We start from the raw sequence: 72,089 nt of genomic DNA, 5'->3' as shown, positions 1-72,089 counted from the left end.
AAGACAAAAAAAAAACAAAACAGGAAACTTTACGAAATCTGATGGAACAATCGTGATAAACAATGCTTCTATTTCTCGATCTAACCCGTCATTAAAGAAACAGAAAAACACAGATCAAAACATGTTTAAAAACAATGGATTTTGCTGAGAATTCAATACAATTATGTAAAAAAACCAAGATCTGGTGAACTCTAACTTGATTCAAGTATGAACTATAGCTTAAGTACGGAGAAAAAGATCAGAACTTTTAAAGGAATGGGGGAATTCTTTTGCTTGTTTTTGTTTAACAGATCACGATGAACAAAGGGAAATCACAGTTTTTTTAATTTAAAGAATTTTCTGGGAATTTCGATCATATTTGGGAGGAGAAGTCCATGCAAAGAAGCAAAGATAAAAAAAAGAGGTGATGGAAAAGATAGCCAGCACACGTGGACTTAACTGAGAATCCTACGCCATCTTCATAAAATTTCAATGGCTGTGATTTGTCCAGTTCAGCATCTGTATTGTTTGAATAAATAAATAAAAATAAACACCCAACTGCCCTTAACTATTCTTTCCTTTGTCCTACTAGTAAGGAATGGCCATTGGCCAGTCCCCACCTCTTTGACTTAATTGTATTGGACTTCCTAAATTATAACTATTATTTTAATTCAGTTCTTAAACTTTAATATGTTTTATATCAATCCCTAAACTGTGTTATTCATTCTAAGTTAGTCTCTAAACTTTAAAACATTTTATATTATTCTTCAAACTATCAGTATCATTTCATTAACATATTATTAATTCTATTGGTTAAAAAAAGTAATCTATTTTCAAAGGTCATAAAATCTTTTTAGAAGGTCACATGTTCAAATCCTAGGACAAACAGAAACAAATTAAAAAAATTTAATCAATGAGATTAATAAAACGTTAACAAAATGATTAAAATATAATGATATTGATAGTTTGAGGATTGATATAGAATGCTTTAAAACTTAAGAAACAATTTAGAATAGAGGTTATAATTTGAAGATTGATATAAAATATTTTAAAGTTTATAAACCAACTAAAATGAGATACATAATTTAAAGACATCTTAAATATTTATTCTTTTTTAAGAAAAATTATCTCTTATACCCATTGAGTATCTTCAGTGATAAAAGAAAATGTTATTTTTTTCTAAAGGATCTAGGTTCTAATTGTTTTGTATATGCAATATGTGTATGTTGTCAATTAATTAAGAAACATTTCGAGAACTCTCGTCATATTCACACATTTAATATCTTGTTAGTATCATAGTTGTGATTAGGGATGGGCATGGGTCGGGTTTGAGTCAGGTTTCAGCCAACCCGGCCCGACCTAAAAATTTTACATCTTTCACCCAACCCGACTTGAAAAATATATACCCTCCACCGACCCCAACCCGATTTTATGAGATAAAATTCAAACCCGATCCGACTCGACCTGAAAAAATAAAAAAAATATATTATTTTTATTCAATAAAAACAATGATTTAATTGAAAAAAATAATATATTGAGGGTACTATTGTAATTATTCTTAAATATATAAGGTAAAATTATATTGTTTGGGTAGTCGGGTATTTTTCACCCTAAACCCATTCCAACCCGACCCAAAAATCACTTTTAAAAAAACCCGAACCAAACCCGATTAAAAAATTGACCCGATCGGGTCGGGTTCCATGCTCATCCCTAGTTGTGAAGGATGAGCATTTAACCCTAACCCATCAAGTTTCAACTTAATCATGTGGGGTTAATTTTTTTTGTTTTGTTAAATTTTCGAATTCGGATTAGATCAAGTTTTTTGAATTATACACTTGGCTTAAGTTCAAGTTTAAGTGAAAAATACTCAACCCGAGATGATGTCTATATCTATTTGTGTTGGGTGATGTCAGATTGAAGGTAAGTTTTCTACTTTAAAAATCAAATTGAATTTTAAGTCAAATAATATAATACTTGAATCAAATTTAGATAAACCAAAAACTCGATCCAACCCAATTGTATCTAACCCTTATTTAATGTAACGAGATATATGTAAGCTTGTAATGTAAGAGTAGAAGTGGATAAAGAAACAAGTGTTGGGGACAGCTTATTTAGCAAGAAAGATATATTTTTGGATTGTGCAGGTAATTTCGCTGAAACATCTCAATCTTCCATCCTCCATTTACTCAACTCTTTCACTATGTTGTTGTCCAGGTTTAATATGCAAATTTTGGTATGTGTCCCAAATCCATATATTAAGTTTATTTTAAGAGATTATATATATATTTTAAAATATATATATACTCAATTAAATTTTCCACGTCTTTATATCATTAGCGTATTATATGGGAAGTTATAAAGTTTAGGTTAATGGTTCAGTTCAGGATCAGATATACCTAAGATCCGATTGAGATTTACATAAGATTTTACATATTACTTATCATGAGTGACGGTGATAGGATTTGAACTTAACCTTATAAATTCAAATTTTTGAATGCCAACCACTTATGACATTCGCGTATTATATTTATGTTACGTTTTTGCGTCATATTTTACCAAAATTTAATCATATCTATAGATCATAATCATGAGTTCAGAGCTTCTGCTAAAGTAATACATTCTTGAGAAGCCACTTGTAGAAGTTAAATTGATTATCAAGGTTAACTTGACTGAAGCATATTTACTAACACATCGAAGTTTGTATAGGTATATAATATTTTAAAATATTGCATAAAAATGTACGGATTATTGGATCAACCCAGGAATTAATGGAGCATAAATAATCTGTGATTTCTGGGACTTTCTGCGAGAAAAAACAAAGGATTTGGATGTTAGCTCATGTTTTTTCTTTCACTATTAAATTGTCTGGAATTTTCCAACACCACCATAATGTTAGTGATGGTCTTGCCGGCCTTGTACTCATCATCATCAAAAGTCCGATTAAATATATCACAGAGATTTATATTTAAACTCAAATTTATTTTATGAACTGATTGAGCAGAGTTAAAAATCTGGTTGTTCTTTGCACTAATTGCAACACGAATAGCGATGTAGATATTAACATTTCAACTTTAGATTTGTTGAATATCATCTTCTGAAGATATTTACATGAATTAATTGAATCCAGTTCATATATATATATATATTACACATGAATGGCTTTTATTTGCAGGAAACGTGTGTCGTTTTAGGGAGGTGATGATAATGGCATCTTGCTTGCAATAAATCCCTTAATTTGTGCCCTCTTTTCCGGCATTTTTAGTACAATGTTTAGGTGTAAATTGTCTGAAAATTTATCTGTTGTTTATATTATAGCGGTGGTGTCGGATACAAAGCGATTAGGGTAAAACATGAAATATTAATAAATTGATGTACTGAAGGCATTAGATTCTTAATATGATGTTAAAGATTTAAGTTCTGGCGTTGTAAACGGAGACGACTAAAGAAAAAGGTGATGTTGTACTATATTGCTTAAATTATTGAAACAATAAATCAGAGATGATTATACTAAAATTAGGGTCAAAACATGGAATATTATTTGCCTTTTCTTCCTAAATGTATGTATGTATGTTGTTCATCCAATAACATTTCTACATTTTAGAAAGCCCTCTAAACTTAACGATCGAAAAAACAGAGACCTCTTCATATCGAGCACATGCTTTATTTTAGAAAAAACACAAACTTTGCTTCTTGTCGAATATATGTTTCCATATATGTGCAATAATCTTAATGCTGTAAGACTCGACCTTATGTCATGAGTAGTAGAGATATAGAAACAGTCAGAGAAGGCAGGGGAGAATTGGGGGAATTGAAAGTAGGGTTAGGGATTTCAATTGAGAAAATTAGGGTAATTGGGAATACAAAATTAGAAGGGCTTACTCACTTACCTGATGGACCAAATCATAGGAAGGAATCATGCCAGCAGCACCTGCAGGAAAAACAATTATGTTAGACAGTTGTACTGTCAGCTGGTAAAGTGGTTAGAATTGGTACAATGTTAACAAATAAAACGTGTATTGAACCAAGAGGAAATTATCTGAAAATTGAATGAATTGTTCTCTTCTTCAACCTCTATTTCTTCTCTAAATTTATTCTCTTAATCTTTATTTCTATTTCTTCGATTCTCTTCTTCTCCGATTCTCTTGGGTCATAACAAATTGGTAATCAGAGCCACAACTCCTGGCAAAGCAATGGCTGAATCCTCTGCTCTTTCTGCAATTCAAAACCAGATTGACGACTTAGCAAAGTTGGTGAAGCAAGATCAGCAGTACCTGGAGACAATGATTGCAAAGAATAAGGGTTATTTCGAATAGATCCTAGGAGTATTGACAGGAAAAATGGTGGAGCAGGACCAAAACAGCCCTGAAACGGAGTCGTTACCTGTGGCAATCGAAGGCACAAATGATGGGTGTCAAGTGTTTGATAAAATGCCATCCATCACTAATACCCAACACTTGGAAATTGGTTCCAACCATGAGTGGTCTGAAGAACAAAAGGTGGAATGGATAATATCTGAACCAAGTGGAAAACGACTGTTGTTTGGTTTTGATCTTCCTATAACAGAAGAAAATGGTGTTGTTTTGGATATAATCAGTATCATGGCAGAGTTTCCGGCAAACAACTTTGGAGCATACACCATTTCAATTGCAACTGCCTCTTCTGATGTTCTTGAGTTCCTGCAGCGTGAATGCCATGGGAAACCATTAAGAGTTGTACCACGGTTTGAGAAGTCAGGTTTGCCTACATCAGTTCGAATTGCTACTTTTACGCCTTTCATAATTGATTTTTCTGTGGGTAATTCAGATTTCAATGAACATGTTGAAACTTTTGATCCTTTTGTGTTTCGGCTTTTGTTGATGGGAAGGAGTATAATTTATTTAGCTAAGAACTGGAGTGTGAATCAAAGGTTGCACTTTATGCTTTCTAATCTATTGAAGTTGGGTATATGGAGCAATCTCAGTGTTTATGATATGGACAACATCGACCTACCTTTTTGTAGTCCACAGCAGATCAGCTACTATGTTCTTGTATTAATATATAGCAACTGGACTCCTGTTCCTCGAGCTATGAAAGATTACAAAGTTACATCAGAGGTTAATGGCTATCAAAGTCTTCATACAACGAGAGCTGATGCATCCACAGCTTGGAAGGAATTCACAACTCCGGAGGGAAGAAAATATTATTATAACAAGGTTACAAAGCAGTCTAAGTGGAGAATACCTGAGGAATTGAAGTTAGCACGTGAGCAAGCTCAGGCAGTAGCTAGCCAAGGAACTCCATCAAGCTCAGGAGTGCCTCAAGCTCCAGTTGCTGCTGTTGGCTCTGCAGCTGAGATGCCTTCTACAGCTATTTCTTTGAGCTCCAACACTTTGCAGGATTTAAGCCTTGTTTTAGTTATGCATATTGTTAGTTCTTCACCCAATTCAACATCTGGACTAACGGTTATTCCTGTTTCACAATCTGCTACTACAGATGCACCTGGGGCAGTGTCTGTGTCACCTTTACCTGCTGTTCCCTTGGGAGGTTCCACTATTTTTGTTCCTTCTGTCAGCGCTAACACATCAGACACAAGAAGCTTGGAACCTATAGCAACTCAAGAAAAAGATGGAGCTTCTGCTCAAGACATTGAAGAAGCGAGAAAGGGGATGGCAGTTGCTGGAAAGGTTAATGTAACTCCAGTAGAAGAGAAAGTTCTGGATGATGAGCCTTTAGTATATGCAAATAAGTTGGAGGCAAAAAATGCTTTCAAATCTCTCCTTGAATCTGCAAGTGTGCAATCTGATTGGATGTGGAAGCAGGCAATGAGAGAAATAATTAACGATAAAAGGTATGGTACTCTGAAGACACTTGGTGAGCGGAAGCAAGCCTTTAATGAGTATTTGGGTCAAAGAAAAAAGTTAGAAGCCGAGGAAAGGCGAATGAGACAGAAGAAGGCTCGGGAGGAGTTTACAAAAATGCTGGAAGAGTCCAAGGAACTAACATCATCCATGAGATGGAGTAAAGCTCAAAGTTTGTTTGAAAATGATGAGCGGTTTAAGGCTGTTGAACGCGCCAGAGATCGGGAAGATTTTTTTGAAAGCTGTATAGTGGATCTTGAGAGGAAGGAAAGGGAACATGTTGCAGAGGAAAAAAGGCGTTATATAGCAGAATATAGAAAATTTCTGGAATCCTGTGATTTTATTAAGGCAAACAGCCAGTGGAGGAAAGCTCAAGATCGTTTGGAGGATGATGAAAGATGATCACGTCTTGAAAAAATTGATCGGCTGCTCATATTCCAGGACTGTATTCATGACTTAGAGAAGGAAGAAGATAAAGAAAAGAAGTTGCAAAAGGAACAATTAAGACGTGCCGAGCGCAAAAACCATGATGAATTTCGTAAGCTAATGGAAGATCATGTTATTGATGGTACTCTTACAACTAGAACTTATTAGCGAGATTATTGTTTGAAGGTGAAAGATTTGCCTCAATATTTTGTTGTTGCATCTAACACATCTGGTTTAACACCAAAAGATTTGTTCGAGGATGTTGCTGAAAAATTAGAAAAACTGTATCATGAAGACAAAACCCGTATAAAAGATGCAATGAAGTGGGGGAAGATTACCATGGGTTGTTCATGGACATTCGAAGACTTCAAGGCTGCTATTTCAGAAGAAGTGGGTTCCTCACTAATATCATATATTAAATTAAAGCCTGTGTATGATGAGTTACTTGAGAGAGCCAAGGAGAAAGAGGCTAAAAACGTCAACTTCTAGCTGATGACTTCACTACACTATTGCATACCTATAGGGGAGATAACGACATCTTCTAATTGGGAGGATTCCAAGTCACTTTTTGAAGAAAACCAAGAATACATATCAATTGCAGAAGAGAGCTGTAGGAGAGAGATCTTTGAGGAATACATTGCACACTTACAGGAGAAAGCTAAAGATAAAGAGAGAAAATGAGAGGAGGAGAATGCTAAAAAGGAGAAAGATAGAGAAGATAAAGAGAAAAGGAATGAGAATGAGAGAGAACGTGAAAGGGAAAAAGGTAAGGATTGAACTAAAAGGGATGAGACAGACAGAGATCTAAAGGTCGGGGACAGAATTTACCTGAAGTTCCAGTCTTACCATCAAACCTCACTTGCTCTTCGAAAAGGATTAAAGCTGGCAGCAAGGTTCTATGGTCCCTACACCGTTTTACAATGCATGGGGGTAGTAGCGTATAAATTATTACCCGAGTCCTGGAGGGTGCAACCAGTAACTCATAGCAGTTTGTTAAAAAAAATTGGAGATCAAAGCGTTACCTCATTGGATCCTTCCCAGTTTGGATAGGAAGGAAAGTTGAAGGTCCACCCAACTATGGTGCTCGACAAACATATGGAGAAGAAGCACAGTCATGTGCAATGGACGAACTTAAGGCTAGAAAATGTCACTAGGGTAAACTATATTGTGCCTAAAGCACAATTCCTAGTTTTTGATCCTTGGGGACAAGGATCCTTTCATGGAGGGGGTATTGTCATGAGTAGTAGAGATATAGAAACAGTCAGAGAAGGTGGGGGAATTGAAAGTAGGGTTAGGGATTTCAATTGAGAAAATTAGGGTAATTGGGAATACAAAATTAGAAGGGCTTACTCACTTACCTGATGGACCAAATCATGGGAAGGAATCATGCCAGCAGCACCTGCATGAAAAACAATTCTATTAGACAGTTGTACTGCCAGCTGGTAAAGTGGTTAGAATTGGTACAATGTTAACAAATAAAACGTGTACTGAACCAAGAGGAAATTATCTGAAAATTGAATGAATTGTTCTCTTCTTCAACCTCTATTTCTTCTCTAAATTTCTTCTCTTAATCTTTATTTTTATTTCTTCGATTCTCTTCTTCTCCGATTCTCTTGGGTCATAACACCTTACCAGAACTATGAATGCAGCAGAGTTATCGATCAACACCCTCCTCGAGGCCTTTCGATCCGATCATGTCATTCAAGTCGATTTGCTTATCAAACTCCTCCTCCCTTCTTGCTTCGAATTCTTGGAGCACTGTATAATGGAGATACTCCCTTGCTGAAACTGATCCATTGAAATAAGAATGTCATGCACCCCAAGTATAAACCGCAAGATATCCATTGAAAGAGCTTTGCAGTCTTTCAATAAATTAGGAGGAATCTGTCAACAAAGATATCCATGTATAAACCGCAAGAGTTACTTAACATTGCCTCAGACAATGTTTATTAATAAAAAATCACAGAGCTTAATATTCAAACTCTGTAACCTGAATCTACAATAGTTCCTACTTTCATATTTGTATAAGTTGCATTCACATGCTAATGTACTTGAACTCGGATGCAAGTGTCGGGTATTGGGATGAAGGTCATATCCCTATTCCCGTATTCGAAAATTTGTCATATCCAAGTTAGAAATGGTGTGAACAGTGTATTAACTACCTGGGTGACCGTTATTGTTTAAGCAAAGTGACTTCAAGTGAACAAGATTGCAAACAGATGCAGGAAGTTCTTCGATAAGATTATCTGCATATTTACGCAAAGTTATAAACCCATAAGTTACAGAAATATGGTAGAAATACATGAAAGTGTACCACCACAACTGTTATAGTCATTAATTACAATTTACAAATCTATGTGAAAACTGTGAAATACGGAGTGCAGACTTGGCCACGAACCCTTTCATCTCCTATCAACTAAATGAGAACCAGAAAACCTCACACTAGCAATTTATTTTAGCCGGGCCATGCTGTATGCACCCCTACTCTGGAGGACCAAGGCCGGATCTTACAAATCTCATAAAAATATCTCGACCAAAGTATGAAGCTTTTCCGGATAAACACACCAGAAGATTTTCAGAACCAGCCATGATGCCTACTAAACCAAAGACAAAACACCGTCTAACAAGACAGACAGCATCCCAAACTGATAATCGAAAAACTTAATTAACAGGAGATCTTTGTAAAGCAGACGAGCAGTTTTAGGAGAAAAGTGAGAACAGTTAAATATACAAGCATAAACATACCATTTGCTTGCAGTTCTTCCAAATGAAAGCAACTCCCAACTGATTCAGGAAGATACTTCAACTTGTTGTAAGACACATTAAGCAATGACAACTGCATTACTAAAAACGAAAATAAGACCCCTGAACTAACATATGATAATGATATACTCCACTCATTTATTGTTGGTTTACTTAGTGAGTTAATGAATGTCTAATCCCTCTTGGCATTCTTTTTCTTCATTAACATATGACAATATAATTACTAATAAAATCAAAATAAGATCAACTTGGTTGATCTCGAGGTTATTAGTATTACTGGTGCTTAAACCAGGCAAAGACGCAATTTGTGTGAAACTAATTATCAAGAACCGTCCACAAGGTTAATCATTCAATAAGCAGAGACACTGCTCGAGCTGCCAATAGTCTCGGGCAAGGACATTTACATATTTCCAGAGATCGATAGCTTCTCAAGTCTTACCAGCTGGCCCACTAAACAGAAGAATAGAGTTAGAAGCCGCTGAAACAGTGCACGTACCCCATGAAGTTTGCAGACATTGCCGTGAAGCAAATCTACAACGACGGAGGCAAAGAAATGGGTATATATAAGATCTTTCTTACTTATCTAGGAAAGGGTATTACATTCATCTGGCAAGTTAGTAATTTGATTCCCATCAAGTATCGTAACTTTCAGAGACTGAAGCTTCCCAATATTAATTGGTAGTCGCTCAATAAGATTAATGGCTAAAATCTGTGCGGAAAAAAGAAAGAGATACTTTCAAAGGTAGCTAAGCTTTCACCATCTTTTATTTTAGGAAAAGAAATAAAATCACTTCATCCATCACAAAAAGCCAAAATGGTAACAAGGACATACAAATGCTCGATAAAATATTTTAATCAAATGCATTTTCCAAACATAACAGCACATTTAGTGTCCCAAAAACTTATGAATGTGCAAACAGTGGCCAAAAAGAAGGAAGTCGTTACATCACTTTTCCCCTTTGATTCCTACAATTGGATTGACCAGAAAAACGGTAATTCAACATTATTCAACATTTATGAGTCAAAAGAAGCTATAAATATTGCAAACAAAACTTGCATATTTCTTACCAAACGCTGCATATCCACAGGAATTTCAACTGCATGGAATGAAAAGATCAAGGGGAAAACTAAGGATTCACTAAGCCGTTTAAGAGTGTATTTCTTAAAAATTAAAGTTGAGAAAGGCCATACCTAATTTATTGTGCGTCAAATCAAGAGTTGGCACTGAACTATCCAGATCAAGAACTTCATCGGGAAATGTCTGTTCGAAGCATTCCTCAGCAGACACACGTGTTAGGAAATAAACCGAGTACAAGTAATTTCTCTATAACCAGATTAGTGAGAATGCAAAATAAAAGCGGAAAAATAATACTCGAAATTGATAACGGAGTTTAGCCAATTGTGCTTACGTCTCCGGACTGCTGCAGATCTTTTACTAAGAGAGAAAATTTACAGGTGTTTACAAAACACTCACTACTCACAAGAAAGCTCTCTAATATTGGGAGAAAGAAATGATTTTTGGGATGATTTTGAAGCTAAATGAGCTAGGGTATTTATAGTTGAAACTTAGGGACTAATCTTTGAAAATACCCTAAAGTTCAATGACTCAATTTTGTAATTATACCTATTACAAAATAATAAAAAATTTAGCCTCCCGAAATATTCAAGCATCTGGTTGCTAGCATCCATTTTCAACAATGTCGGCTGCCACTTGAATATTCAACAATCTCCCACTTGAAGACTGATTTTAATCTGTCTTCACAACTCGATCGATGCAACAGTATTTCTGGTCTTGTTATTCTAGCATGCCAATTGAAGCTGAATACAACTTCAGTTTATCCGTAGTCACCGTCTTTGTCAACATGTCTGCATGATTTTGAGCTCCACTAATCTTTTCAAGTTTCAAAATTCCATATTCCAGAAGAGACCGGATAAAATGATATCGCAATTGTATTTGCTTTGTCCTGGAATAAAAAGACGGATTCTTTGCTAGATAGATAGCACTTTGACTATCCCAATACAAGATATTGTTTTCTTGTTTCTTGCCTAACTCTTTCAAGAAACTTTGGAGCCAAACCATCTCCTTGCTGGCTTCCGTAACAGCGACATATTCTGCTTCAGTTGTGGAGAGAGCAACTATCTTCTGTAGTTGAGAAACCCATCTCACTGCAGTACCTCCTAGAGTATATGCATACCATGTAGTGCTCCTTCTGATGTCAACATTTTCGGCTAAGTCAGCATCTACATAGCCTGTCAGTATCGTATCTCCACCTTTGAAACAAAGTGTTTTGTTTGTGGTACCCCGCAGATATCTGATGATCCATTTGACTGCTTCCCAGTATACCTTGCCCGGATTATTCATGTACCTGCTAACAGCTCCCACTGTATGAGCAATATCTGGTCTGGTACAAACCATGGCATACATTAGACTTCTAATTGTTGAGGCATACGGCACCTTCACCATGTGTGCACGTTCTTCCTCCGTCTTGGGTGATTGGTCTTTGGAGAGTCTGAAATGAACACCTAAAGGTGTACTTACTGGTTTAGCATCTTGCATATTGAACCTGGAGAGTACTTTGTTGATGTACTCAGCATGTGATAACATCAAAGTCCCCAACTTTGTGTCTCTCTTGATCCTCATCCCAAGAATCTGCTTTACAGCGCCCAGATCTTTTATAGCAAACTGCTTCGACAATTTTTGCTTCAAGTTTATAATCTCTTGCATATTTGAGCCTGCAACGAGCATGTCATCAACGTATAATAATAAAATAATGAAGCTATTATCGAACCTCTTAATGTAGCAACAATGATCTGCTTGGCATCTGGTAAAACCACTACTACTCATGAAGTTATCGAACTTCTTGTACCACTGTCTAGGAGCTTGTTTTAAACTATACAAGCTCTTCTTCAACCTGCATACCAGGTTTTTCTTGTCTGCCTCTATGAAGCCTTCTGGCTGCCTCATATAGATTTCTTCCTCCAAATCACCATGAAGGAAAGCTGTCTTTACATCTAACTGCTCAAGATGTAAATTCTCTGCAGCTACAATTTTCAACACCAGTCTGATTGTAGACAGTTTTACGACTGGAGAGAAAATTTCTTTGTAGTCAATACCTTCTTTTTGCTGAAAACCTTTGACTACCAATCTTGCTTTGTAGTGTTTGCTCCCATCATGCTCTTCTTTGATCCTGTAAATCCACTTGTTGTGGAGCGTTTTCTTGCCTGGTGGTAATTCAGATAATTCACATGTCTGATTTGACATAAGCGAGTCCATCTCATCTTTCATGGAAGACTCCCACTTGACTGAATCCTCCACCTGCATTGCTTCATCATAGCACTCTGGTTCACCATTGTCAGTCAGCAACAAGTAGTACAAAGAAGACGAATAATGTTGGGTTGGTTTAGGAATTCTGGAGGAGCGTCTCAGTTCTGGATTGCGTGGTTCTTCTTGAACTGTTTCAGGATTGATCTGAACATCATTTCCAGAAATCTCTTCTAACTCAGCAAATTCCTTTGTTTCAGCTTCGGTATTACTCGATTCTGCGGTTGACCTGTCTTTGTACATCACATTTTCATTGAAAATGGCGTCTCTGCTTCTGATGATCTTTCGATTTTCGTAGTCCCAAAACCGGTAACCGAACTCATCACCACTGTAACCAACAAAGACACATTTGTTGGACTTGGCATCAAGTTTACTTCTTTCAGCAGAGTTTATGTGTACATAAGAAATACAACCAAACACTCTTAAGTGTGAAAGGTTTATTTCTTTCATGCTCCAAGCTTCCTCTGGTATTCCGTCATCCAAGGGAACTGAGGGCCCACGGTTGATCAGGTAAGCTGCAGTGTTGATAGCTTCAGCCCATAGTAATTTGGGCAATCCGGCATGTATCCTCATGCTTCTGGCACGTTCATTCAGAGTTCTATTCATGCGCTCTGCTACGCCATTCTGCTGTGGTGTTATGGGAACTGTTGTCTCCATCTTGATCCCATTGTTTGCGTAGAAATCTCTGAATCTACTGTCTATGTATTCTCCTCCATTATCAGACCTCAATCGTTTGACTTTCAAACCAGTCTCATTTTCCACCATGGCCTTCCATTTTCTGAAGGTATCAAAGACTTTTGATTTATTCTTCAGAAAATAAACTCATACCTTCCTTGTTGAATCATCGATGAAGGTGACATAATATAGTGAGCCTGCAAGAGATGGAACTGGGGATGGTCCCCATACATCAGTATGAACCAATTCTAACCTTTCTGCCTTGGGAGTCTTGTCAATCTTTGTAAAGCTGACTTTCTTTTGTTTGCCAAAGATGCAATCCTCACATAGTCCGACATCTACATTCTTTAGATCCGGCAGCTTCCCTTTTGACAAAAGTGTCTTCATCCCTTTCTCGCTCATATGGCCAAGCCTTTGGTGCCATAGGTTTGATTTTCCATCAGCATCTGCTACTGCAATGATATTCTCTAAATTTGATGTTATATAGAGAGTACCAGTTTTCTTACCACGAGCAATGATGAGTGCTCCTTTTGGTAATCTTCCATTCACATCCTGAAAAGGTTATGCTAAATCCTTCACCATCAAGCTGTCCTACAGAAATCAAATTTCTTTTGAGGCCAGGAATATGTCTCACTCCTTTCAGGATCAAGGTGGTCTGATTTGGCAACTTTAGTCGGATGTCTCCTTTTCCGACGATCTTCAAGGTTTCATCATCAGCTAGATGAACCTTCCCAAAATCACCACTTATATAATTTTCCATGATTTCTCGGCATAGGGCAGAGTGGAAAGATGCCCCTGAATCCAAGATCCATGATTCAATCAGACTGTTGACGCTTAGAATCATGGCATCACCTGTCTCCTCTGTCACGTTGGCAGATTCCTGTGAGCCGGTATTTTTCTTCAGTGCTCGAAAATCTCTTTTAAAGTGACCCTTCTTGCCACAATTATAACAGGTAAAATCTTTCTTTCCCGTTCTGGATTTTCCCCGTCTGGATTTCGATCTGCCATGATTTGAATTTCTTTCTGAAGTTCTCCCTCTGGACTCCGTGTGCAAGGCTGAGGAGGTTGATGCTTCACCTGATTCTCTCCGTCGAATTTCTTCGCTCAGTACCAGATCCCGAACATCGTCGAATTTCAATTTACTATTTCCCGACGAGCTGCTAACTACTGTAACAGTAGCATTCCAACTGTCTGGTAGAGATGATAAGAGAATTAAAGCTCGAACTTCATCATCGAATTCAATTTCCACTGAACTCAACTGAGTTGTGATTGTGTTGAGTTCATTTAGGTGTTGTGTCATCGATGCCCCTTCCGTCATCCGCAAATTGAATAATCGCCTCATCAAGTGCACTTTGTTTGAGGCTGATAGCTTCTCATACATACTGGAGAGAGCCGCCATAAGACCCGTCGTGGTATTTTCCTTTGCTATGTTGAAAGCAACATTGCGGGATAACGTCAGTCGGATAACTCCGAGGGCTTGTCTGTCGAGAAGAGCCCAGTCTTCATTCTTCATGCCCTCTGGTTGTTTTCCTGAGAGAGGTTGATATAGATTTTTTTGGTACAGAAAATCTTCAATCTGCATTTTCCAGAAGCCAAAGTCTGCACCGTAGAACTTTTCAATTTTCACATTCCCTTCGTCTGCAGTCATCGCTCCCACTCGAATCTGGCTTCGTTTGGATCGTTTCTGACAATTCTTACGAACCATCGTGTATTAGAACACCTCCGTCAACAAATTCGTATCGTCGACAAAATTTTTACTATTCACAAATTTTACTATTTACATTAATAGTAACCTCGCAAAAAATTGACAAAATTCACAACCAAAAGCTCTGATTACCAGTTGTTAAGGAATAAACCGAGTACAAGTAATTTCTTTATAACCAGATTAGTAAGAATGCAAAATAAAAGCGGAAAAATAATACCCGAAATTGATAACGGAGTTCAGCCAATTGTGCTTACGTCTCCAGACTGCTACAGATCTTTTACTAAGAGAGAAAATTTACAGGTGTTTACAAAACACTCACTACTCACAAGAAATCTCTCTAGTATTGGGAGAAAGAAATGATTTTTGGGATGATTTTGAAGCTAAATGAGCTAGGGTATTTATAGTTGAAACTTAGGGACTAATCTTTAAAAATACCCTAAAGTTCAATGACTCAATTTTGTAATTATACCTATTACAAAATAATAAAAAATTTAGCCTCCCCAAATATTCAAGCAGCCGGCTGCTAGCATCCATTTTCAACAATGTCGGCTGCCACTTGAATATTCAACAACACGATGGGGGGGAATGAAAAACAGAATACATATTTCGAACTGCTCACTAAATGCAAAATCGGGTCTTCAATTCTTCAAAACTATAAAGCAAACAAGCTCGAACGAGAATCTATATATTTAAATACAAAAAAATACTAGTATATAAAACTAATTGTATAAAAGAACTGATCTATCATAAAATTATGAAACAACACTGAATCAAATAAAAACCCAGAAATCATCATCATATGAAAAAACCAAACCCAAGAAAGATAGTTGGCTTGCCTTCCATTTCACGTCACGTAAGGAAACAATGCTGGTTGATAGCCATCGAGCAATCCTATTGGCTTTGGAATCATCCCATCTTTCGGGCTTTTTTTAAAATTTAAACATGGATTGATATCATTCATCATTAACTGCATCATTTACAAGAACATCAGCAATGCAAGTTGGTGAATCATAAGCGAACTACATAGGGATGAAAGCGAAAAGCAAAAATGGCAACACTATGAGCCACCACGTTAGCCGATCGCTGTATGCCTCGAACAACGATGTGGGGATTATCTTGAAGCAAATGACGAGCCTCGACTAGTTAACCCGACTACAGGCAAGTCAAGTTGCGATCAAGTGAGCTGGCGAACAACATTAACAGCATCACTCTTGATGGTTATCTCCGAACCTCGTAAGTCAATCCTGAGTCCAAATGTGATTGCTGCTGCTTCCACAAGTCCCACATCACATGGTCCAACAAACGGAGAAGCATGGCAAGCCACAACCAAACCGTGATGGTCCAGCGTCACTCGCGAACAGGCTGCATCAATATTTATTTTTATAGCAGCATTGGGTGGTTTGCACCAACTGTTCTTTAGAGCTGCTGAAGACGTCCGATTTGAATTGGTGAAATCCCTTGCTGAATCAAAAGATGCCAGAAGTGCCCGACTTGAAGCCGTAACTTGCCAACCAGGGGTCATTCAATTTTCATGGACAACCAAATTGAGTCGAAGCCAGATCTGGTATAGCAGAACAAGAAGCAACCGAAATTCTTCAATGGTAAGCACGTTAAGGAGAGATCGTAGCCATTCACCAAAAGAGCTCTATCGAGTGAATAGAGAAGCTGCATGGAAACCCGAAGCTTAAACGATTGGTCTGGTCAAAGGGCAATCTCGGAAAGCATGCAAGCAAGTTTCAATCATATCCCCACACATCGGACACATCCCCGGTAATAGACCAGATATTTGCAACCAACGAAAAACCGCGTTGGTGGGGTTGAGTTTCGGGTGGCAATTTGCATTGTAAGTTTAGTCCTTAAACTTGAAAATATTTTCAATTAGGTCACTGTATTTGGATTTTTAGATCTTCTCTAATTCCCATGACAATGCTAGCGACATGGTACAAAATTCAAACAACATTTAAATCATAAAAATCCAAATTTCACGTGGTAATACGGGAGTGGATCCTCAGATTCAATCCAAAATCATTACTGCAGCAAATTCGGAAATGACAAGCATCTTACGCTTTAAGAATTAATTGTAATGTTTGAACTTAATAAATGAATTCTAACTGTAAAATAATAATTCATTTACCAATAAGAGAATGACTAGACTTACTGTCGTGAATACTTTAAGGGGTGTTTGGTTAAAGGATTGTAAGATTCCATGGGATGGGAATCCCACATTCTCATGTTTGGTTGGCCGGGAATCTCATTCCCGGTAATGTTTTATTATCAATATTAGATTTTTTGGGTATATTACCGGGAATGTTATTACCTCCTTTTCCTTAGTATTATAACATTACCAGCGTTTTAGACTAAAATACCCTTAAATTTTTATTTTTTTCAAAAATATCATTCTTCTGTCATTGAATAATAAAAATTCTACAAAGGTTAAATTACAAATTTATCCTTAAATTATTTTAGATTTACAAAAAAAATCTATAATTAAAATTTTATATAAAATTCAGAGGTTAAAAAAAATTTACCCTTTCATTAAACATTTTTATATTTTTAATTTTGTAAAAAAATTATATAAATATTATGAATTTAATTTTTTAAAGAATATATAAATATTTTACAATTTATAATATTATACAAATATATAATAATGACAATTTGATCAAATATACATTCCAATAATCTTTTATTCATTTAACCAAACACGATAATCTTACATTCCTGCTAAATCAACCAAACACAAAATACAACATTCTCATTAATCCTATTCCCTGATAATCTTTTATTCTCACTGGTAATCTTACATTCCGTGAACCAAACGTACCCTAAGGATTAGATAGAACGTACGTTATAATTTGCCGTAACTATATAAAAAGACAGAGATCAAACATGCTTAAACGTTCAATAGCCCTCCGATTCATGGATGAAGAGATCTAGACATTGTATCCAGAAGTACGGATATAGATAATCTTGATTTCCGGCAAGCTCCATTGTCATCCTTTGCAAAATAATAATTCCTTTCAATTTTCATAATCCTAAGAAATGAGAAATGCAGAAACCCTATTTACCCAAAAATCATGGGGCCTTACCCCCCCCCCTTTCCACTTTCTCTCAACATCACAGACCAATATTCAATTGATAAAACTTATATATATATATCTCCGCAAATCGACTTCAATGGCCTCCAATGGAAAGATCTAAGAGCCGAGGAGAAGATAATTGGCCAAAAAAAAGATGGAAAAATATTTTCCAAGTAATTATCAAAGGGAAAGGCATTGTACTTTGTCAGGGAGATTCAGGGGCATAGGTAGAGCGATTACGTATCTCTGGGAGAAGAATTTGTGAGAATTATCGGAGGACGATGAGGTTTCAGTCCGGTCAGCTTGCCCCCGGCCATGGAACCTGGCGAAACGATTGATGACAGAAATCTTCTCTAGATCCTGACATTCCAATCTTAGGTCCAAGATTGAGGCTCTCTTGTCCAGACTGCATAACAAAGCGGAAACACTAAAAGATGAGATAATTGGCACGGTCGTAAAAAGAGCTTAGGGCAAAGTAATTAATGGAGGCAGCCATGGAAAACCAAAGGTATAATAATTATAAGCTAATAGGCTAGAAGCCATACTTTGGGTCAAAGTACAAAGTAAAATAACCGGAAACATATGCGGCAGTACACTTTCAACAGGCAGAATGCACCTAAAGATCCAAAGGATTAATGAACCTATCCTGGGAAATACTAATAGAAAAGGGAAACCAATACAACCAACAGAATTGACAAGGAAGCCCTTCCGCATAATTTTTACTTGTTTAAGACCACACGTCACCAGTAAATTAACATACAAATGACACCTCGGCATACCCATTGCAACAAAAAAATCAAATTTAACGGGTGGTCTGTGAGGGGAAGTTCTTACCACAAAACACTTAACCTCAATTCATAAGCAAGGTGTACAGCCATTAATAACAATGTTGCAAAAGACTACCAAAAGAAATGTCATGCATAAAAGAAATGGGCGAGAACTAGATGTGAGTTACCTCTGTAAATCATTTTCAAGTTTCTTTGCTCTGATGATAAAATCTTCTGCTGCCTTTAAGGTGGACTGGTCTCTCTCCTTAAGCTTTTCCGAGAGGCTAAAAGCAAATTGAAAGGGAAAAAAATCATCAGATAGTATCAGTTAATAGGAACAATGATTGGGGGATGAGATCCGGTAAAAACAGGATTCAAGGATTTCAAACAATATTAACATGTTCTTACATGCTTTCACTGTCAGGACGAACAGCAGTATCACTTTCCAGTGTACATGCTATGCTGCATGCATCTCCTAAGACTGATCTGGCAACAAAATAGGCCACAGTCTCATAGTTTTTGCTAGCATCTGCAGAAAGAAATGCTCTCGGAGGAGCATGAAGTAGCTGCTGCATAAGCTGCCTTGTCAAGATGAGCCTTCTTTTTGATCTAACCACTGGTGGCCAATCTTCAATCATTTCAGGTTCATCTTCAACCTGTGAATAGATCATCTTTAAGCTAAGAACTGTCATAGTTCTAAGAAAGAAGAAGATAACATCAAAATAGAACAGTTAAACACTGAACACACCTTCTCAATCAATCGATTTGCTGCATGTGCCCATTCCACCTCTCCCACACTGTGATCAACAGAAAACTTCAATATAATTCCAAAACTAAGAAAAACATAAACAGAGTGCAAGAAGAGAGCAACTAATTTTTGTATGGTAAAATTAGTAGAAAATACTTAAGTGTTTTTGGCCATTGACATCTATAATGCTAAAAGTAATTGCAGCAAATGGGTTATTTATTCCAATCACCTGATGTTTTGAGATCCTTGAGAAATTTGCGTCACTTCTCTATACCATGGTAGAAGCTCAAATGCCATACTTTTACGCTTTCTTGCTTTCACAACTATCAAATCCTGATTTGTTATATCAGGAGGCAACGAGTGAGAGGAGGTATGCTCAGTCAATATTGGCTCTGAGTTTTTACAGGCACTATCATGCTGACTAGGATCAGCAGCGTCAATAACCTGTTCACTTGAATGAAGAGCATGTGAACTGTCAGAAGGCCTACCAACAATAAATGCTTTTTCTGCAGCCTTCACCATGGCAATTTTTTGAGCATCATATAGAGAGGACATTTGCTCATTTTTAAACATGCCATACCGATCAAACCAAGATGGAGCCATCTGGGGACTTATTTGAGAGTGTCCACCCTTCAGAATAGCAGCTGAATTATTAGCACTAGAGAAATGCTGGGAACCATTCTGAGAGAATGCCACAATATCATTAGAAGGAGCTAACAGACGATTGGCAAGAGCATCTTTCATCATAGTATCAGGTCCATAAGATAACTGCTCTGCTGCTTCAGAACTTACCTGCTGAGTATCCAAAGCAGAGTCTAGACTTGGGCCTTTAAATCTTTTGACGCTCCTATCACTTGGTTCAATCTCTATATCTTTCATGTATGGTGCCTGATGCAACAAGGAATGGTTCTGATGTGCCATATTATTTGGTCTCAAAGAGTCGCCAAGAGCATCAATGTCTCGGAGCATAGCTGCAGGATTTGGGCTGGCACCATTCTCTGCCAATAACTGCTGATCTTTTGCTGGTTGCTCCTCTCCAACAAAGCTCTGTGGTTTAGCAGAGCCTGCAGACAACTCAGATTGACCACAACCTTCTGCCTCAGCAATTTGATTGTCCAGCTTCTTTGTTCCAGGAAGTGTTGTTTCAGAGTAAATATTCGATTGATGATGGTACTTGAACAAATTTTGGGAATCCCAAGACGACTTACCTCCTAGTGAATGTTGTGGGGCTGAAACACTGGTCCACCCATCAGGCATTTTGGTAAAAGCACCAGGCTTTGGAGATTCAGATGTAGCATATGGTTGGGAAGATGGCAGAGACTCCAAAACTGGAAACTGCAGGCCTTGATTCTTTGCATGGATTTGGTCACTACTACCAGGCTGAGAAGTATCTGAAGAAGCAAGATTGTTATTTGCAGCAGATTTAGGTATGCGGGGTGCTGGTTTCCTTCGCAATTGACTAGTTTGAGCTCCCTCAGAAGAGTCACCAGTCTGCTTGACAAGAGATGCCAACCCACCAAAAGGTGCATCCATAGATGTACTTGGTGTTGCCTGGCTACCCACATTAGTAACATGCTGGCTTTGAAGATGACTTTTTAAATGGTAATCAGAGGTAAAACTGGTAGAAAAGTTGCCCTGGATATTACGTGGTGACGACTTATTACTGATTTGACCAGAAACACTTGAAACATTATTCCTATTGTCTCCAGAGGATGCTCCGTGAGTTGGGGACTGAACAGAAGTTTTTGGATCCAACCATGCATGACCCTTACTTCCTACCCCAGAAGAGTCATAAACTGAATTTAGAGAATTAACTACATGGGGAGAACTCTGAGATAAGATTGCACGATCAGGAATGATAAACCTTTGAGATGGAAGACCTAATTGTAAGCCAAAACCTTCGGAAGTAGAAGGCCTGTTATGCTGAGTCTGGCCTACAGATCCATCAGAAGTTTCTGTATCAGGCATTTCGGATGATAGATTGCATTTGGATGAGCTTAAGTGTGTTGCAGTATCATGATCTCTTGGCTGATCAAACTTAGGAAGAAGCTCCAGCATGTTTTGACTGAAAGGGAGCACATTAAAAAGTAAATAAGAAAATCAGTACTAATAATAAAAATCATATTGCAATATATATGGTGATGAATACATTTTTACTATCATAGTTTTAACAACCGAAAAGTATTATTTGTAGCTAAAAATTTTGAGAAAAGCAAGAAATTCAACTCAAGCTAAAAAACAAGTACAAATGTTCAACTACCTCATTGGAGTTGTCTTGTTTGGCACAGAACCAACAAAGGATCTGTCAGAAGCAGAACCCTGATTTGAGCTTTTTGAAGGTACCTCGTCTGCTTGATTGCTAGGAAAACACCCCTAAGCAGGTGAAAAATAATAAAATATTATTTAGTCTTCCGAAGGCTTATATTATTCTAAAAAAGCAAAGTAAACTTCAGCAGTTGTACAGAGGACAGAAAAATATTTGACAATTTCAGACCAAAAATTACCTTCTCAGTTTCTAAGGACTCTCTAAAAGCATGACCAGTAAATGTTGACTGCCCAACGTATCCTTGGTGATCCCCTTTCAATCCTTGTGAAACATGTTGGGATATTGCATGTGAATGTGCAACACTTTTAGTTCCATATGAAGGTTCAGCCTCCGTATCCAGATCCCCCATAGGATGATACTGAAATTTACGGATTCCAGAAGGCTTATGACTAATACAAACAGATGACTTCTGTTTTCCTCCACGTGAATCATTTACATCCATCCAGACATTGTCTCTCATGCCACTGGTAGAAGAATGGTGGAATGTGTTTGGGTTAAAACTGTCATTGCAAGTTTCTTTGACACTGTGATCCTCCAACATATTTGCTTCATTCGCTCCCTTGTCCAAGCAATCATTTTCAGATGAATCAAAAGCTTGATGTTTCCTATCCTGATTTTGCTGATATTTGGCTTGAACCTTGCTTTGTGCAGAGTTTAATTTAGAATCAGTACTTCTCCTGAGATCAATATTATGATTGTTTGGAAGTCGCTGGCTGCTTTCAGTGACCCTTGTGGTTCTTGAATCTGTTACTGCAGCAACATTATCCAAGTCAGAACCTTCCCTATTGATATTCACCTGTAGGCTTCTCAAGCTGGAACTGAAATTTCCCTGCTCAATATTTGCATTAGGAATGGAATGATCAAGAGCAGAACCATGACCTTTATCCTCATGCAGGGCACCTCTATGATTACTATTCTGAGATGGTTGAAATGCACAATCAATATCCTGACTTTTTGATATAGCATTACCGCTATGTGGTGAAGAATCAATGAAGTTCCAACCATTTGGCTTATTGTGTGGCTGTACACGCATACTATGTACAGCTATGCCTTGTTGGTGACCTGAAGGGTTCTTTGCACCCACTTGCAAATTAGGAGAGTGGTCAACATTTCCAAAGAATTGAACACTTTCAGATACAGGTTTCTGTATAAAACTGCAATCCAACCATTTGCTTCTTTTTCCTGTCAACTGTTGAACAGATTTCTGAGATGAATCATTTGGCATTTTCTCATTCTGTTCATTTGCAATCTGGACTCCTGATTGCTGAACCCCTGGGATGCTGAAAAAGTCAAGATTGATATTGGCATCACTAGACATTGGAAAAGGTTTAGAGTTCGATGAGGAGCCAGTCTGCAATTTGTTATTAACCCAAGCTAATTGATGTTTGCTGTCATCATGGACACTTTGTGATGGCATATTCCCACTTGGAGGTTCACTATTCTGCACTCCTAAACCACCCCACTGGTCCTGTACCCCTAAATCATTACTAGATGTTTCTGCCACAGCAGACTGCATAAGTGCACTCCAACTGCCACTTTGCAAAGAAGGCAATGCCCAAAAGAGTCCGCACCATCCAACAATGAGCCCATGTTGGTGCTCCGTCCAAAGATATCCCACACACTATCATCTGAACCAAACAAAATCTTTTCTTCAGTTTCATCTAGCGTGGCCACACACTGTGCGGGGGCAGCCTGAATCGTTGACTTTTCCAAGGATATTTCTGATGGACTAGGAAGTTCTGCCTTCCACAAGACTCCTGCATCATCATGTTTTTGGGCTGAATAGTCTTTTCCTGTAAGTTTTCTGAATGAAATCCAGTATTTAAGCCTTGTCCTGCTGCAGCCCCAAACACTTTTTTACCCTGAACACCCTGTCTAGAAACCAAAGTTCCATCTTGCAAGCCAACTTGATCTGTAAATACGGCATACTGATTACCTGGAAAAGAACTACTGCTGGCTGGTACCTGCTGCATTGAAGGTTTATCCATTTGGATAGAAGAATGGTGATATGGGATTCCTCTTGCACCACCGGTTGAGATACCATAAAACGATTGATCAACCTGTGGAGGAACCAAACCCATCAAAGACACCTGCCCTTGCTCAGGGGAAAACGTAAATCCTCCAGAGGATATATGCATGGCAGGAGATGCACCATGCTGCAGACAATTTGCATTTGGTGTCATGTGCTCAGGCTGCCAGGAATAATTTGAAGCATCATGGAGAGGAAAGCCATTGATTGGAGCTGGAGAAAGGCTATCCATTCCCTGTTTTACAGTAGAGGAAACCTGACTCGTGGAGCTCAACTGCCTTGCATCTGGTAGCTGAAACTGTAGCTTCAGGAGTTGTTGTCTCTGTAATTCATGCATTTGCTTAAGCATAGCATGTTGTTGTTGCCGTAATAGCTGCATGTCATTCATCCCTGATTGCTGCCTGGACAAAGGCTGGATCATTCCAGAATGCTGTGCACTAATTTGCTGTTGCCCTCCAAAAAAATCATAATTTACTGGGGATTCCGTAGATTCCAACCTTGGGAACTTTTCTTATGAAGATCAGGACCATTTCCTATCTGTGAATCAAGAGGATATAAGCATCTAGATGCTGCATCCACTATGTCCTCAGGCCTCAAACATGTGTGAGTGAAGTTCGTGTCCTGCTGCTGACTAGAAGACTGACTACTATGTCCTCGGTCAGACTCAGCTAATGCCAAAAGAATATAATGAAGACAATTACGTAGTTTTAGGATGCATGCTACAACCATGCGCTAAATCAAAATTATAGCAACAGAAGAGAGCTGAAACTTAACAAATAAAATGTCTTCATATTACCTAATTGATGTGCACTAAAATTCAACAAACTGGAAACAAGAGGTACATCAACTTGTCTCTGGCCTCCAACCCATAGATTGTTACTTAACCCAGGCCAGGCAGAGTCAAGGAGCCGCGAATGATGTTGGCCTAGGGACAAACCCTCTTGACCAAGGAAATTATGGACCCTGTCTCCAACTTCGTTGCCAGGCATAGAGATAATCCAAGCCAAAAATACTCAGCAGCTAAAGGTTTAAGAGAAATATTAGAGCCTAAAAAAGAATTAAGTATTGACAAGCTTTCAATTCCATTATATGCCACACAACCATAAGAATCCTTCTTTGAATCCAAGTATAATTAGAAACAAACCTCTTCTGTACATTTAAACATTCACCTTGGTTGTGACGTTTCCTGCATTGATAAAATCTAACATACCATCTCTTCATGGAAACAGAAGTAAAGGCAACTATCTGTTCATGAAAATTGTTCCACCTTTCTTTTCTTCATTTGGTATAGCAAACTAATCTAATGCCAAAGTTCATCTTTGTTTTCTATGTACCACACTCGATAATCAACATGAAAAACAAGCCTCATATTGATGAAAATTAATGGAAGGTAGATTCATTAAATCAATAAATTCAGATGTACATATGAGATGTTAGCAGTCTGATACATCAAGTACATAAAGATACCTCCCAATTAACAAAAAACCAAACATCAGAGGCTACCATATCAATGTCAATGAACTCTAACTAACACACAAAAAAAGGAGACACTCAAGAAGCAACAAAGCAGAATATACTACAAGTTCAGTGCGAACATAAATTCACTCACTACTAATGAAAAAATCTTGAAACTAATTATTTATAAAAACCAAAACATTAACCTTTCATCTATTAGGAAGAAAAGAACTACTGCAACCTCAGCTCAATTTAAAATTCACAATTCCCCTCGATGAAGATCCCTGACGCCCCTCCCTTCTATAGGAAAACAGACACTAAACTAAAAATTCCGTAAAATCGCACATTTCGTAAAAATTCCGTAAGATCGAAACGGCAGCAAGCAATCCCCGTCACTAAAACGAAATAAAAGCGACGCGGCTGCCCAGCCATGTACCATCAAATCGTTAGCATCGATTCAGCATCTCATATAAAAATAATACTTGAAGAGTGGAAAAATCACATTAGGGTACCTCGAGAGAGGGGGGATGGAGAAGAAATGAACTTACAATGGAGTGGAAAAAACATTAAAATGGAGCTCGGAAAACGATCATTGAAAGAGTGTCAAAATTGTTAGAAAATTTTTTAGGGTTTGAAAAATTGGGCGCTTTTGTTTTTGCTAGAAGATAGAGATGGAGAGATAGCGATAAAGTGATCGAAATAGTGTGCGAAATTTTCAACGAACAGAGGAGCAAAATTGAGGTTCGGATCCGAAGGTCAGGTTTGGGAGGGAAAGTAAACAAGGAGGAGGATTGAGGGGGCAATGTTTGGGTGCACAAGGAAAAGAAATAATTTTGATGGTCCTGTGGCCATAACTTGACACGTGTAAACATCTTACGGCGGTTTACACGCTTTATAAAAATTGAGGATTCCACCGTTTACTCAGTCTAAAATGTTATCTTAATATTTTTTATTTCAATTTAAATAACTAATGTTAAAAATCTAATGGTAAATTCCAAAAATAATCATTGAACTTATAAGGTGCTTTTATTGGAGTTGTTGTCAATAAGAAAAAAATTAATAGTCACTAAATCATTAAACTATTAACGTTGAGTGTAAGGTCCATTTCAGTTGGATTCTGGCAAAGTTGGTTAAATGAGAAATGAGGTTAGGAGGTTGTTCTGCTCTAGTAGTAACTGGACTCAAATAAAAGTTAGTTGGATATGGGATAATACTCGTAGTAGGATGGAGAAGGTCACCTGGCATCGCCTTATTTGGTTTCTTGCTCATATTCCAAAATTCTCACTGATTTCATGGATGGCCATTTTGGACAGATTACCTACGAAAGATAGACTTGCTAGATTTGGAATGGCTACATACAATGTGTGTGGGTTGTAGAGTCTCGAAATCATCTCTTCTTTGATTGTGCTTATGCAAGGGAAGTATGGGGTGCAGTTCTGCACTCTTGTGGGCTTTATCAATAACCTCAATGCTGGAGTGATAGTCTCCAATGGAGGCCAGTGAATCTTAAGGGTAAATCTTTTTTGGTGCGTATCCTAAAGTTAGCTTGGACCGTATTTGTTTATTACATTTGGGAGGAACGAAATAACAGACACTTCAGAGGTTTGGTTCGTTCGGTTGATAATATTGTTAGTAGAATTAAAGATGCTGTGAAAATTAAATTGTATAGATGTTATATGAATAGATTGTATGTTGTAAATAGACAATTGTGTATAGTTTGGGAATTGATTTAATTGTCTAGGGTATATATGTTTTGTAGCAGCTAGTCTGCTTTCTTTTGTATGAATAAAATCTTTTACTTATCCAAAACAAAATTAAACTATTAACGATAGCTATCAACTGATGCAACGTGTTAAAAAATTCTAAAATTCTTATGTCCTTATTTGATAGTTTATTTGGTTGAAAAGATCATCAAACTACTCCTCTTCTTCTTATATTTCATTTTATCGGTTCAAACTCATCATAAAACTTTCCAAGCTCCTCGAACTCCTATCATAACAAATAGTTAAAAAATCCTTAACAACTATATTATCTCTCCTTTTTTCACCCAACTTTCAGTTTTCTATTTTGTTTACTGAACTTTACAAATTGAATCATTTTACTCACTCTGTCGTTAACTTTTTAACGGTGTTATGACATTGGCATAGGAATCAAACGACGCCGTTTTGAAAAACTCAAATATACTCTAAAACGACGTTGTTTTGGTAAGTAAAATATGAGAGATAGTAAAGTTTAATGATTCATGGAGCAATTTACCCTTTTTCTGCTCTTCTCCATTTTCTCTCCGTATATGTGGTCATTCGGTTCAAAATTTCATGGATCGATTAGTCTCGACCTTTGAGTCCGAATTTGGTGATTGTTTCATAGGAAAATGTCTCAAAACCATGACTTTAGACTAAAATGTTTTGGTTTCTTCACTTTCAATCTCAAATTCGTGGTCATTAAAAAACATCAATATAACTATTTATTCAAAAAAATAATCAATGGTAAATAACAATAATTGAAAGGATAAATTATAATCCAAACTTACAATTTTTGCTTAAGAAGACAACCGGAAATCAATTTTGTCCTGACTTTCTTACTTGTCCTCAATGAAGTCGCCAAGCTACCGTAACCGTCATTCGGTGGTCCCAAAATCGGGTTCCGACTTATATTGATGTGTTGGAGCCGCCACCGATCAGTTTGGATTAGGTTGATCGAACGCCTTAACTTACCATTTAACTGATCTACATTTTACAATGAAATAATTGGATTTGGAAGTCGATTATAGCCAAAGAATGATTAGCATCCTTGTATTGCCCTTTAGATACCAATTTGATTTATCGGTTGTATTAATTACGAAAATTAAAAGTTGATCACAAATCAATCTGACAGTATCTAAGTCTCTCAAACTATCTCTGGACCTAAAGTCTTCTTATCATATAACTTTGTCAAACAGATAGGAGTACGACATCAACGTCCATACAGAGCCTCATATGGTGCCATGTGAATACTTGCCTGGTAACTATTATTGTAAGTGAACTCAGCTAAGGAAATAAATCTTCCCAACTACCACAAAAGTTAATCACACAACCCCATAACATATCCTTCACCACCTTAATAACTCCCTCAGACTGATCATCAGTTTACAGGTGGAAGTTGTACTGAAATTCAAACAAGTACTCAAAACCTCGTGCAAAGCCTTATAGAGCCTAGAAGTAAACCTCGTATCTCAGTCGGAGATGATGGACAATTGAACACCGTGGAGCCTAACGATCTCAGATATATAATTTAGCCAACTTGTCCAGAGAATAATTATCCCGAATAGGAATAAAATGAGCTGACTTGGTGAGTCGATCCACAATCAACCAAACAGAATCCTTTTTGGAATGAGTCAAATGAATACAGGTAACAAAGTCCATCGAAATACTCTTCCATTTCAACTCAGGAATCTTAATAGACTCCAACAGTCCCAACGGATGTTGGTGTTTTGTCTTAACCTGCTGACAAGTCATGCATCTTGTAACACCCCCAACCTGTATCCAACCCGGATACGAGTCAGAGATATTACATTGACTTTTAAAACACAACTCATTACAAATAATAGTAAAATGCTTGAACTTATATTACGAAAAATACAATAATATACATATGGTAATATAAGTTTACCAAAATATTCAGAGCATACACAACTTAACTTTTTAATTACATGCCAACATCCATTTCCATAACAAAATGACCTACTGATTAAGTTACTTCTGATCTGATAGTTGCAGGAGTAATGTTGTCCAGCTGCTTAACCTCGATCGTCTACTTTATCAGATCCTACGTGTGAAACACTCACATACTAAGTCATCAACTTAGTGAGGCAATATAATAATAATATCAATAAATATAAAGTAATTGCCAAAATGAGATGGGTTGCAATAATAAGATGTATGTAAACAATGCAATAACCAAAACCATGTTTCTTACACATATACTTCTCAAATTCACATTCATAAGTTCGCCTTAGTAAGTTCATTAGCCCATGGTACCATACAAAGAACCTAAGGTATGCGAGTATTATGAGGTTGTGCACTATACTGTCACCACAGCTCATATAATTGCACCTAAATGCCACGTAGAATTGCACCGGAGTGCCGCGTAGAATTGCACCGTAGTGCCATATAATAATGTCCATAAGGACCACATATCATTCCTTAATAATCATATACATATGCCAAGGATCAAGTATGTGTCTCACCAGACCTCACACATATTCCAAAAAATACATATATGTCCCGAAGGACCACATAGACCCTCTACCCTTGGCATGCCAACTATACTTATAGTTCTCATTTACATAACATGGGCTTTCACAATTTATCTTATTTGTATCGCGTAGACATATTATTTTCATACCTTTATCACATAACTCATATAACTTTTTCTTGCATATTCATGTCCCATAATGCATATGGTATGGATTCATGTCATATATCATAATATGAAATACTATCATGTATCAAAATATTGAATCTAGACTTATCACAAGTCTACAACTGAATAAAATACATATTCATGCTATGCATATGCACTCACCTAGATTTCTTTGTCTTTACCTCGATTGATCTACTTGTTGATGGTTCCGGAACTCGTTTAGGCTCGATATCTACATAGTAATTCATTGATACTTATCAGTATACTAATTAATATATTCTAAACTATCATTTCTTAGGCTAAAAGAAAAGTCATTTTCATCTTTTAATGGAGGTATGCATCGATGCACTACACCATGCATCGATGCATAAATCCTATTCGATGTTTGTATTTAATGGGGATGCATCGATGCACTCTTATGCATCGATGCACTCCTCATGCATCGATGCAGAAATCCTATTCGATGTTTTCTTTTTAAATTAATGCATCGATGCACTGCATATGCATCGATGCACCTTAAACAATTTATGGGATTTATCATCAATGCATCGGTGCACAATGAATGTGCATCGATGCACATTGCCTAGAATTTTCATTTTAGCACGAAAATCTCTTCTTAGTCTACTTAACACTTTATATTTCCCCTCTTTATATATCTTTAACTTGCATACTCTTACTTAAACTAATTATTATTCATTCCATACTTTTGAAACTTTAAAATCCAATTCTCCATGTAGAATTTAAGAATCTAACCCAAATTTCAACGTGGATTTAAATAACCTCATATAATATTTAATTATTTCCCCTATTAAAAGACTCTTTTACCCCTTTAGTTCATCTTTCTTTGTTAATTGATCCTACACAAAACATTCCCATTAAATCTTTCAACTATTCAATTTATCTACTTTGGTCACTAAATTTTATAATTTCACAATTTAATCACTAATCCGGTATGGAGGATGTTACACATCTCACCACAAAATCTGAAATATCCTTCTTCATGTCACTATAAATGTAAAGCTCCTTGATATTCTTGTACATTTTGTCTTTACCAGGATGCATGGCATAAGGACTACTACGAGCCTCCTAAAGAATAACCTATTTTAACTCATCATCTTTAGGGACACAGTAACGTCCATAAAAGTAGAGAATATCATCCTGATCAAAAGTATGTTATTAACTCGTTCGCTACTCAACCTGCCCAATCATGAGAAGTAAAGAGATATATAGGAGTTGTTTGATCTTAATCTCATTGTCCAAAGTGGGTTTAACTTGTAACTTTGCTATAGACCGTCATCATGAAACAAACTCAAACTGGCAAACAAGGCTCTTAGATAGGATATCGCCTTACGACTTAAGGTGTCGACCACCACTTTACCCTTCCTTTGATGAAACCTATCTCACAATCATAGTCCTTTAGAAGCTCTAACAAGCTATGCTTCCTCAAATTTAACTCTTTCTAAGTAAGAAAATACTTCAGAATCTTATGATCGGTATAAATATAACACTTTTTTTCATATATAGTGTCTCTAGATCTTCAAAGCAAAAACCACAGCAACAAACTCCAGATCATTAGTGGGATAGTTGCGCTCATGCGGCTTTAACTGAAGTAACGCATAAGCGACAATCTTCCTATCTTGCATCAAAACACATCCTAATCCAGAGTGAGAAGTATCACTGTAGGCAGAAAAATATTTTCTAGACTCAAACTGAATCAACATTGGGCTTGAGTCAAAACAGTTTTTAGTTTCTCAAAGCTAGCTTGTTGGTCTTCAGACCAGACAAATGTAACATTTTTCCTTAAAAGTTTCGTTAAACGAGATGCAATAATGGAGAACCTCTCAATAAAATGACAATAATAACCAGCTAAGACCAAGAAACTACATATTTCTAAGACATTCTTTGGTTGCTTCCAGTTCAGAATAACCTCTATTTTACTCGGATCCACCGGGATACTTTTAGCAGAAACGACATGCCCAAGAGAAATCACTTCGTTGAGCCAGAACTCACACTTTATCAACTTGGTGTATAACTTGTTTTCCCTTAGAGTCTACAGAACAATGCTTAAATGCTCATTGTGTTCTGCTTCAGTTCGAGAATACACCATTATGTCGTCGATGAATACAACTACAAACTGATCCAAGTAAAGTCAAAACACTCGATTCATCTGATCCATAAAAGCTGCAGAGGCCTTAGTTAACCCGAATGACATCCTTAAAAACTCATAATGCTTATATCGAGAATGAAAAATAGGTTTTGGGATATCAGATTCCTTCACCTTTAGTTGGTAATAACCAGACTTCAAGTCTATCTTTTAAAAACAGAAGCCCCTTGAAACTGGTCAAACAAATCATCGATCATTGGCAGAGGATATTTGTTTTTAACCGTGAGCTTGTTCAGTTTCCTGTAATCAATACAAAGTCTCAAAGTTCCATCTTTCTTATTGACAAAGAGAACTAGGCTTCCCCAAGGTGAAACACTGCTCGAATGAATCCTCTATCCAACAACTCATGAAGTTAGACTTTTAATTCCTTAAGCTCCTTTGGGGTCATACGGTAAGAAGCCATCGAAATGGTGTAGAACCGAAATAGACTTCAATCTCAAACTCAATTCTCTATCCAGCGGCAATCTATACAATATTTTAGGAAAAACATCGGGAATTTTTTAACAATCTAGATGTCTTCAATGTCAAGTCGAGAACTCCTAGTATCTAGAATATAAGTTAGAAACCCCTCAAAACCCTTCATGGTCACCCTCTAAGCTACCAAAATAGACATAACATTCGTCAAGAATCCACGACATTCTCCGATCATTACAATCTTCTATTTATTCAGAGTCTTTAGAACAACTCTCTTGGTCTCACAATTGATATCAACTCGATGTTTTCTCAACCATTTCATGCTAAGAATTAAGTAAAACTCCTCTAAAGGTAACTCCTTCAGGTCATCCAGAAAGATCTCCCCATGGATCACTATAAGACATCCTCTAAAAATACGATTTAACTCTATAGATTGACTTATGGGACTTTGAACTGTCATCGAACTCTCAGTATTTTCAACCGGGATATTAAGACCCTCAGAAATAGAATATGACAGATAGGAATGGGTACAACCATTATCAAATAATGCAAATTAGGGAACTTAATGAATAGTAATATTACTTGCAATCACATCAAAAACATTGTGGTCTTGTCGATGTCTAGCAGTGTAAACCAACGCATGTTGTGTGGCCTCAAATCTGGATAGACCCCTACTCTGAGAAGCTCGACCTCTACTAGCTAATCTCGATGCTCTCTCCTAACTATGACCCCCTGTTAGAGTCTGAAATGTACTCTAAGTACGAGCGGGAGTATGAGCTAGTGTCTGAACTGTAGTAGCTGACTCTGAACAATCCCTCAAGAGATGGTCATCAGAACCACATCTAAAATAGATACTCAACTTCTTCCTATATTCACCAAAATGATGTCTCCCACAGTGCTCAATAACAACAAAGGCTGCGATCCAGAAGAACCACTCTGACTAGAAGGCGTTACAACTGATGAACCTGACGCCATAAGCCTGAGACTCGCACAACCTCTATGAAAAAACTCACCTTTGCCTCTCTTGTTTTGGCGTGCAGAAGATTCAATTGAACCATAAAGCCTCCTAAATATGTCTCGATCTCGGTATCTATCTCTTCTATGCCCTATACTTACTTGCTTTATCTCCTCAGTGGTCTTGGCTATCTTAACCAATGAATCAAAGTTCTTCTCCCAGTGGGTAGTAACTAAACTCCTAATCTCATACATGAGTCCATTCTCGAACCTTAAGCACCAATCTGATTCAGTGTCACTAAGTCTAATAGTATAGTGACTCAACCTAATAAACTCAATCTCATAATCCATAACAGACATATCACCCTGCTCCAAATTCTAAAACTCCTGGCGTCACTCCTATAAGTATCTCTCTCGATGTATTGACTCTGAAAATGTGCTTTGAAAATATCCCAAATTAACTGATTCCCCGGAATATTACCAGAAATCAATTACCACTATCTAAAACTCTATTTCTTCAGTATAGAAAATGACCCCTTTAACCTTTGCTTAGGCATCAGATCCATCTCATCCATAATCCACTCTGTATCCTCTAAACAATACTCAGCGTTAGTCAAAGGTCCACCGATAATGCTCTTAAATGGAACTACTACAGAGACTTCGAAATCTCGACCACATACATATTACCAAGGACTCTAACAACTCTCCTGAACATACGAAAGACAACTCTATTAATGATATCCTTATCCATATCAGTGTCCTCGTCTTCAATGACGAGAGGGTCTCTCGAAGGTGTAACCGAATCATCTCAGGGAATAGGCGAATCTACGTGCAGAACATGAGGATCTTGCGGTGACAACATACTGTCTATTATAACAGAAAGTCGAGTCTATTGCCCTTGACTACGACCACGATTGGGCCTACGATCTCTAGAAACACTAATCAAATAAATCTACAAGGCTCTACAGAAAAAAAAATGTGAACCTAAGTTAGACTAGCATCAGGAATCTCAATTATATTTAAAACTCATAAAATAAGGTGATACAGTTTTTGAAAATATCTAAAATATCTTAAAAATCCAGATTTTAGGATTCATCACTTTTTAAAACCAATGGCTATGATACCACCAAGTGTAATCCCCTTAACTAGGCATGGACGTTATGCCCAAATCTAGATGGCTACATATCGTATTCATAAATTCTTTTTATATTTTAAAAAAGTTAAATTCAAATAATAATATAATATAAAATTAGTCATAAGAAATATTCATACGAAAACATATATATATATAAATCGTATAAAACATATACATAATTAAATATCGGTAATACAGATATATCGAGACGATAGTAAAAACACGTGGCACCAAAGCCTGGTAGCCTATGGTCTGCTACTATCTAAAAAAGTTCAAATTTACATAATGAGTTAAAAAGCTCAATGTGCTCCTTACGGTGTATAAAAACATACAGATAAAATTCTTCAATAAAAAATAGTTTATCAAACATGTTTTAAAAATATGATCACTACCCCATCCGATCATCAGAATATGTGGGGTTTCTCAAAACCATACACCCACTTGTACACCCAATAAGGGCCTTACACACAAAACAGAGGAGCCTGCGATAAGAACTTATGTGCACAAAGCAGAGGAGCCTGCGGTAAGGTCTTACAAGTCATAGACTAGGCCTAATATACTTCCTCCAATAATACCCACAATGACAGTAATAAATATGTATGTATTTGAGTGAAAATGATAGTTTATTCCATTAAAACATGAAAATATTTCATACTCATAAATCAGATACAAAAATACAGAAATCATAGATCACATAAAAATGTACAGTAAATCAGATATAAGATAAACAATATTCAGAAAATCAGGTATCCTATCGTAAAAATATCCAGTACTATCAGAAATCTAAAACAGTTCAAATAAATTGTTTAAAATAGTAATGTAACACCATCTGGAAACACATTGTACCGGTCTGAGTAGTCTGATAAGAAAGCCTACTACTGAGTCTGCCAATTACGATCACCGGCAGCGCTAGATCCTACGAATTGAAAAATCTATATCATAATGCTAATATGAATAATAATAACCCTTATTTAAACAATTTACAGATACCTACGAGTAACTCTCGAGGAATACGGATTGTGCGAATTTGATAGACAGGAAACACCAAATCTAATCGACCCTCGGTCGGATGAAACTCGAGTACCTTCATAAAAAATATATTATCGACTCAATTACATAATTAAATCTCAAATAAATAAGTAAAAATGCTAAAAATACTAAATATTTTTAGATTAACGGACTCGATTTGGGGCTTTTGGGTTAGAATTTGGCAAAACGGATCATAGAATCGGACTTAAAAAGTCAAAAAACTTCAAGATATATGTTTTCGGAAAAAAGTCAACGTTGGTCAACGGTTACCGACTGATCGATTCCATTTGGGTCAAGTCAATTGGGTCTGACACAAGTTGGGTCGAGCAGGCGGGTCGGGTCACCCATTATCTAGCAGCCCTCCAGGCGGTGGAATTTCTCCATGAGCAGTAACGACGCGTGGGGCGTATGCGGGGCCTTACGGGGTAAGAAAAATTACAAAAAAAAATTCGTAATGCATTTTAAGGGGTTTTGAGACACTTACCAAGCTCGATTCACAGTAGTGAATGACGAAGAGCTCAATTTCAAAATGTCAAAATTGGCTTTTTTTCACCCCTCACACACCGCCGACAACAGAGACAAGATATACACCGATGGACTCGGGACGACGCAAATAACACAATGGTGAAAGAGATGTTGAAAATTGAACAACAGACGACGATTGAAGTTTCTTGCTAAAAAAGAAAGTTTGGAGAGAGAATAGGGTTTCTAAAATTTTCAAATTAGGGTTATATATTATCTAAAATAAAAAATGGTAAATTACATTATACGTATTCCCTTTTTTGATACTTTCTAAATTTGAATCCAAAATTAATAAAATTTTACTTTGACACCCAAATTTAGTTAAAATTTCAATTTAGTCATTGTAAGAATTTTAAGAAAATTTTTAGACCCTAAATTAGTGTGTGACAACTTTTTAGCATTTTTTATTTATCTTTATATGATATAGATGATTAATTTTATCTCAATGATTATAAAAAATATCTAATTATAATTTTATTTACATTTATATATTATACTCGTAAATTTTCGATTGTAATTCTCTGTTTTATATTTTTAATAAAACTAGTGCTTTTCTAAAAAAATGAATACCACTTTAACCCACGCGTTATAAAATGGATTTGCTAAACACGCACCCCGGCACCATATCCACTTTTTGGGCGAAATTTTCCGAGTCGCCTAAAGCTGGTGCGTGGACATGCCGCGCGCTCAACTGAATGTTCGCGTTTTTTTCCCTCAAGTTTTTGTTAATTGGTTTTTGCCCTAATCGACTGCGCTTGAGAAATTCCTCTCTTTATCGTTAAGGCCCCCCCTCCTTTTGCCTTTATCTGATAAACTCCATAAACCAACCATGTCCTTCCTCTCGAACTCCCACTCAACTCGGATCACGACTCGCTTGACTCGTTCATCGTTTTTCTTTCCGTAGGAATATCACTCCCCGACGTCTTAACTCGGTTATTCGGTTCGTCAATTCTCTCCCTCGGTTTCCTCGCTGTCACGTTTTAGATCTGCTTTTCCTCTGTTTGATTTTGTTTTTTAAAGAATAAAAGATGGAGCCGATGGATATCGTAGGGAAGTCGACGGAGGACGATTCGCTTTCCAAAGGCAACTTTTTTGGTTCATTTGCGTTCTTGATAGTTTTTGTTTTGTGTATTTGTAATTATTTGGTAATTTTGATGTAGTTTTCTCTCACTTTTTCGTTTGAAATTTCTCAATTGCAAGACTTGAATTTGCCGGTGGTTTAATCCACTATTAGAGTTGGCTGAGAATGATGAAACTCATCCGTTTTGTTTCTTAATTTAGGGTACTGGAATATCTATGTCAAGTTGTCAATTTCTGCTTTGAATATTAGTAAATAAGTGAATTAGTTGCCATTGAAAGTTAATTAGGGTATTTTCCCGAGTAAGCTACCAAATAGGGATGGCAAACGGGTACAATTTCATGGATTTCGTACCGCACCCGCTCCAATTAGAACGGGGATGGGTATAATTTTAGTGGGTAGTGGACGGGTGTGATTTAGAAAGTGGTACCCGTCGCGGGTAGTGGGCGGGTAATGGGTTTGACACCTTACCCGCCCCGCATCCGCCTGCCCCACATCCGCCCGCCCAGTTAAATATCCATTACATTTTGGACATTATGAATTTAGGTGTAATTTTAGAGACTAATTTATAAATCCTAATATTGTATAAGATATAACTTGTTATTTAACCAAATATTAGGGATAAGTTAAATTTATGCATAATTTTTTTTCCTTTCAAACCTCTCATTTTCATTATTGCGTCAATCTTCAAAGGCAGTTTGGGTTCTACGTATTTCTCAATTTCATATGTTAATATCAAGTTTCTGCCGATCTTCAAATGATGTTGGATTTTGTGGTGTTTTTGGTATAAAGATTCACTGTCTTAGGATATTGGAAGGGATTGCATAATAAAATACTCGTTTTTTTAGTTAAAATGTCGAAATCTTATATCAATCTGTATGCATTGATACTGGTTGGAACAGTTCAAAACTTATCGAAACTGTGGAAACGTACTGAAATTCGGATTGGAATGGAGCTTAGACTACTTGATATCAGTTTAGGGCAAAATGAGTAAGTACTAGTTTTATTTATGTGTTTGTTGCTTATGTATAACCTAAGTTTGCTATCAAGAAGGGTATAGATAGATACATCTCTAGTTGGACGCGGGTGTGGATTTGAAAATTTTTACCCATCATGGGTGGTGGGCGGGTGGTGGATTGAAAAATATTAGATGGGTATGGGGATGGGGGAGGGGGTATCCGCACCCGACCGCCCGTTTGCCATCCCTACTACCAAAGGGTTAAAGTTTGCATAAACTTGAATTTGACGACGTTAAGGTGAGCACGACGGATGTAATAAAGTATGTATCTCTCATGATATATATAACGCATAAAGTTGTGTTCAAACCTTGTCGTTGACTAGCTTTCTATTGTTAGAGTTTTGAGCTTTTTCCGATGAGCTATCTTTTGCTTGATCTGTCAAAGATGTTTAAAAATGTTATTGGTTATTATATGCGTGTGTATATATTATTATCATATATTATGTATAAACATTTTTGTTTTCAAACTCCAAGTGAGAGGTTCTCGTCTAAAGCTTCTATGGGAGGGATTCCATTGCATTGGTTGAGTGATGTAATGCCTTTGAGATTGTATATTAAATATTGTATAAGAAAACAATCTATTCCAATTCTGCCCTGAGAACTAACAGTTGACAAGAGTTTCAAGTGTTTGGATAATTATGCCTTGTATGGGTTGATGTATTTGCTTTCCCTGGTAAGCATTTTTACTTGGTAAAATGGAGCTTATGAACTAATAACTGGGCTATAATATTTTTAAACACTTTATATGGTTCACTCTTGTGGCAGTTTATGATTTTAACTTTCTTTTACTTTTTAATGTTATAAAAAGAGGATTAGGGTGTCAAATTTGTCTAAGATAGCTAAAATCCTTCTTCATTCACATGCAAATTATACAATGGATTGTTAAATTGCTTTGAGATGCCAATTATATATTTTTTTTTTTCAGCAACTATGACAAAAATTGAGATGTTACCGCCAGATGTACGTGTTGCAAGAGATACTCAGGATCTTTTGATTGAGTGCTGTGTAGATTAGATAATAAGTTTGATCTTTCTTCCTTTTTAATATATTTAAAGCAACACATTTCTACTTGGTTTCTACAGCCAAATTTCTCTCTTTTTTTGTTTTTTTGTTTTGGTGATCACTTACCTGCCATTTGTTTGCCTGACATCTTATGGTATTATAGAGGTGAGGTGTTCTTTCGCATGTTAATTTCAATATATTCGGTAACTATTATTACTTAAAGACAAGTGATGATTACTAATGAATGAATGGATCGTTCTTCTCCTGATTATTGTTTATTTTTCACTACGGGTTGTCCCAGTGGCTATTCAAGCCAGGCTAGAGACCTTTTCAGTAGCTAGCCTCTGTACAACTGTACATTTAGTAATCGACAGGTTGAACAATTCACTATCGATCTCTTGTAAGCACAAGTACTTGACCTAACCTTACCGTGGATGCAATTTGGCAGTTTAGACTCATCTGTTTATGCTCACAGTATTTGTTGCATCACTGACGGTGTAGGTGGGGAAAATGTTTTTTCTTGTTAGAATCATGTTTGGAAAATTTATGCACCATCTATATCCCAAACCATAATGTAATTGGTAGTATTAGTTTCTTGTTTGTTGGAACTGATTAAAACTTTAATCCTTTTGTAGAGTTTATTAATCACATTTCATGAGAGTCCATTGAGGTTTGTAACAGAGAGGAGAAAAGAACCATAGCACCTGAGATGTACTGAAAGCCTTAGAGGTGTCAATTAATTTCACAAACCTCCTTTCACATTTTAATTTTGTTCTTTTTATCTGTGTGATTTTGTTGTTTTCTTCTTGATGCCGTATTGGTTTTTAGGATTGGAAAAGGTAATGTGGATTGAATAAAACCTTTGCTGTATGGTCAGCAGTATCTTCATGCTCGTTGGCAATCTAGCCTGCTTCCGATCTCAAGTAATTTCAGATGGGATATAAAGTTGCTTATACCATAAAAATTCCAGCAATCGAGGGTATTGTTGTGTTTATATTAAGCAATGCCTTGACTGGCCCTTGCTCCATCTGAAAGATAGAGGTATAGGTATACCTATTAAATATGTTGTGAATGTTTATTTCCCCCTACAACCGTGTGAAATCAGGTAGCTTTAAGCAAAAGTTGTGCAATTGTCTGTTGAATTGGTTCGTACTAGTGGTTTCTTTTGCTAACAGTGATCTGAAATTGGCCATTACAATTGTACAATTTACTGCCTTGCATTTATTGTGAATTTCAGAAAGGTAATTGTTACTAAAACTTTATGCATGCATGCGATTTGTCAGTTTCTTGGGTTTGGAGAGTATATTTGAGGAGGTATATGCTGCATATGAGCAACACAAGATTGAGACCATGGTAATCATTTGTCTTGTTGGATTTGGCATTCTGCGATAGCTACATGATTCACTCACTGATGATATTCTTGAAATGCACAGCATGACTCGTTGAAAGGAGGCAAAAGGAGCAATGGAGCAGAGATAACTGAAGAAGAAGCGGCAGCTGAGCAGCAGAGGATGTTTGCTGAAGCACGAGTGAGAATGAATGGTGGAGCTGTGATCCCAAGCAACCCGAATCTGACCCAACTTTAGAGAGCTAACTGTTTAGGCTTTTTGTTTCACCATAGGCAATTCTTCCATTAGTGCTTCTGAAGTTCTAATCTCCGTATATTATGTACAAGAAATAACGCCACCGCCATGTGGATATCCCTGAATGCTAGCTATAACTTAATGCAAATAGCAAGTGCTCGTCCATTTCCATTCTATCTACCTTGCTAACAAATGTTGATCCAGTGATAATTTAGATTTTGTTATTTCTAATATTACAAGAAACACTATGTGGTACAATATCGAATTTTGATTGCTAGAACTAAAAAATGATTAGTATTTCGATCATCCCTTGTCGTGTGTGTATATATATATATATATATATATATTTAATTTTCTTGAACTTCATTTCAATTTCTTATCCAAATGCACGTAAAAACATAAAAGCATAAACCTAAATAATTGCATTAACACGTGGGAAATTCAGAAGATGTAAACATATAATTACATTAAAGATCTAGCCAAAAGCTGATGTATATCATGGCCTTCAATGGGTTTACAGAAGTACCTGCAACAGCAATATTCTTCATGATATCCGGCGGAGCTGTTGTATCCAACACCTTGATGATCATCTTTTGGCCTTTCTGGCAGTGTACGGTTATGCCGCTGGTGAAATAAAAGCAACCTGGTCTGTTCATTGTTGGAGAAGAACTGCGGATTCTAAGTCTCGCACTTTTCATACTACTCTTCTGTCACAACCAGCATCCAGTCTTTCTCGAACTTGAAACCTATATTGAATGATCACTTTCTAGTAACAGTTTTCCATTAGGAGAATTTTGTTGTAAGGAGAAGCCATGGGGGATGAGAAATTATGGATGTTTTTCTTGGAAAGTGAAAATTATGGAAGTATCAATGGCATAAGACGAGATAAAAAAACATGTCAATCTATGCATATTGTAATCAAATCAAATTTAGAAAATATGGACATTAGGGATTTTCACCAACTTAACAATGGTATTGAAAATGAACATCCTCTTCCATTATCATATCTACAAAGTCAGTCTCGTCCATATCTCTACTTCCGCATATTTCCTATCTTTTAGGCATTTGTTTTCCTTAGTTGCAACTAATAATGCTGTCCTAGCATCTGTTCTTGATGTTTTGGCAGAGATAGGCTATTTGAAATTCCAATTCAAGACTGGATTCAGATTGCTTCCATCCGAGTAAACTACTATTCTAAGGAACTCGGCATTTCATGTGTTAATTTGTACAACAAACTAGGCCTGTAAACGAACCGAACGCACACGAAAGGAGATATGTTTATGTTCGTTCATTTAATAAATAAGCAAACACGAACATAAACGAACAAATTTTTTTTGTTCATGTTCGTTCATTAAGGAATATAGCTTGTTCATGTTCGTTCATTTAAATGATAAACGAACGTAAACGAACACAAGCAAACGAACATAAACGAACATAATAAATGAACATAAACGAATATAAATGAACACAATAAACGAACATAAACGAACAACACAAAAAAAAACTTATTCGAACACAACAAATGAATGTAAAAAAGTAAAAAACAAGAATAACAACTTAAAATTCATTAATATAACCTGCAACGTTATAGTTAATTTGTTCGAATACGACAAAAACATACATAAATATAAATAACTAAATAAGCTATATGAACATAATAAAGTCTTAAAGTTAATTTGTTCAACAAAACAATCTTCTTGAAATCCAAACAACTTCAATAATCTTCGTAACATATTCAACTTGCCCTCTGTTAGAACATAAATGAACATAAATGAATGAACTTAAACGAACATATAATCAAACGTTTACGAACGTAAATAAACGAACGAGCCATTTGTTCGTGTTTGTTCATTTAATTAAACGAACGTAAAATCTTGTTCATGTTCGTTCATTTAATAAATAAACAAACATAAACAACTTTCCGCCACACGGTTCGCTGAACGTTCAGTTCATTTACAGGCCTACAACAAACAACAAATCTAACATTACAATTAATCAATATTTGAAGGTGGACGTACATATATTAATGGCAATTTTCTATTAGAACACAAATAAAATTTCAAAACAAACACAATAAAAGAAAATAAATAAGTAACAACAATAAATTTAAATCTCATGATAAACATTTTTTCAATACCTACACAATTAACCATTTATTTTTTGATAAATTTTGGATGAATATAAGATAATGTTTGTTAAAATGCACAACTTTTGATAATGAAAGTTTCTACTCCTCTATATATAATGATTAAACCAGAAATTTTAAGGGATAACATAACTTTAAAATCTCAATGACGAAGTTGATATTTTCATTTTGGGTATCGACCCATGAATTGTAAAACTTAATTATATATTTGTGTTTCAATGTTTAAAGCAAATGAACATCGGAATATAAATGCTCCAAATCTTTTGATTTCCGTAACGGATTCTTAATTTTGACATGATTCCATGCCACTGATTAGGACTATAAATGAATCGAACGTTAAGTGAACCGTTTGTGAATTGTTCGGCGGTAAATTAATTTATATTCGTTTATTTATTAAACGAACGAACATGAACAAAAATTTGTGTTCATTTAATTAAATGAATGAACATGAACAGAGGGCTCGTTCGTTCATTACGTTCGTGAACGTTCGGTAATATGTTTGTTTATGTTCATTCATTTATGTTTGTTTGTTTGTTTAAGTTTATTTATGTTTAGCCTAATATCTCTCGAGTCATTTAAAATATTAAAACCCAATAAATTTTAATATGATACCTATAAATATTTTAAAATTCATTTAATTTTAAATACAAATAAAAAAGCTCAAAACAATTAAATAAAATAAAATCCTAAAATTGTTAGTAAATAAAAATATATTTTCATTTATGTTTGTTTAAGTTCATTTATTGTGTTCATTTACGTTCGTTCTTTTGTGTTCTTTAACGTTCGTTTATTGTGTTCATTTATGTTCGTTTACATCCGTTCGTTTATATTTGTTCATTTGTGTTCGTTTATCATTTAAATGAACGAACACGAACAAACTACATTCCTTAACGAACAACATGAACAATAATTCTTTGTTCGTTTATGTTCGTTTCATTCATTTATTCAGTTAAAGTTAAACGAACGAACATGAACATAACCCTATTCATGTTCGTTTGGTTCGTTTACAGCCCTGTCACTTATTAATAGAAAATTATTTTTTCACACTATAAAAAGTTTTCTAAAAACGCTGAGTTAAAAATTCGATTTTGACCGTAATTCACCTTGAATTTTAAATGCATTTTTTAAGAATACTTTTAAAAAGTATAGTTTGCAATACTTTTAAAATAATTTTTTCAGAAGTAATATAGATTTCCATAATATATCAAACAATTTTACATAAAATTTATTGATTTGTAATTCGTTACAAAGTATAAAATGTATAAAAATTCAAGTATATTAGAGTAAAAACATAAACAAAAATATACTGGAGAATCTGAATATTCGAATCTTATTTGTATACTTTTTCATTATATCATTTTATGTTAATCTAATTTTGGGTAAGTTTATTTCAAAAAGAATGGCTAGGTTGAAAGTGTGCATTGATATTGATTTTGACATTTTGTGGATGTGAAGAGGCAGCCGAAAGTTAGGGTTTCTTACTTCAAACCTCAATGGATAGAAAACTAGAGCCGGATATCTGCGGTTCCGTTCTCGAATTCCTTGTCTTGAATTCAGCCGACGATTTGTTGGTGAAGAAACTTATCAATGCTTTCCCGCAATTTACCCCCAGCCCTCGCTTGGTGAAAGCGATCAATCTCCGTTCCATCCAAACTGAAATCCAAGCCGGCGAGATTACCGAGAACATACTCGACTATTTGGAGACGGTCGCCCGCCTCCACCGTAAACAAAGGCTCCAGATCCCCGATTCCATCAAGGAAGCTTACTGCGCCGTCGCACTGGATTGCTCCGCCAAGTACTTGGCCGGAGATACGAACCCTGATGGCCCGTACCTGGATGCGGTGAACAGAATTTGGAGGAACCGAGTTGAAGGTCTTGAAAGATCCGGGATGTCCGATTTGGTTTCTGACCAGCTGAGAAACCGTCGGCGTCAAGTGGAGGCTGTGTTTGAGGACGATGAGGTGCGCCGTCGTTTAATCGCAATCAATACGCGAAGCGAAGCCATACTTAGCCTTAGGCTTTATATGCGCGAAGCGCTTGCCTCTATGAACCCGTCGGTCCTCGAAAGAGTATCATCACGGGCTAAATTGCTTCCTTCATAAGTTACTTTTACTTGTATTTGTCCACCATGAATATGGAATACTATTACCTTGTGAATGCAGTATGTGGTAGTATTACCAGTACTTGTTTGTGGTTAACAGATTTTGGAGGGACCAAATTCAAAATTTTGAAAGCATCCATTTTGAAGTGGAGGTGGTGCACTGTACTTGGCTTGCCTCGATGAGGCCATGGTTCTTGTAAGATCATAATATGCACATGTAGTATGTCTAAAAACTAATTTCTACTTGTCGTTTTGGAATTTTAAATATGATCTGCTACTTCTTGGATGCGTTTCTATGGTAAATGGTATGATATCCTGGTTTGGTTTTAAGCTAATCAACACTAGAAATATTGTGTCCAGAGACAGGAATCCTGAACTAGGTTGTTCTTTATTCGGTATTAACAGATCCACGTTCATTCAATTCTTCTAATGTGTTAACCACGAACAATTAGGAATCCTGAAGCAAACCCAAAGCAAAGGGCATCGAATTTCTTACCACGACTCTCAAAGTAGAAGTAACCAAGGCAAATTGAATAGAAAGAACGCATAAGTTAGCGAAAGAAAAAAATATGATGCTAAATTTGGCACTTCTTTTTTATTTCCCAACAAGAATTCCCTGTACAGACAATTCCCTCTACTTACAATTGATAATATAATAACAGAACCACGAGAAATTACCTACCATCCATGTACATACAAATCCAAACAACAACGATAATTAGAACAGCAACCCAGATTACCACAAAAATTCAAGAGGGGTAAAACTGTATCATCAATTTGATATGATGAGAATGGGAGTATTAGTTAGTAAGTTGAAGTACCTTAGAAATCAAGAAGTAATTGAGGGAGAGTTCTTTCTAAATGAATTGCTTCAATCCTAGTATCACCACCAGCTTCAGCAATCGTAGCTGCTGCTGCACAGTTTCTGTGTCAGAAAAATAAATAAATTTAAAAAAAATCTAGTAGAAATCTCAAATACTAATTTTGTATATAAAAAAATAATGACCTGTAATGAAAATTCGAACAAGTTCGCAACTCAGCTTTAGAGCATGTAGATTAGCTGCAATCAGATTGATTTTATCAATTTCAAATGATCATATATACTTGGGAAATATAAACGGGAATTATATTTACATTAATGTCAAACAAATTGATTCAAACGTGAAAACATAAGGAAATTTATACAAATAAGGGAGATTATTTACAGGTTTGAGAAGTGGAGTTTCGTTGTCATCCGTGGCGGGATTGATTTGATTTTGATCCTCGATTTTGACTCTTCGCCACCTCCTGTCCATTTGAATCGGCTAAGGTCATTATTCCCAATGATTATCCAAGACATATACGAAGAGAAGCTGAGAACGATAATCCACTGTAGCTCGCGCTCAGTGGTAGAGCGTCACTCTTATGAATTGGAAGCCCATGCACATTCTTTTTCCCGGATTTTTTTTTTACCTTAGATTGGAGGAAATGCAAATATGAATTTGGCTCCAAATTTAGATTTCGACTTGTATTCTGTTGCAATTAAATCTTTTTTAATATTAATTTATATTTTAAATATGTGTTTAAAAAATTCAAAAAACAACCTGATTCAATAATTGTAATAATAAAATTATCTCTCTCAAAGTTATTACAAATAGTCATTTTGACTTTTTTTTTACATTTTATCTCTTAACATTTTTTTTAATTTTTTTAATATAAATATTTCATATTAGAAGAGAATTGTTATTTTTTTTTATAGAAACTCAATAGTTTTAATAAAAATAGAAAATATCCAAAATTACATTGAAGATTTACAAGTATAATTGTAAACCTAAAATATAATTATGACATTTGTCTATTATCATCTAGGCAAAAACTAGCCACCTAGATCACATAAGGATCAAAGAAGGAAAATGTTAAAAAACCAAATAAAAAAATTCAAACAAAATAAAGATAAGAATAAATATGTCTGCATCGATAAAAGAACCACAAAAAGAGATGAAACTATTAAAAGACCACTGAAAAGCGTAAATTAGAGTCGAGCGACGTGAAAAAACTATCCACAAATGCAAAACGCGTATCCAAATCAATCTGAGGGTCAAAAGCAAGAAATATCATCTTGGTAACAAATAAGCGACATTTTGATCAGTCGTGGCAATGTCAAATTTAACCCTGAGAAAAAAGATAAACGAAAAAACCAAAAAACTGAAAACTACCGAAAGACAGAGATAAACGTGACACAAATACAAAATTATTCTTATTAAAATAAATAAATAAATAAAGGCATATAGGTTTTTAACACATTGTGAATACATGTTGACATGATATTTTCACATATATTTAACTATTTTTTTTGTTAAACATATTTAATTATTGATATGATACATGTCATGTCTCTCATAAAAATAATATGATATATGTGATTTAATTCGTAAAAATAATATAGTATATATCATGTCACACGTAATGATTATCGATTAGTATTATGTCACTTATAGTATATGTATTATATCATTTAAAGTGATGACGACTAATAATTAATATTTAATATATTAAAAGAATAATTCAATATTCAATTTTTAGCTTTGTTTAAATAATTTTATATTTTATCTTATTAAATTTGTTAGTAACTAGTTAAATATTTTCAATTATTGAATATATATACACCAAATTCTTTATTTATTTGAATACGTACTTAAATAATTAGATAAAAATAATATTTTTAAATATTTTTTCTTCCTTCTATTATTAGCAGTCCCTGAGACTTTTAATTCATTCTCTACTATTTCTTGGTATACTTTCTTTACCCCTTATAAGTTAAAATTGATAACCATAAATAATTTTTTCGCATTATTTTTAGCGACCCATATTTAATTAAAGTATTAATTTAATTTATTCCTTTTTATGAATAGTAAATTATTTCACCTTCACCAACTTATAATTGGACTTTGGATCCATTTAAAGAAATAAACAATCATGTGTTCATTTATACCTCAATTGTTGAAAGGAAGTTTGTTATCCTTAGAAAGTATAGGTGTAACACCCAACCCGTACCCGACCCGAATATGAGTTCGAGGTGTCACATTGACTTTTCAAACTTTGACTCTTTTGAAAAAACAGAGAAATTTAAAACTTTGTTTAAACCAAAATAAGTTAATTTACATAAAAATGACCATAAAATACAAACTCAATCAGAGTACTCGTAATTAACGACTTATTACATGCCAACACTCTATACACAACAAAATACATACTTTGTCGATTATTTCTGATATGATCTTCTAGTAATAATATTGTCCTTGCCACTTCTATTCTTGCTCTTCACGTTTATTGGTACCTAAGTGTAAATCACTTACACGCTAAGTCATAGACTTAGTGAGGCAATAAATAAACATGTAACAGTAGATTCATGAATATGCATTCTTACCAGTTGATCATGATATTTCAATATGCATGGATATATTTCCTATGACATATATAACCAAGTCATGCACACATGAAACCTACCTTTTTGCATCACTTTCACTTTAATTTATATTTCAATTGCTGTTGTTGTTGCCCATGTATATTATTGAGAATAGTAGTATGTGAGTACATTGAGGTTGTGCACTAATGCTGTCACCACAGCTCGTATAAATTCCCTCATGGGGCACCGAACATTTGTTCAGTATTCGTCCCGAAGGACTGCTATATATGTCCTGAAGGACTACGTCCCGAAGGACTACAATACCCTCGACTCTTGGCATGCCAACTATACCTATAACTCTCGTATCATATACTATGGGCATTTATTATGAATATATTTCTCATCACTTGTTCTTTCTCTTCTGTCACATACCACATGTATGTGTAACCATATATTTCATATCATATCACATATTGCATATTCATATGTCATTTCATATATTTACATAGCTTATTTCATTTCACATTGGTCATATCTCATAACATATATCACATATGCATATAATCATGTATATCATATCATATATCTTATGTTTCATGCTCTTATGTTTATGCATATCATGTATTCATGTACATATAAGAATCACATATCGAATAACATTTTAAGAGTCACTTCTTACCATAGTAACTCCATAATTGGCTCATCGCAAGCCAATGTTCGTTCAATAATATAAGTACAATTAAAATTGCACTCACCTTAGCCTTGTTTGATTTGAATCAATTCTAATCCTTTGATTATTCCAGAACTTGTTTAGGCTCAATATCTACATAAATATAACATTTCAAAACAACTATCAGAAGCCTAAACCTTAACCTTGATGTTAACAACTTAAGTCAGATTATAGAACCAAATTTCATTTTTCCTTTAGGGGGAATCGATTCCCCCCCAGGGGAAATTGATACCCCCTGAACATACTGAAAATTTTTCGTTCAAGAAGGGGAATCGATTCTTCCTTCATAGGTATCGGTTCCCTCTGTCCAGAAATTTTACTTTAAGCCCGAAAATCATCAATTCTTCACTCAATTATTCTATTTTAAACATCAACAAAGATAAAATACAGCTTAACTATATCAACTACTAATCCTTCAAAATTATTCTTAGTTAATTACTTGTTTGATCAAAGTTGAATTGCCGAGGAATCGACTTTTGTCCGAAAGGAGAGTGACAAAACTGGGACATAGATTCATCTTCCCTCAACAACTCATCAACAATGGAATTCACATATCTATTCAATGCATAAGGGCTTACAATCACTATAGTTGCAATTCACAAAGCACTAATCCTAGATTCTAAAATTCTCGCTATTTTAGGTACTGTCTCTTCTATGTTCTACTCATGAATCGTATTATGGAAGTGAATGAAATGGGAAAAAAGGAATGCAACCAACATTACGAACTTAAAAGTTGCGCACTGTAAAGTCTCCAAGAGTTTTAACATAAAAAAATTCAAATAATCACATAATTCTTAAAAAAGAATCAACAAACGAATCAACAGTTCTGTGTATCAATCGATTAAATCATTCCAAATGTTATAACTTCCAAAAAGAATCTACATTTCAGTAAAAATACCTGAAAATTGAAGTTACGAACAATTACTCAACAACACGAAATAAATTTCTGATAACCAAATTCTTGTTTTAGAAGAACATCTAAAGGAGAGCAAAAACATAAAAACAATTTGGGTGGTGGCGAAGTGAGACCCAGTTAGAGGAATTTTATGGTTGAAATGGGTTAAACTTAGAAATATGAAACCACGCGAAGAAGGAAGCAAGAGGATTGAGAGACGAGGGAGCTATGTTTGACAAAACAAGAAATGCGATGGGTACACATATAGAACTTAACTCCAATGAAAGAAGATGCTTTGTAATTGAGTGGAGCCATCAACATGGCTTCTGTAACTCCGTCACCAGTATTTTCATTGATGAAAAGCGAAAAAGAAGGAAAGATTTGAGCATTGTAGAAGTGTTAAAAGATATTAGTTTACACAACAACTCGGCATCATTGAACTGATAAGGAATCTCATTCATAAGGAATCACTCCAGAGCAAAAATAATGCAAAAAAAAAAAACCAGCAAGAAACGAACAAAAATCAGAATTACCTGCCATCAAACGAAACCAAACCAATAACGGGATCCAATTGCCTCCTAACGATCTCATCAAACAACTTAAACAAGCCATTCTCCAACAACGATTAAACGAAAAACATCGAAAACAAAATTATTAAAAGGGAAACAGTTCCCTTAGAACTTGAGGGTAAATGGACATTGATAAAAAATGAAAAGAAAGGAAATATTTGATTCAAAACGAAAGGAAAAGCCAGATTTTATCCAGCAACGAACGGAGAAAAAATCGAAAGATTTGAGGCTAAGCACGCAGACACAGAATCCATTGAAAACTAACGTTTTATCACAGGGGAAAGCAAAGAGGGGGGACGACTTACGGTTGAGTTTTCATCAATTATAAGTGCTTTTCCAGAACGTGGCTGTAGCACTTGGAGACGAAGCAAAGACAGAGCCAAAGAATTGGGAAAATCGATTCATAATTCGAAAATGATAATGGAAGTCAGGGGGGACTTACGGTTGAGTTTTGTCTTGCGTTAGTTTTTTATGGGAAGAGCAAAATCCCACATCTCTTATGAAAACAGAATTGAAATGGTTTTTAAGTACCAACCGCCAGGTTCTACGAGTGGGCTGAAGGCTATGTACACTTTTGTGCAGGGGTAGGCCTTCGGCCCATGTGATGGTAGCAGCTGCAAGTTTGGGTGGGCTTGCGGCTACCCTTGAATCTTTCACGTGTGCAGGAAGAAACTTAGGGTGGTGGGCGGGCTTTTTGGCCCGGGCTTACTTTTTGGGGTTTGAGGTTTAGGGTTGAGGGTTTAAATGATAAGTGACATGATATGAATGTATAAAGGAAAAAGGTAATTGAAAAGTAAATGAAGCAATATGAGAACATTAGAAGATAAGTTTTTATCAAAATGTTCAGTGAAAATTTGAGGATGAATTTTCTTAAAAAGGGGGGGAGATTTATAACATCCGTAATACCGGGTTAGTGACTAAATTGTAAAGTTTCATAATTTGGTGACTAAAGTAGAAGAATGAAATAGTTTAATGATTTATTTTGAATTATTGCCTAAAAGATTTTAGTAATTATAAGGTGAATTGAAGGGCAAAAGGGTCATTTGCAAGGAAAATATTTAAATATGATTATATATTAAACACGTGGAAGGGAATATGAAACAAAATGGTTTCCAGAATTCTCCTCATCTTTCTTCTTCCTTACGCGTAAAAACCAAGAGCCAAAGGTAAGTTTTATGAATATTGAGTTTTTGGTTAAATTTAAGACTGAGTTTTGATTATTAGATGATAACTAAGCTTAAGGAAAGCTTACGTTATTTTAAAATCAATGTATGATGGAGTTAGGAGGGATTAAAGATTTGAGGTTCTTGGATGAAATCTTATAATATAGTTCATAACTAGAGTTGGAAGTTAAATTTGACTTATCAAGGGTCTAATTAAGAAGTTAGAGGCCATAGAATTGGAATCAAAACATATTGCAAAGTTGGTTTAATTCTTTAGTTACATATGAGGAGTAAAATTTTGAAGTTAAAGATGGTTTATATGGATATAAATTGGTTTAAGCATGTGTATATGAGTTGAGAACATGAAAGGGGATGAAAGATGAAGCATTTGAGTTGATTTGAGTAGATTTTCGGCCTTCAAAATGAATTCTGGGCTATGTGCATCGATGCACATTCAACGTGCACTGATGCATCAAGGGTAAATTTCCAAAAATTATTCAGAGTGTATCAATGTACAGGAAGTGCATCGATGCACCCATAAAAAATGGAAACATCGAATGCAGTTAGTGCATCGATGCATAAGGAGTGCATCGATGCACCCCCTTAAAATGAAAACATCGAAGGTGATTTGTGTATCGATGCATGGGTAGTGCATCGATGCACATGTTAAAGAATGCATCGATGCACTTCAAGGGGAAATTGAAATAGACATTTCTTTTGGTATACGAAATGATAGATTAGAGTATATCAATGGGATACGGATATGTATCAATGTATGATTGTATAGATATCGAACATGAACAAGTTCCAGAACGATTATCAAGTTAAGATTCGATCGAAAGAGAGGAAATCATAAAAGTGGATTGGAACTTAGTGAGGCCAAGGTGAGTGCATATTATTAGATTGTGCATATTATTATATGGAAATTAGACTTGTGATAAGTTTGTTTCCAATATTTTATGTTTGCATGAATAGAAGCATGATTAAGTTGTATTATGTGTATATGCTTTGTTCATATTATATGTTATGAGATATGAATTTATATGATATGGGTTATATGGAACGAAATATGTAACTATATGTGAACCTTATGAGCTGAAGGCTATGTGCACTTTTGTGCAGGGGTAGGCCTTCGGCCCATGTGATGGTAGCAGCTGCAAGTTTGGGTGGGCTTGCGGCTACCCTTGAGTCTTTCACGTGTGCAGGAAGAAACTTAGGGTGGTGGACGGGCTTTTTGGCCCGAGCTTACTTTTTGGGGTTTGAGGTTTAGGGTTAAGGGTTTAAATGATAAGTGACATGATATGAATGTATAAAGGAAAAAGGTAATTGAAAAGTAAATGAAGCAATATGAGAACATTAGAAGATAAGTTTTTATCAAAATGTTCAGTGAAATTGAGGATGAATTTTCTTAAAAAGGGGGGGAGATTTATAACATCCGTAATACCGGGTTAGTGACTAAATTGTAAAGTTTCATAATTTGGTGACTAAAGTAGAAGAATGAAATAGTTTAATGATTTATTTTGAATTATTGCCTAAAAGATTTTAGTAATTATAAGGTGAATTGAAGGGCAAAAGGGTCATTTGCAAGGAAAATATTTAAATATGATTATATATTAAACACGTGGAAGGGAAGAGGAAACAAAATGGTTTCCAGAATTCTCCTCATCTTTCTTCTTCCTTACGCGTAAAAACCAAGAGCCAAAGGTGAGTTTTCTGAATATTGAGTTTTTGGTTAAATTTAAGACTGAGTTTTGATTATTAGATGATAACTAAGCTTAAGGAAAGCTTACGTTATTTTAAAATCAATGTATGATGGAGTTAGGAGGGATTAAAGATTTGAGGTTCTTGGATGAAATCTTAGAATAGAGTTCATAACTAGAGTTGAAAGTTAAATTTGACTTATCAAGGGTCTAATTAAGAAGTTAGAATCCATAGAATTGGAATCAAAACATATTGCAAAGTTGGTTTAATTCTTGAGTTACATGTGAGGAGTAGAATTTTGAAGTTAAAGATGGTTTATATGGATATAAATTGGTTTAAGCATGTGTATATGAGTTGAGAACATGAAAGGGGATGAAAGATAAAGCATTTGAGTTGATTTGAGTAGATTTTCGGGCTTCAAAATGAATTATGGGCTATTTGCATCGATGCATATTCAATGTGCACTGATGCATCAAGGGTAAATTTCCAGAAATTATTCAGAGTGTATCGATATACAGGAAGTGCATCGATGCACCCATAAAAAATGGAAACATCGAATGCAGTTAGTGCATCGATGCATAAGGAGTGCATGGGTAGTGCATCGATGCACATGTTAAAGAATGCATCGATGCACTGTAGAATGCATCGATGCACTTCAAGGGGAAATTGAAATAGACATTTCTTTTGGTATAAGAAATTATAGATTAAAGTATATCAATGGGATACTGATTGCATCAATGTATGATTGTGTAGATATCGAACATGAACAAGTTCCAGAACGATTATCAAGTTAAGATTCGATCGAAAGAGAGGAAATCATAAAAGTGGATTGGAACTTAGTGAGGCCAAGGTGAGTGCATATTATTAGATTGTGCATATTATTATGGAAATTAGACTTGTGATAAGTTTGTTTCCAATATTTTATGTTTGCATGAATAGAAGCATGATTAAGTTGTATTATGTGTATATGCTTTGTTCATATTATATGTTATGAGATATGAATTTATATGATATGGGTTATATGGGAACGAAATATGTAACTATATGCGAACCTTATAAGCTGTATGAATATGTGAAATAAATTATAAGGTCACGAATCATGTATAATAGTAAATGTTGTATGTGATAACCATAGAAAGAAAATAAGTTAAGTGATCATGAACATGTAAATATATGTTTAGATCAAGATATAATAGCAAAACATAAATTACACGAGTCAAGTTTATGGAAACTATTATAATTTACTTATAGTATTAAATGAATAGTGAGATAAACTAACTAGCATTGATTTATAGGACAATATGAAAATAGAATATCAATTAGGAGATCTGTACATAAATAATGATAATCATATGAGAGATAAGATGTATGAAAAAGATTAATGTGCTTAGATGAGCTATGATATAGAAATTACATGGTAAAGATCTATGAAGTCATAGGAAAAAGGTTATAAGAGTAATGTAAACTTGAATTAAGAGAAATAAGAAATTTATATATAAATGAATTTATATATGTGATACGTGTTAGTACGCTACAATATATGTTATAGGATCTATGTAAGCATAAGAGAACAAAATATGAGCTATGTGTTATGAATATAAATGATGATATGATTATGTACAATAAATTAGGGAATTATGATCTAGGTGTTCACAGTCAATTAAATCATTATTTACTTATCTAGTTATTACCTTATGTTTAGATAGCGAGCTAAATATTAACCAAGTCTAATGAAAAATTCTACATTTATGACCTTATCTTTACTTTCAACATTCATTTCCCTTTAAAGCCTTTTCCCCCATCAAGTAAGTTCCATAGCATCATTCAACTGCAATAGCATGCATTGCTAACAAATAAAACTTCAGAAGTACCTTGCTCGAACACCAATCCGTCCACGAGCTAAGAATTGATTGGAGCTTGTAGGAATAGGAGGGATCCCGGAAGCATGTTCTATTGGGGTTGGGTTTTGGAATTTTGGGTTTCTGTTGGGGGGAACCCTCATTCTTCAATGAGTGGAAGTTGTAGATAGATGTTTCATTTTGGAATGCAACAGTGGTTGGAGGTGGTGGCAAGGCTGTTCCTTAAGCTGGAGGTTCAACACCTTCCTCCACCCATGTCTTGAGTTTTTCGTCATAGTAGAAGTTGGTATTTTTCACCTAGCTTAGCCTTTGGATAATAATGTAAATTAAATTAAATCGGACATTTTTGTATATAAGAAGTGGTTATTCATGCTTCTTCAACAGAAAACTAAGAAATATATAGAAATAATAACAAAAGGTTTAGGAGCTACCTGTTTTTCAGCAGGCAATTCACGTAACCGGTGGCAGTTGGTTATGCTCATACTTTGTAGTGAATTCACCTTACAAATGCTCAAGGGTAGCTTAACCAGATCATCACAATACTCGATTACCAGCTCTGATAAACGAGGGAAGATCTGAGGCAGGTCAAGCACCGATGGGTCGAGGCTGTTACTAACTTTGCAGAGAACCATGGATAGTGTCTGCAAGTTCCTAAAAGGAACAGTGGCGTTGGATAATTGAGGAACAGTCAGTTTTTCAAGACATCTCCGCAAATTTTCCAGATTAGTAAAAAGTGAAAAATTCTGGAGCGTTGATTCGGTTGTACTGTGGTTAATCACGATAGAAAGCAGAGAAGCATGAATTTTGTCAGGGGTAGACCATAATCCCACATTGGGGGAAAGAAGAAAGCAGCGGGTTCGCTTTTAACTCCATTGTAAAAGCTAGATCTATACTGGTACTTGACTGTATGCAACTGATTTTAACCATAATTAACTTTGTTGGTTCAGGGTATTGGAAACTATGTTGCTTCATGCCAGACCTGTTTTGTTGTATTATCTGGATTCTATCTTTATGTATTGGAATCTGAAAAATCTCAGAACTATCAGCGGTACTTGGGGTTCGGGCTTTCATTTTCTCTTTGACTTTGTTACTTGGGTAATTGGTCTTTAATCTGTAGGATGGTAGTTTTGCAGCCTCAATTTTCTTGAATTTACACTGACATCCATCTTTTCTTTGATAGCCCCAATGCCATTTTTAGGAGCTCTAATCTAAATGTAACTTTTGGAATCCTGCAGCATGGCTGGAAGACAAGTGCACGAGGTTCTATCAGAAAATATTGGTGGGTCCCCATTTTATATTGATTTGGGTCCAAGAGGAATGGACACTAAGAAGGTGGGCGATTTATCCTTGTAACTAACAATTAATGTTTTTTTGCAAGATATTTCATGAAACTGAACCAGAATAATCCCTACCTCTCTGTAATAGCTGGTTGTCTGAAAGTATTGTGAGCGTGTGTTTTTTTTCTCCTTTTCTAATTATTGGAGATTTCTTATTAACATATTCATGTTGGATTTTGCTATGAAAATCTTCTAGCTTGTCCATTCATTGTAACCTGCAAAATGAACATTCTGATCACTAGTTATTAAACTCTCAGATTCCAAGTTACGTATCGTGAGTACATTCTGAAATGTTTTGCCATCGCACGCATTCTCGTTACAAGTTTCTGCCCAAGTTCTTGAATAGGTTTCGTAAATCTTAAAGCATGATAATTAGCCCGTCAACGCAACTTTTGTAGCTCGTCATCGATGTTGTTGGCCAATCTGTAATCAAACTTGGCCAGCTGGGACAGATTCTACCAAACCACGTCGATCAACACAGTCAGGATCAAGAAAACAAACAAATTAGTATAACCATCAAGCGATATGTCCATATACAAAAATCTTCGAGCTATTTCAAATCAACACCATTAATACAATGACATGTTGCAGAAAAGGATATGTTGTTGCGTACAAAATTTCATGAGTTCTGAAAACCAAGTAAAAGACCAAAAAAGAGGGGGTAAATTATTTATGTAAAAACCAAACTAATGCACTTATATTCAAACTGAAAGAAATACCCGATGCAATTACAAGGTCAAAGAATACCTTAAATGAGAAATTACTGAAAGAATAATTGACAGATGAACCGGACTCAATTTCAGCAAGACCTCCAAATTCATCTCCCTGCTTCATTTGTGGCCAACAGACCAACAGAAAGTCAAAAACAGAAATCATTGATAATCATAATGATCACTTAAGAAATTGCACATTTCTGGGGCTAAAATACCACTTCCTCTTGGCGGTTGCTCAGGCAACTACTACTACCACTTAAGCTGTCAGCCTCACTTGAATCATCAAATTCACTACCAGGATATGCATGCTCATTTTTTTTGATAAAATATGCATGCTCATTTGAAGTATTACATGAGTAACGACTTGTAAAGTAACTAGTATCAAGCGCACTCTCTGAACTGGGAACAAATGCAGCCTGTAAAATGTGGTAAGCAAGGTGAGTAAATGGAAGACACTTGGAAACAATAACATGGCTCACCTTCTGCCTTGTAAGTGTGTCCCAATTGATATCTTTGAAAAATACATGCTGCTTCACCTGGTTAAAAATTTCATCGTTCGTTAATCAAACATCTAAGACAGACAATTAAGAAAAGCGTGCACCCATAAGTATAAAGAAAAGGAACACGAAACAACCAAAGGTTGTACTCGTATTAAGAATAAATATCACCTCGGATGCTCCTCTGGATCCAAGTCTGATGAGGATCTTCAGTCGACAGTCTGAAAATGGAGTACATATTAAAATTTAATTCCATACTGGGGCACTTGAACCAAGAAAAATATTAAAACAAGAAAAGAGCATTACAATAACTAAGATTCTTCTTGGGATACTTAAAATTGAAAAAGGTGATTCTGAAGAAACCTTGATAAAACATCTCAAAGCAGAGTATATCTTATTGAGAAAATATTAAAGTTAAGGATATCGCTATCATTTTGCCAACGAGGATACTTTATATATGAAGATGTGAAAACACTGTAAGATCTACATACCTTGATGTTCTAGAAATGTTTTTTTCACTTTTTTGACGAGGAGATAATTAGATTACACAGACAATCAACAAAGTACATGGATTTATTTTTCAATCTATAGGACTGAAACCTATCTTAAGCAAAGTCATAAGCAAATACAGAACAGTTACTCTGCAACCATGAATGCTCCGTAGAATTTCCTTGAACTCAAAAAATTATGTCCATCAATAATGTAACAAGAAATCACTTGGGCTACTGCTTTTTTGCATTACAACTGTAATTTATTTCAAGATGAATGATGAATCTAATTGTCATGAAATGCCAATGACATCAACAAAATAGTTTTCTTACCCATCAATTAGATCTTTTGCTTCCAGGCTTATTTCTTATGGTGCCCGTGGCCAAGGTATTTTACGGTTGAGAATATTATCAAATATTATCTAGAACCAAAATATGAAAGAGAATGAATGTAAGAATGAGAACTAATTTAAAATGCAATTTCATTGTCAGTGGCCCACTAATAATTTAGAAGCACTCCAACAGTAACAATCTACAAAAACTTGAAAGAAACCCATCAATGGCATCATCATTAGAGTATCCAAGTATCCCTGCTTTTTGAACCAAATGATTATCGTTTCTTTTTAAGAAGTATCATGTTTCCCGTATGTCTCAAGTCCAGAGTCCCAAAACTAACTGAAAAGTAATGGGTAAGTCCAACATGACAGCCATGTAGTTTTCACTCAATCAAACAGAAGATACACCTTGATTGTCCAATATTCTAGAAAAGAACCATTGTACTCCCCATACTGTCTCAGCAGTTTATAACACTGCCACAAAAAACTGAATTTGATGGCTTATGTCTTCCAATTCATGCATTACCAATTTACCACAATGAAATTATGAAGGTAAAACATCATTGACTCTTGTCATTGAATGCCAATCAAAGAAATGATTGAGTTCGATAAGGAAGAAAGGGAGTGGTACTGGCAAGAACTAGAACTCATAGAATCAAGATATTACCTGCGGATGCTCTGCATTGAAGGATGGAATTCCAACAATCATTTCAAATAAAATGACACCTACAGACCAACAATCTGCTGTTGCACCTGAGAAAATTTGGATGGTGTTATGAGCTTGCTACTTAGAATGCAATACTACCAAATACACAAATTAGAACTTATTCAGCTACCATGGATTTTGAGCTAATTATAACCAGGATATCAGTCATAAATTAAATTAATCAACCAAATAGCTAGAATCTATATTGCTTAAGCATATGGTATATACAAAATTTCAGGTTGACCAAATTAATCAAACTTGATCTTTAAGGAACGCAGGTAACGAAAATATAATTAGAGCACCTTAACTAAAAAAAGGTTATACGAACCATGTCCTGTTCCCAAAAGAATCTCAGGCACCAAATAGTCAGGTGTACCAACAGCAGAACGTTTCTTCCGCTCTCGTGCTGATGCTCAGATGCACATAACTGCTGCTCATCATCAAGTAGAGATGTTCCGCTAACTGCTGGACCAGACAAGTCATCAGTACTGTTGATGAGACCAACATTTGATAGCCCAAAATATGTCAACTGCTCAAATGAAAAAAAAATATTGTAAGTTTTAAATGGTATATATAAATAAATTAGATGCTGAATAAACAATTTCAACATCACATTCTTCCTAAGGTATATTCCTTGCAGAAACTACAAGAGTGCGGAGACCTTCTGACGAGTAATCGGTCAAATGAGTTTGAGTTACTTGTCTAATCTGATCATCCTTCTCAGTTTCTCTTGATAAAATGCTGAACATTGCGGTAACAACACCTTTCACTATCACCTTGATTGTATTGTCTGGAAATCTTATAACAATTGACAATCTCTTGCGCACACTATCAAACTCATGCAACCCCAAAACCTGAAACACGGAAGTTATATTTTAACGCAACAAATTGCATAGAGAAAACTAGATAGTTGGCGTTGGGAAAATTGCTAGGGCAGGATCAGTAGAAAATGATCAAATATGCAGCATGGAAACAGAAGAACAAACCATACAAATCATATACCTCAGTTTATCACCATTGACATCGATCACAAAATGACCTGACGTTCGTTCATGTAGAGTATACCCATAAGCAGAGGCTGCAGAAACTAGTGCTTGCTCATCAGGTGATTCACCCTGATAATTAATAGCTTTCACCTCTCCCCATGAGTCACTTCTATCATGACCAGAAGAAGCATCCTGAGAAACAATTGGGATCACAGTATTACATGCAGCCAGAGTGAGGAAGAACAGATGTGCAGCAATTCTTTCATCTCCACCCATGTCTTGATGCAACAAATCCATTAGTTCCAAATCAACAGATATTTCTGACTTAAGCTTCCATCTGCTTGAAACAGCTGCATCTGCAAGGATCATATAAAAAACTGAAACGGAATATTTCATAAATTTTCAGCTTCATTATTCATGAATAGGAGACTGGTGCAAAAGCATAGAAAAGATTACAATGAGTTAAGCCAATCTGTTACAAGAGCTGTCACAAGAACTTGGTTTAATGGATTTCAAAAGAATGAAAGATTACAATGATTGTGAGTCAATCTGTTCTGTTTGATTCCTCTGCCTTCCTAATGCAATTTTCCCCAGCATGTTCACTGCAATCACATGATTGAACACGGGTTTCACTGACTGCAGTTCATAACAACAAAGACTTAACGAATACGATGCACTGTGAAATTTCTAGAACGGCTTAAAATCATGCCTTCGGATGGCACACCAACAGATGAATACAAAACATCAAATAGCAAGTCTCCAGTTTATTCAAAAGTATGCTGGCATTGGCGTTTAATCATTTTCAAAGACATGAGGTTGTGAAACCATCTTAGTGTTACCATAAGTAGAGTTAGATACATGACCTTGGAGACAAAAGACGTGACAGAGGAACGCAGGGTTAAACTTACACATAAAATGAAAACTACGACGACAACCATTATCGAGATTCCGAGGTGATGAGGGAATTCATCAGTTAACTTTCTTGATATGAGATTCTGTACTTAAACATCATATCAGCTGGTCTCTTCGTTTTTTTCTTCTTAAAGTATCAGACATTTATATTGTCCCGATTCAAGAACCAGAAGCAAATGATTCCGTCGATGATATCCTGGAAATGGCAGCAACCATCTTCTCTTCCGTCACCAGTATTTGCAGTGATGAGAAGAGGGAAAAAAAGAGAGAAAGATTTGAGCATAACTCCAAAACGATTGAGAAACTGAAATTCAATTAACATGGGGAAAAAAAAGAAACCTACCTAAACACAACCACTAATAAACAATACAACCTTACTCCAAGATATCTAACTGTTAATGTTTCCCATCTCTTTTTCGTATCTCTCCAAGGTGATTTCGTATCTAACCGTGTGGGTTGTAAACTAAACAAAAGAACATCAAAGTAAGATAGAAGAATACACAAATCACCTGTTGGGTCAGATTCAAACCGGCTTTGAGCTCACGGGCTTGACGTTCTTCAGCTTCTTTCCAACGAAGGGAAACGGACAACCAGAGTGTTTCCCTGTTCATGTAGATTTCCAATATGATGACTGATAATGAGACGGAAATGCAATGATTATCCAAAAATGGTGTTCAATGATAACTCGGAAAGAAACAAGCATCCAACCATCTCAAAGAAAACAAAAATATTCTAATTCACGGATTCTTTAATAAAACCCAAATCCTAAAATTCAATAAACATGGCGAATTCTACAACATAACCAAATACCCAACACACAAAACAAAAACCCAATCAAATTTCGAGGGGAAAATTGGAAGCAATTGAACGAAACCCGGTGGCCATCATTCTCAGTATCAACGAGAACACCATCACAGTCAAAAATAGGAGCAGAAGGAAGAGTATCCGAAGAAGAAGAAGCCGATGACCATTTGATCCTGAAAGCAGTACAAACTTGCTCTGTTCTTCTTGGTGTTGATGTTGAAGTCAGGAGTGAAGAAGAAGATGGTGAGTTTTTTGCAATGAATAAATGGCAGTTGCTGAAGACGGAAGCTTTGGGTTTAACACTCGAAGAAGGGAATGGCGGTAGTGAAAGAGAGATGGCAGTGGAAGCCATTTTCAAGCTGTGAGTTTAGCTTCATCTTTGGCAGAATGCTCGTGGTGGAAACAAGAAAAAAATGCATTATCCCACATCGTTTTGGAAATAAGAAAAGAAATGGTTTATAAACTAAAAAGCCAAGAATATGAATAAAGGCCTTCGGCCCATATTTTGTAGCAGCTGCAAGTTTGGGTGGGCTTGCGGCTGCCCTCAAATCTTCCACGTGCGCAGGAAGAAACTAAGGGTGGAGGGCGAGCTTTTTGGTTCGGGCTTACTTTTTGGGGCTCAGGGTTTAGGGTTTACTTCAAAGGAATAAAAACGAGATAATAAGGAAAGAAGCCAAATGGTAAAATCAAAATAAAAAGAACGTCAAAGGAATCAAAATGTGATAACAACAGTGAAGTGACCAAAGCAGAAACAATTCTAAAGTTCAGTGATTAAATTGATTTTTTTTAAATTTTAGTGACCAAATCTGGAGTGGGAAGATAGTTAGGTGATGAATAGCGTAATTTACCCATAATAAAAAGAGGATCGGCAAGAAAAACCATTAGGACTCGAGAGGTGATAAAATTCCACTAGAAGTAGATAGAAATTTTTATATGACAACAGTACAACTAGCAGTTTTCTAATCGTTTTCTTATATTTAAGAATGATAATAATTCAACGTATTTTTATTAGATTTAAATTTAGAGATATGATATGGATTTTAAAATTAAATTACCTAAGAACATTTATCAATAATAAAAGAAATTTATTAATTATATTAGTAAAAATATTAACATTTGTAGAAAGAATTAGTTTATTAGGATCAGTTTTATTTTAATTAAAACTCTCTTAGGAGATAAAAGTCCTTACAGATAAGTGTTTTAAGAAACAAGAAACCATGTAGTAATATTCCATCATGGTAAATGCTAGGCTAACTACAACAGTTGAAGGAAAAAACTTACTTTGTACTAAGTAAATGGGGAGGGAGTAGAATCAGGCTTCAATTCAGTCCATCCGGCTTTCTCATTTTCTTCTATGGTGAATATCTTCTGGAATTCACCCTTCAGGCCAACCTAGAATCAAAATAATACAAGAAGCAAGTGAACCTTTCCTAGCTATTTTCTACCTTCAGGAGAAAACGAAAAATGAAGAAGAAATATCCACTTTATAATTGCAGAAAACAGGCACCACAACGGATTTCAGGTGCAAGGAAGTGACAGATACAAATCAACTTTGATTTTAATGACCAAACATATTCTACAGAGTTTCAACGGATTTCATAGATGCGTTGACTCATTTCATATTCCAAGAGAATTAATGTATTAGCAAAAGGAAAAATTAGGCAGGTGTCAAGAGTGAAGATCACACACTACCTGGTTGTCATTTTCAATACATCATTAAAGAAGTCAAATGGAGATGAACACAAGGCCAGTAAGTTAGCCTTTTCTTTCGACTCTCACCTTCTGCTGTTTGTCTCTTTGTATTTTTGTGTATGGTTGTTCTTCATCCTTTTCGCAAAGAATAATTAATCTCTTGAAATCGATTGTTAGGTTTTAGGGATTACATTGAGCTACAGTAAACCAAGTTAAAACACAGGTCAAGGTAGCTAACACCTTAAAGCTAATATCATAAAGCTTCAAAAGGTAGTGGATGCAATCCCTGAAAGGGTAGAATTTGTATGGGGCATGCACCAAATGGCTAAACAAAATCCCTATATTTTGTTATTGACTTCCCTACATCATTGTCGAAAGTTTATTCCTCTGCATTTGTGCACCAAAACAGAGTTTTCTTAGCACAAGTCCAAAGATTTATGGATCACCTACAGATTTACTTTCAACCTTATTGAGTCGTTCAAAGCAAATGACTAGTAGCAAAGCCTAGAGATTTACTTTGATTAACAATAGTGAGAAAGACCACTATGATTGAATTGAACAGAATGTTAAACAAATAAATTAATGGCACTACTAATGTGCCATTTAAAGAAAATTACTAAAAGGGTAGTATTTAGTTTTGAACATGTATTAAACAGACCAATATTATCACAATGCACCAATATTATCACAATGCACTTCACCAAACCTATGATAAGTATACAATACAATCAAATATTCGGAGTTATGCATTGGCAATCTCATATAACTGATTTAAGTTATGCATAAAACACTCAGCGACACAAATGTTAGGAACAAACCAGAAAGTGCTCATAAAAAACCAAATATAATACATACTATCTGAGGCTTAAATTTACACCAGAATAACATGTTCAACTCTTTCTTAAACATGAGCACAGAAAAAAGCATTATACACTTGCATATAATGCATGTGTTATACACACGTGCGCGTAAACACATAAATACAAAAACATCGACAGAATATTGCACCTTAACGAAGTGAATGCTTTTTTTCACTCATTGCATTTCAGGCAATATAAGGGTTTTAGTACCCTTGACACACCCCACTTAGCATAGATTATTAGATTGAATATCATGATGTGGATGAGGTTTGGTGCAAACAAACTAATGCATGCAGATTCAGAAACAAAAAATAAGAAGGAATGAAGATTATATTTTTATCAAAAAAACTTCAACTAGATTTACACGACTTTTTTTTCAAATAATATATCAAATAAATGAAGAATGGACAGCTTATGTACATTCCCTCACTCATTTTTTCAGTTTCCTTCTCGACCATTTTCAGACCCCTATGGATGCCAAAGTTTTACTTTACGTTTGCCAAATGGTCAATGCTATGGTAAGTTCTATCCTCTCCACCTATTTGGAACATTGAAACACAAAGGCATTATTCCTTACACATGTGACACTAGTAATTTATCAAAGACAATTTCAGATAACATAAACATTTCTGTCCTAGATATATCATGTCATAACCACACTTTGTTTTCGAAAACATAAATCTCCTAAGAACCACTGGGCAACAGAACCACAGTTAAGTGGACAACCTCCCTAGTGACTGAATCGAAACCTCTACTACGACGACGGCGGAGAAGCGTTTATTCTCAATCAGTGGCAAACGACTGTCAACCATACAAAACCTTCCATGGAGAAACACAATCGGACATGGATAAAACAGAATAATTAATCGGCTTATTGGTCATTAACAAGAAGGTGTTCTGCTTTTCGAACAACATCGAGAATCAGAGGTTTTACTTCCTGTTATTGGCACAAACAAATTAACAGAAGGATCAAACTTATTACTAGGTGTAGCATAACTTGATTCATTATAAACCTTAGATTGCTTACAGAAACCAGAGCCTTAGCCTATAGATTTATCGATTTGCTGCTCATATCTTAGCCTTGCAACACATAACACTTATAAACAAGTGCAAAGCAGGAATGACAAGATTATACAAAACGAGGGAGTGCATCAGTAAGTAAACAACAATCCTAGACAGTGAAAATCTGACCTTAGTTTGCTTATATAGAACTTCATGGCCGACGAGTTTGATTTTTGAACAGATAACACCACGGCACTCATCCGATTCTAAGAGAAGGATAAAATGCAAAGCAAGGAATCACATCGTAGAACCTGAAATTTAGTTTGATAGAGTTTAAAGCAACATTTGATTGAGAACATTATCTTAAATTCTGTTAAACACAATGAACCGGTAAAATAATACACTCAAGGGCATTAGTAAAGATTATTAACCTCCTGAGCAATTAGCTCAACTAATTCCTTCAAGAATTTTCCCATCCCTTTCCCCTGGACAGAGGAATCCAACTGCAATTCGTATAAATAAAGAACAGGCATCTCTTCCTCCAGAGTGAAGCGGTAATGTAGGAAACCAAGCAAGGGAGTGGGGGCACTGTCCATCATATCATTGGCATTGTTGCATACAAATATATAGCGTGCTTCTGGAGCAACTATTTCTCTCCGTTTCACCTTCTCTTCAATTGCCCACTCCGATCCATACGGACCCTCACGTAACACCCAATTCTTTCTGCAATTAACACCATAAAAAATCCCTAGAAATTTACAAACAGACAAGAAGAAGAAATAAAAAGAAGATGGGATTTACTTCTGTGAAAGTATCAATGAACGAAACCCGGTGGCCATCCTTCTCAGTATCAACGAGAACACCATCACAGTCAAAAAGAAGAGCAGAAGGAAGAGTATCCGAAGATAAAAATTAAGAATAAGATTACCTTCTTTCCTCTTTCAATATATTTGACCGCGACAAGCTCCTATGTTTCTTATCTTTCACCAGCCTTGCGATTCCGAAATTCCCTGATCCAATCTCCTTCAATGGCTCGTATCTCTCTTCCATAGACGTCAAAATTATAACTGTTTTATGGATCCGTATACATACTATCTGAATTTTTTAAGGTATATAAATTTGAGTTCCCCCATAGATAATGACAAAGACCCTGATGAGGTTTAGGATTGACTTCCGATTGTACCAAATTTAAAGCGTGGTCGTCCAAAATCTAATCGAATTCATTGTGATATAGATATTCGAGAAAGATTTAGACAAGACAGAAGATGTGGGCATTGTAGAAACCCAGGACACACTAGAAAAACATGTCCACTTTTGCTGTCATCAAGTAACAATTTATGAGGAACTGATGTAGTTGTTTATCAAATAAGAATTCTTGTACTTTAATTTGCATTTACTTCAAGTTAATGTCATTCGATCTTACAATAAGTGACAAATTGAAGAAAGTCATCGAATACAATTATTAAATTAAAATAAAAAAGTTCAATAAACAACTAAATACAAATATAATAAAAAACAAAATCTATCGAAGCTGCGACGCAAATGTGTTCCGTTGGGCGGTGGCTGGCGGTCTCGAGGAGGATTTCTTCGTATCAGTGGTTGTGACTCCTCGTTGTCATCATCATCACCATCATCGTCGTCGTCGTCGTGAGCATCTACATTAGGTTGATGAGGCGCTGATGACAATGAAGCATTTCCATAGAATAAGGACACTGGAGGTGTATGACTGACTATCCCACCGGCCTGCGAAAACTGGGAAAACTCATAAAACCCCGACATCGCTGAGTGTGAAAACTGTACAGGAGGTGTATGTGCTGCGGCCATGGGTGATGAGGTTGAACCCGCCAAAATATGGGCATATGAACCCCAAGTCAGATCTACAAACACAGACCCATAATATCTTCCAGGAGAGGTCATAAAACTCTATGACGGTGGCGGCGACGACATCGGGTAAGGGAATAACGATGGCGACATCACATATGGATGCAGAAGGTAAGTCGTTGTAGACGGTGGCTGTGAAGGTCATGCTGGTGCAGTTGAGGATGAACCGGAAGCACCTGCTCTCCGTCCACGAGTCGGGGGACGATGGTGCTGTGTCGGTGAAAGTCTTTGTCGACGTCGCCGAAAGGTCTGCCCTTGTGTATCCTCGGAAAGTAGAAATGGTTTCCCGTTACTGTAAAAATGGGCTCTCTACGGGGAAGGAGCCGATGTCGGTCCTCCCACAACACTACCCACTCGTGATGCCTCACCAGCCAATCTGTATCGGTCTTGCCGTGTCTATCTGTGCTATGCAACTATTCTATATTACGAAGTGCTTCCGGAATTGGTTGAAAACGATCAAATTGTCGGAGCACGCGATCAGTGGAGTGCCACTCGACGACCGCATAACATATCAAATAGACCATCACCATCCAAACATCTAATGGGCCCCTCAACTCAGGTGGGATCACTATCCTCACATCATCATTAGAATATGACACCCATTCAAACTAAAATAAATATATATAATTTTTATCAAAATAATAATCTAATTATACAACTATAATCTAAAAATCGATTTTTAAACATTAAAAGGCATACATGTGTGTAAACCTTATGATCGATTAGCACCCTAATTTTTTCTAAATCATTAGGTAGCTCTTGATGATTTTTCCTATCAGTAGACCACCTATTCAAAAAAAAACAAAATTTATTATACACTGTATAAAATGATTAATATACGAGATCAGTTTTATAATTAACTCAATAGTAGCGGAAATACGAATGAGTTCTTCACAACGGGACATAAAAAGGGCAATCGATACCATGCCCAAGACTGCAACAGCAGGAGACATCCGCCAATAGCATTTTTCCTGTAGTCAGTTGCTCGACACATCTCCCTGTACAGGAAAGCCAAAACTGCCGAGCCCCAACTGAGTGATCCGGCCAGACGAAAGTCGCCAAGATGTCGCAACCACATACAGTGAACTTGGTTGCGCGATTTGTCCGACATCAGCAACCCTTCTATCAACTGCAGTATGCATGCTCGTGCATACATTTTAACTTCATCATCAGAGGCGTCCTCGCTCAACTCCCAAAAATTGGCATCTAAGCAATTTAACGGTATCTGACCACCGTTAAAACTTTCCGGGACACGTCCTATATAATCCCGACACAAAGCAGTCCATGAACCGTGTGCCATCCCCGATATCACATCTCCATCCACCGGAAGCCCCAGGTGCATGGAAACATCCTCAAGTGTAATCGTGCACTCTCCGCACGGAATATGGAATGTGTGGGTCTCCGGCCTCCACCGCTCTACTAAGGCAGAATAAGATCTGGTTCTATTTTCCAATGACCCTCATATCTACCTATGTGACCGAATCCAACCTCTACTGAATACTACAAGACACAGCTAGATATCACTAACTTAAGGTTCCTAATAAAAATGATCTAATACACGGTTTCTCTCCTAAAATTAAATAATTACACAAATTAATTTTTAAACTAATAATCATACATTAAATAAAATAAATAAATTATTAGTAATAACTTAAATTATCGTATCAGCAAAATGTCGCGATATATGATTTTCATCCAAACGATGTAGACCTCCTTCCATTTTATATCTGTAAAAAAAATTAATTAAATAAAATATTAAAAAATTAAAATACTTAAATAAATTAAAAATAAAATATTAAATATAATAAAATATACCTTAAACAGTTAAAATAGGATATAAGAGTATTTTGAGAGAAGTTGAGAGGATTTGGTGTGATGAAAGTGATTGAGAATGAGTGTATTTATAGGGAGGGGGTGGGGTATGAACGACCGGGGTAGGTGGGTAATTAAACCTAAGGCGCGCCTTTGTGACGCGTGTCAGATTCAAAGGGAAAGCGCGGCCCCTGCCCCGCGCTATACCCACGTGACGCCAGATCAGCCTAAAGTGCTCTTCAGGGGGCACGCCTTACCCCACGTGGCACCATATCAGCGTAAAGCGTGCTGTAGGGGGCGCCTTACTGCAAAGGGTGTTATATCGGGAAAAATAGTCTGAACGGTGCATGACCGAGAATAGTTTAGGGTATAGGTGATATATCGGGAAAAACGCCTCAAAACACACAATCTTATTAAAAAAATAATTTGGTATAAAAATAGTTTTTTTTCATCATTATTAACAAATATAGAAATCTTCATAATTAGAGGATAAAATAAGGCGTTTTGAGATGAAGACTTCTACATGGTGCTCAGGTCCAAAAAAAATCTTAAAAAATGTCTTAACACTCTACATAATTTAATATTTAATTTACTACAAAAATAAAAAATTTTACGTCCAAAAAATATTAAAAATGCCAAATTCCATAATTAAATATTTCAGGTTGTGCTTTGGACGTCAATCCCAACTGTGATGATATAACTGCTAGTTGATATTGCACATCTTGAAGCGTCTGGTAGATCATTTCGTTCACTTGTTTCTTCTCTTCGGCATGCACTTGCAGAGAACCCAGCAAATGTTCATGACGAGCAACAGTGCCATGAAGACTTTTAATGGACTCTGTATCATTCACCATAGTTTAGTCTCTCAACGAGAGCACAAATGTTAGGAAAAAGAGAAAAACATAGAATTCCAGGATTACCTTTCTTTTCTTCACCCCATAACAGTTTCTTCAGGTTTCGCAGCATGTCTGAATCAACTGCAATCATATGTGAGAAACATCCATTACTTATCATTCAAAAGCGAAAAGAGAGAAACTCGTTGAATACCAATTTTCTCTGCATTTTCCGACTCATATTCCTCACTCTGAGTATGTCCTATTGTGTGACTCATCTGAATTCACATGTCAAACGAAAATTTATGATTCAAAATTGAGCAAACCAGGCAACAAACAGAGGAAGAAATAGTTGACAATACAATCCATATGAATTTCTAAATACTAACTACAAAAACATATTGAAAGGCTAACAGACGCCTCCACTATTTCTCATTGATAGATTTCATTAACGCCACCGTTTTCACTGCTTTTACTCCCACTTGAATTGAGAAGGCGAAGAGGGAAGGATGCAATGTCGCTTCGAGGATTACGGAGCCAAGAGCTGAACCCACTTGAACTGACACTATCGATTAACTCTGCTTGTTTTTGCTCGATATCCATCCTCAAAATTTTAATCCCCAGAGCACACCAGAGCGGTGGTAACAATTCTCATGAACAAATAATATATGGAGCATGAATGGTTTACGATTTTTTCCCTATTCGTTGTTTTAACAAGACGAGAAGAACGGATGTGAAAACTAAGAACTGAGCAGACGCAAAACATCCCACATCGCTGTTAATCGACGAATGAATTGAAAAGCAAGGACGAGTTTCGATCAGTGCTGGGTCTGTCTGAGCTTACGAATGAGATATCCGTATATTCAGCAAAATCCCCAAACGCTTTCATCAGGCTCGCTTTTTTAGCTGGCAATGACGACTTGGAGCAACCTTCAAATGAAGTACGAGCCTTGGTCACTGTGGTATCAACAGCTGCATAATCAAAACATTGATTCAATGAAAGCAATGACAGAGGGAGGGAGGGAAAGTGAACCAGGTTTGGAGGAGCACTGTTCAGCATTTGATTCTCAAGAAAACTTTGTTTCTTAATTTGATCTAGAAGTGGAGAAGAAGATGGAGCTGAACGAGAGGCGTTTCGTATGGAAGAAATATTTCCTTTGTTAATTACAAGTGAGAGTGGCGTGGGTAAAGCAATATCCCACACTAGGTGGGAAATCAGAAACGAAATGGTTTATAAGTCGAGATTTTCCTAAAACAAGACTGAGGTCGAAGGTCCATGATTGGATGTGTGGTGCTCTGCTTTTTGTTGGATTCCAGACTCACCACCTGTAGACTGAAAGAGACTTGGAGTGGTTGGTGGGGTTTTTTAGTTCCGGGCTTGTTTTTTATATTTAAAAAACAACTCAAAATAGGTATACAACTCAAAAGTCATTACTTGAGTAAGTAATTGATATACCCGTAAATATATATTATAGTTTAAAGAAAAATATTATTGTTCAAATCTTAAAGACAGCAGTATTAAGCATGAAATATATGGTACAAAAATAAATATAAAGAGCAGAAAAAGAAAAATATCGCAGGCAGAATTCCGGATGGTTGGAAAAGTGTGGATATGCATAGTGTTGTTGGTACCCTTCTCTCGTCCTTGCAAACAGTACCTTGTCTTGTTAGGCGAATAAAATGCTCCACCTGTAAAAATATTCATTTTTTTATATTCTTCTATCTCTACTCCACTCATCCAGCTGCTATGTAAAAAAAATAATATTTTTTATAATAAATTAAAATATAAATTAAAATAATAACGCTCATGATTTTATAAAAATTTAAAAAATTGCAAAATAAAATAATTGGGCCCAATAATTTATTAAAGTGTCAATCTTCATTATTAAATTTTATATTATCTTTAACAAAAATCCTATTGAACCTTTTATGTTAATCTTTTCAAATTACTACCATGAATTCACCAAACCTCTTTCTTGATTTTTCATATCAATTAAAAAGTTCTATTAATTTTTTTTAAATTTTATATATTTTCAAATTTTGGATAAAATCGTTTTTTTATTTTCAAATGTTATATTATATATTAAGAAAAATATGTTGAAAAACATTGATGTTGATAATATCCTCAATTATTTTGCATCAAAAAATGTTCGAAGACAATTTATTTTATAAATATTTATACGTTTAAATATATTTTTGACATTTTTCATATTATAATGAATTAGTATTTGTTTAATTTAATAAAATGTTCTAATAGAAATTTTATATTA

General features: G+C 35.8%; 3 protein-coding genes, 3 long non-coding RNA genes and 3 pseudogenes across 7 annotated transcripts; 3 read left to right on the top strand and 6 right to left on the bottom strand.

The window, feature by feature from the left end:
- Positions 1 to 3,687: 3,687 nt before the first annotated feature.
- LOC120134822 lies at positions 3,688 to 16,229 on the bottom strand (annotated as a pseudogene).
- Positions 4,317 to 7,292, top strand: LOC120134824 (annotated as a pseudogene).
- A 1,425-nt stretch (positions 16,230 to 17,654) lies between the features above and the next one.
- Positions 17,655 to 24,698, bottom strand: LOC120134854. Its single transcript, XM_039151236.1, is given in 11 exon segments — positions 17,655 to 18,193; positions 18,743 to 18,838; positions 18,963 to 19,210; positions 19,303 to 19,351; positions 19,532 to 21,367; positions 21,563 to 21,675; positions 21,807 to 23,194; positions 23,197 to 23,449; positions 23,452 to 24,156; positions 24,159 to 24,325; positions 24,454 to 24,698. Coding segments are annotated over 11 exon segments (5,274 nt in total). The 5' UTR covers positions 24,647 to 24,698; the 3' UTR covers positions 17,655 to 17,967.
- Positions 24,699 to 39,487: 14,789 nt separating this feature from the next.
- Positions 39,488 to 40,586, top strand: LOC120134841 (annotated as a pseudogene).
- A 3,373-nt stretch (positions 40,587 to 43,959) lies between these two features.
- Positions 43,960 to 44,945, top strand: LOC120134834. The gene has a single exon (XM_039151222.1). The coding sequence runs from the start codon at positions 44,052 to 44,054 to the stop codon at positions 44,658 to 44,660; it is 609 nt and encodes a 202-aa protein (XP_039007153.1). The 5' UTR covers positions 43,960 to 44,051; the 3' UTR covers positions 44,661 to 44,945.
- An 11,648-nt stretch (positions 44,946 to 56,593) lies between these two features.
- Positions 56,594 to 57,324, bottom strand: LOC120134812. Its single transcript, XR_005517195.1, has 3 exons — positions 57,227 to 57,324; positions 57,046 to 57,123; positions 56,594 to 56,753 (listed from the first exon to the last, which is right to left on the bottom strand). It is a non-coding gene; the product is annotated as an uncharacterized LOC120134812 (long non-coding RNA).
- Positions 57,325 to 57,334: 10 nt separating this feature from the next.
- On the bottom strand, positions 57,335 to 59,441 carry LOC120134813. 2 transcript variants are annotated; one of them, XR_005517197.1, is made up of 6 exons: positions 59,366 to 59,441; positions 58,999 to 59,084; positions 58,330 to 58,418; positions 57,680 to 57,729; positions 57,491 to 57,547; positions 57,335 to 57,427 (listed from the first exon to the last, which is right to left on the bottom strand). It is a non-coding gene; the product is annotated as an uncharacterized LOC120134813 (long non-coding RNA). The 2 variants fall into 2 exon arrangements; XR_005517196.1 differs by having other exon boundaries at positions 57,336 to 57,427; positions 57,491 to 57,729.
- Positions 59,442 to 59,473: 32 nt separating this feature from the next.
- LOC120134816 lies at positions 59,474 to 62,157 on the bottom strand. The gene is made up of 6 exons (XR_005517198.1): positions 61,445 to 62,157; positions 60,932 to 61,151; positions 60,556 to 60,625; positions 60,040 to 60,379; positions 59,699 to 59,891; positions 59,474 to 59,566 (listed from the first exon to the last, which is right to left on the bottom strand). It is a non-coding gene; the product is annotated as an uncharacterized LOC120134816 (long non-coding RNA).
- A 3,285-nt stretch (positions 62,158 to 65,442) lies between these two features.
- LOC120134821 (N-alpha-acetyltransferase 40-like) lies at positions 65,443 to 66,343 on the bottom strand. Its single transcript, XM_039151212.1, has 3 exons — positions 66,222 to 66,343; positions 65,725 to 66,016; positions 65,443 to 65,559 (listed from the first exon to the last, which is right to left on the bottom strand). Exons 1-3 carry the CDS (start codon positions 66,341 to 66,343, stop codon positions 65,443 to 65,445), a joined length of 531 nt encoding a protein of 176 aa, XP_039007143.1.
- Positions 66,344 to 72,089: the final 5,746 nt, after the last annotated feature.

This window comes from Hibiscus syriacus, unplaced genomic scaffold, assembly GCF_006381635.1.
Source record: "Hibiscus syriacus cultivar Baekdansim isolate YM2019G1 unplaced genomic scaffold, ASM638163v2 tig00110599_pilon, whole genome shotgun sequence".
Classification (NCBI taxonomy): domain Eukaryota; kingdom Viridiplantae; phylum Streptophyta; class Magnoliopsida; order Malvales; family Malvaceae; genus Hibiscus; species Hibiscus syriacus.
The sequence above is the reverse complement of the archived record's forward strand: the minus strand, read 5'-3'. Positions and strand labels throughout refer to the sequence as shown.

Bases quoted from the DNA above. Each gene is read 5' to 3' on its own strand.
- LOC120134834 (XM_039151222.1), top strand. From the start codon at position 44,052: ATGGATAGAAAACTAGAGCCGGATATCTGCGGTTCCGTTCTCGAATTC.
- LOC120134821 (XM_039151212.1), bottom strand. From the start codon at position 66,343: ATGGAAGAGAGATACGAGCCATTGAAGGAGATTGGATCAGGGAATTTC. The intron at 66,017-66,221 runs GTAATCTTATTC...TGTTAATTGCAG, and splicing joins ATATTGAAAGAGGAAAGAAG to AAAGAATTGGGTGTTACGTG. The intron at 65,560-65,724 runs GTTAATAATCTT...TCCTTCTCTTAG, and splicing joins TTGAGCTAATTGCTCAGGAG to AATCGGATGAGTGCCGTGGT.